This window comes from Pyrus communis, chromosome 15, assembly GCF_041283825.1.
Source record: "Pyrus communis isolate YQ-2024b chromosome 15, ASM4128382v1, whole genome shotgun sequence".
Lineage (NCBI taxonomy): Eukaryota > Viridiplantae > Streptophyta > Magnoliopsida > Rosales > Rosaceae > Pyrus > Pyrus communis.
This window is the reverse complement of record NC_142579.1, coordinates 32,128,106-32,196,506: the sequence shown is the minus strand read 5'-3', so window position 1 is coordinate 32,196,506 and position 68,401 is coordinate 32,128,106. Positions and strand designations below refer to the sequence as shown.

General features: G+C 37.0%; 4 protein-coding genes, 1 long non-coding RNA gene and 2 pseudogenes across 5 annotated transcripts; 3 read left to right on the top strand and 4 right to left on the bottom strand.

The window, feature by feature from the left end:
• Positions 1 to 14,188: 14,188 nt before the first annotated feature.
• LOC137742140 (glucan endo-1,3-beta-glucosidase 11-like) lies at positions 14,189 to 15,546 on the bottom strand (annotated as a pseudogene).
• Positions 15,547 to 15,633: 87 nt separating this feature from the next.
• Positions 15,634 to 17,521, top strand: LOC148690871 (uncharacterized; annotated as a pseudogene).
• A 4,785-nt stretch (positions 17,522 to 22,306) lies between these two features.
• LOC137747577 (thylakoid lumenal 16.5 kDa protein, chloroplastic) lies at positions 22,307 to 24,332 on the top strand. Its single transcript, XM_068487712.2, has 4 exons — positions 22,307 to 22,794; positions 23,410 to 23,549; positions 23,805 to 23,877; positions 23,998 to 24,332. The coding sequence occupies exons 1-4, from the start codon at positions 22,410 to 22,412 to the stop codon at positions 24,105 to 24,107; spliced, it is 708 nt and encodes a 235-aa protein (XP_068343813.1). The 5' UTR covers positions 22,307 to 22,409; the 3' UTR covers positions 24,108 to 24,332.
• A 144-nt stretch (positions 24,333 to 24,476) lies between these two features.
• LOC137747567 (uncharacterized) lies at positions 24,477 to 26,867 on the bottom strand. Its single transcript, XM_068487700.2, has 3 exons — positions 26,581 to 26,867; positions 26,329 to 26,412; positions 24,477 to 25,482 (listed from the first exon to the last, which is right to left on the bottom strand). The coding sequence occupies exons 2-3, from the start codon at positions 26,398 to 26,400 to the stop codon at positions 24,763 to 24,765; spliced, it is 792 nt and encodes a 263-aa protein (XP_068343801.1). The 5' UTR covers positions 26,401 to 26,412; positions 26,581 to 26,867; the 3' UTR covers positions 24,477 to 24,762.
• Positions 26,868 to 33,523: 6,656 nt separating this feature from the next.
• On the bottom strand, positions 33,524 to 34,681 carry LOC148690870 (uncharacterized). The gene has a single exon (XM_088685033.1). The coding sequence runs from the start codon at positions 34,679 to 34,681 to the stop codon at positions 33,524 to 33,526; it is 1,158 nt and encodes a 385-aa protein (XP_088541159.1).
• A 16,623-nt stretch (positions 34,682 to 51,304) lies between these two features.
• Positions 51,305 to 52,595, bottom strand: LOC148690869 (uncharacterized). The gene is made up of 2 exons (XR_015957231.1): positions 51,884 to 52,595; positions 51,305 to 51,709 (listed from the first exon to the last, which is right to left on the bottom strand). It is a non-coding gene; the product is annotated as an uncharacterized LOC148690869 (long non-coding RNA).
• A 7,655-nt stretch (positions 52,596 to 60,250) lies between these two features.
• LOC137716363 (axial regulator YABBY 5-like) lies at positions 60,251 to 64,647 on the top strand. Its single transcript, XM_068455806.2, has 7 exons — positions 60,251 to 60,457; positions 61,564 to 61,683; positions 63,559 to 63,688; positions 63,885 to 63,933; positions 64,024 to 64,099; positions 64,212 to 64,284; positions 64,378 to 64,647. Coding segments are annotated over exons 1-7 (525 nt in total). The 5' UTR covers positions 60,251 to 60,382; the 3' UTR covers positions 64,380 to 64,647.
• Positions 64,648 to 68,401: the final 3,754 nt, after the last annotated feature.

Here is a 68,401-nt window from a genome sequence, read left to right as displayed (position 1 = left end):
TGCCAAAATGAAGATCCATAGATGGAGAACTTTCTGAAGACATGCAAAGCATCTTGGTTTGAACTTTGAGAATGCAGTGATTGAAATGGATAAGCAGTTTCATCAAATATAACATGCCTGGAGATGTAAATTCTATTTGTGAGGGGATCAAAACACCTATAACCTTTATGTTGAAGACTATATCCCAAAAACACACAACTTTTGTTCTCGGCATCCAATTTATTTTGAACATAAGGTTTGAGCCAAGGAAAACATTGACAACCAAACACTTTTAAGTTTAGAGTAGTCTGAAGGGTGATTGAATAGCAGTTCCCATGGTGACTTTGAAATACCAAAGATGGAAAGTCGATTAATCAGATACATGGCAGTGGAGAAAGCTTCAACCTAGAATATATGAGGACCATGAGAAGCAACAAGTAAAGTTCGAGCTGTCTTAACAAGGTGCCTGTGTTTTCTCTCGGCATAACCATTTTGTTCAGGGGTATGAGGACAACTAAAATGATGTAAAATGCCATGTTTACTGAGAAATGATGCAAAAGAGTGACTAGTAAATTCACCCCCTGAATCTGAACGCAGAACTTTGATTTTATTTCCAAGTAAATTTTCTACATAGGATTTGAAGACAACAAATGTAGAAAATACATCCGACTTGGATTCCAAAGGAAAGAACCATCTATATTTGCTAAAGTCATCAATAAGAAGTAAATAGTACTTGAAACCACTATTGGATATAACAGATGCTGGACCCCACGGATCACAGTGCAAAAGTTAAAAATTTTGAGTTGTTGTTGTAGAAGCTACCCCGAAATGAAGCTTATGATTATTTGCAAGTGCACAATCTGAGCAGAAAAATCAACAGTGGACTTGCCTTGTAATGCAAGTTTATTAGTGAATATTAACCTTCTGAAAATAGAGGAGGAAGGATGACCCAAGCGCTTGTGCCAAACTTTAACATGATCTTTAAGACTGAGCAAAGCTAAATGTGATGGAATAGAAGAGTTGCTGGAACCTTGAAGAGGATAAATCTATCTCTAACTGGTCCCTGCAAAAGCATCATCCCCGAAATACGATCCTTGACAGTAGATCCATAAGAGTCAAATGTCAATGAACAATTATTATCCTTAAGAAACTGATAGGCATACAAGAGATTATGTTTCATGTGAAAAGTGTGCAAGGATGATGAACCAATATGATGAATAGAAAGGCCTTTACCATCACTAATATACACTTTATCCTCGCCTGTATAAGGAGTAGGAGAAGAAATATTGGCAACATCGTTGGTGATGTGAGAGGTGGCACCTGAGTCAATCAACCAAGACTGAGATGGTTTTGCAGAGTGACGTGCACACATGGTAACAAGTTTGGTTAGAGGAATTCGACCACAGATGTCCGGATTCATGCGATCAAAGCAATCAATCGCCTCATGACTTATAGATCCACAAATCTGACAAGGAGCTTTGAAGGTGAAAGAACCTTAAGTATTGCGAGGGCTTTGATAACTACGATTGCCATGATTGTTGGAGAGATTACCACGGTTGTTATGAAAGTTGCGATTGCCTCTGTTAGAGAATTGATTGCCTGGAGTGTTCTTGCCACGATTGTTAGAATTCGATTGTTGCCACAATTGGTGTTGATGCTGAGCAGCAAACACAGATGGAGTGGGTAGTAGAGGGGGCTGAGATTGCACAAAGAAAACTTGGAAAGGTTCAATTGCAGAAGATGAACTGACAGTTTTGCGTCGTGCCATAGACAATTCTTTAGTGAGTAGGAGTCTATGGAGTTCATCAAGGGATGTAGAAAACAACCGAAGCATGATAGAGTTAATGAAAAACTCAAATTCATTAGGCAATCCATGGAGTGTGGCTGCCATAAGATGGTGATCAGACACAGAAGCACCAGCTGCTTGCAATGAATCTGGGATTTCCTTAATTTCTTGAAGATACTCAGAGACAGAGTGAGATCCTTTCTGAATTGATTGAAGAAGCGATTGCAATTAATGGATGTGAGCCCCTGAAATTCCACCAAATCGCTGTTCAAACTTCACCCAGAGCTCTCAAGAAGATGAAACCCCTACTGTAAAGGGGATAATTTCTTCAGAAAGCGTGGAATTGAGCCAAATAAATTTTTTTTGGTCTTTTTCATACCATTCCTCGATACCAAGAAGCTTGTAGCGCCTGAAGATCGGACCAAACAACGCACGCCATGGCAGATAATTTGATATTTTCCGCTTAATTGGCACCATGTTGTCGATGTTGTGAATTGTAAGAAAGGTGTAGGAATTCAGAGGACTTGGATTGCAAGAGGAATTAGGGTTTTGGATCAATGGAGAAGATGATCTAGTCGGTGGCGAAGATGATTGAGCCGCCATATCTGGTAGAAATCGAGATGCAATAGAGATCGGAGATGAAGAATCGAAGAATCAGAGAAGAAGAAGAACAAGAATTGATCGAGAATCGATTGATCGATCGAGCGGAAGGAAGGATGGATCGATGCTATTAAGCAAAATGGCGAGATACCATATTAAAACAAAAAACTTCCTATGTAAGTTTTCAATTGTATTAACTGAATAATGAATTGTACACTGTGAAGATATATATAGGCTTTGCCTATTTACATAGATACCTCTAACTGCCTTAGCTAATCTCATAACTACTCTAACTAATCACAACCATTAGCACAACTAATTACATTTAGCTTTAACACACTCTTTAACAGTAACTGAAATGAATGACTTGTCATTCTTCCTAATATTCTTCACAAATGATGCAATTTTCAGAGACCAAGAATTTTATTCTTATTAGAAATGTAAGTGTACACCAATCTTTGACACGACCTGCCGACCTGCATGAGTCATGTCTACCTGTGTGATAAACTTGAGCAAGGGTGATTGACCACACCGTCATTTGTGTGGCAGTTCATAAAAAGATAGAACTCTTGTATGTATTTTAGTTTCACACTCATTTCACGCTGGTATAAGGGTTGTTCTAATCATATAAACTTGTTAAAATTTCTCTCAACGTATAGCATAGGTTAAAGGTATCTTTTCATTATATATTAAACAAAAGCATTATTTTCTTTGTGACTTGTCGAAACTCTTTTCCAACGTAATGATTTTTGTTTTCTTTCTCAAATGTTTTCGTAGTGAATTGAGCATATAGAGATCAAAGAAGGTATATGAAGATTTTTATATATGGAAGTTGAAGGATCGCAATCTCATGCACTTCATTTTTCCTACTTATGCCACAAGATAAGAGAGAAAAAATGCAATTGGCTTATTGCTTAACGAATATATGATATCTGTCAACTTCAATAATTGGCCACAAAAACCACAAAAGCTAAATTCCATGTATCAAGTTGTTCTTTTTTTATTCCTCATTTGTTTTCTTTTCTTTTCTAATATGGACGTTAGGTAGTCGCTAGCCATTATTTCGTTTTCACGTTAAATCCCTGTAATATTAGAAGTGAATAATTGGAAGCAACACAAGGTTTTAAAGTACAGCATATTTTATTTTTGTTTAATGCTTTATCATGTACTGAAATGGGATGAATGGAACTTTAGTTAATTAAGTGTTGATGTAGTGGGATCAACTCAACTAAGGATTTGCATATGAAAAACTTTACTGCAGAATGTTCTAATTAATTTAAGGAAAAATTAGTATCCGGTTTCTGGTTTTTAATGTTCATTAACTAAAACCTTGTTAGTTTTTAGATTTTGATCAAAGTCCCTAACATTAATATATTAATGAATTACATGTAAGTTACATAATTTTTATAATAAAAATTAGTAATTGATTTAGAGTTTTAATACTCACACCCTTATTAAACTCCCAACTAATTTTCAATTCAAACATTTCCAAAATATAAAAAATAAAATTAGAATAAGTTTGTACCCATTAAATTTTTATGAATTTTTTAATATTATATGTACCCATTCTTAAATATGTCAATTTGTTATATGAAAAATGTACCCCTTTTTTTAATATGAAATGTACCCATTTTTTATATAAAATTCATTCAATTTTTTCTCTGATTCATTTTTTTCTCTAATTCATTTTTTAAACTTATATGGGTACATTCTATTTTTGTTGATTTGAGAATGTATCCATGTCAAGTTTAATAGAAGAAATTAATAATGGTATTAAGCCTAATATCTTCTTCATTTTTGTGTTTTTGAAAAATGTACCCATATTTTGTTACAACAAATTTTTGGTTAGTTTTGATGAACACACACACACACACACACATGCACACGCACAATATATTGGAGTGTGACATCTACGAAACCCGAAGCTAGTGAGCTCCCAAAAGGCCTCGTGCTAGGTAAGGATGAGAATATACATATAAGGATCACTCTTCTGGGTGATGTGGGATGTCACAATCCACCCCCCTTAGGGGCCCAACGTCCTCATTGGCACACATGCGGCCAAGGTTAGGCTCTGATACCAAATTGTCACATCCCGGCCTGGGGCAGATCACTTCCCGGGCCCGCTCCACCACCGTAGCATGATATTGTCCGTTTTGGACTTACCATTCCCTCACGGTTTTATTTTTGGGAATTCATGAGCAACTTCCTAGTGGGTCACCCATCATGGGATTGCTCTAGCCCCTTTCTTGCTTAACTTCGGAGTTCCTACGGAACCTGAAGCTAGTGAGCTCCCAAAAGGCCTCGTGCTAGGTAAAGATGGGAATATACATTTAAGGATCACTCCCCTGGGCGATGTGGGATGTCACAATCCACCCCTCTTAGGGGCCCGACGTCCTCGTCAGCACACCACGGCCAGGGTTAGGCTCTGATACCAAATTATCACATCCTGGCCGGGGGCGGAACCACTTCCCGAGCCTGACTCCACCGTAGCACGATATTGTCCGCTTTGGGCCCCAACCACGCCCTAACAGTTTTGTTTTTAGGAACTCACACGAGAACTTCTCGATGGGTCACCCATCCTGGGATGCTCTCGCGTGCTACTCGCTTAACTTCGGAGTTCCTATGGAACACGAAGCCAGTGAGCTCCCAAAAGGTCTCGTGCTAGGTAAGGATGAGAATATACATACAAGGATCATTCCCCTGGGCGAAGTGAGATGTCACATGGAGAGTATAATTCATCTTTAATATTTTTAATCTTATAAATTATGGGTTTTATTTAAAATTTCATTAATATAAATAACTACAAATTTCATTTTTAATTTAAAAATATAATAACCTACATAGAAATACATTATTACATTAATGTCAGGGACTTCGATAAAAAATAAAAAAACCACGAAGGTTTCAGTCAAAGAATATTGATAGTTAGGAACTATATCCAAAATGTCTCTTAATTTAATTTAACATGTTGGGGCCCTAAATTTGATAATTAATTTTCCATAATAAGAAATACCGGTGGAATCCAAGTTGCTATCAATTTTCTTCAGATTTATGGTGTGATATAACAAGGTTTGAAATTCTAAAAGGTGTTTTGTGCTTTGTTTTTTCTTTCAAGTTTTAAGACAAATAGAACCCGAGTTCTTTTTTTTTTTTTTTTTTTTTTTTTTTTTTTTTTTTGGGTAATAAGGAAGATAATGGATTAGGAGAGTCAAGCTACGCATAAAGCTTGGTTGTCGGACCACAATAGTAGAAACCTTACTCTCTAAACCTGCACAATGCAGAAAGAAAGAACCAAGCCCCAGGATTAGCCGTCAACTACAAGTAGGCTACTTTCTTCCTGCTCAGAGCAATGAGAAAGGGCTAACTCCTTGATAGAACGACCCAACCCCACCCCCCCCCCCCCCCCGGCGGGTCCCTTATCTCCAAATTTATTAAAAAAAGAAAAGTAAACAATACAAGCGAGGGCATAAAGCCAAAACCCGCTAAAAAGACAAAGAAACATCAACGAAACAAGATGAAACTCAAAGGCATGAGCATGGCGGCAGGAGCAAAATCCAACATGGACTGCCTCAATGAAAGTTAATACTTCTGTAACCATCAAGGACCAAACTAGCAAAACCTAAAATTAGGTCTTGAAGAAAAGTTATGAATGTAAGCAGAAATTGCACAAGGAGGACAAAAGTCCCAATATAAGCTCCCAGAATGATCCACACCGAAGTTAGCCAAACAATCGGCAACTGCATTACCCTCTCAAAAAATATGAGTGACACGAACATGCATACGGAAGAGAAGAGCAAGGCAATTAATCCAACGAACACGTAGACGCTAAGGAATCTTGTGAGAAGTTGAAGAAAGAAAAAAGACCACTAAAGAAGAATCACATTCGATCCACAAATAATTCCAACCGTTAACCCAAGCCAAATCCACGACATGAATAACCGCATGCAACTCTGCTTCTAAAGAATAAGCAATTCCAATGGAAGCTGCAAAACAGCCAAAACAACTGCCAAAATGATCTCGAAAAATACCCCCAATTGAACCTGATTTCATATTCTTCTTCCCCACAATTATTCTTCACATGCATTTTACATGCAGGAAAAGCAACATTATATATGATACTCTCTTAGCAATTTAACATGTGACAATTTTAGATATTTCTACCTCTTTTCCCCATTCAAATACCAAATCATCAGTACTAGTAAGTAAAAATTTTATATTCGACTCTCATAAATAATGAATTCAATATCAAATTATTACGGCTTAATTCAACTCCCCCGCCTCATTGTGGAAAATATCACTATTGTATAAGAAAAATACTAGCCTATAATATTTGTCTGCTAAATATTTGAACTTTTGCATGAATTATTTGATGTAGTAGTAGCACACTACAATCTAAAAGCTAACTGGTGTTCTGGAAAGAAGCAAATGATGTTTATCTTAGAGGACAAGAGACCTTGTAGCCTTCCTCGGCTAGCACTGTCCTTTTAGTTTTTGTTTTTCTCATATGCTTTTTTAAGAAAGATTGATTTAATTAAACGCGTATGTTGCTATATGATCCCACTAATTAATAAAGCTCAGTTGATTACAGACGGACAATGAAAGGTATCAGTCACAAACATTCGCAGTGGAGGTGGGAGACACTTTAGTTTATTTGTTGGAATATATGCTCATAAAGTGTGGAAAAAGCTGAGAGTTCTAAAGAAAGTAAGAGGTAGAGACTCCTTTTTTGTAGTGTTTGATGTACTTCTCTAAGAAAAATAATACCGGCCTCCTAGGTCGTAAGTGTAACTAGTATCCGATTTAAAATTGGATTTTGGTGATGTTAGGGCTTGTAGCTCGAGTGAATGGTAATATTCATCTTTGAGTTCATGATAGGGCATGTGCTTGATTTCTCCTCCCCAATAGCCCTTGTTTATATCAGAATAAATGAGTTTGGCGATGAGTGGGATGTTTTAATGCATCTGGTATCTAATTCAAATCTGATTAGTTATTGGATCTGATGACATGAGCGGGTTGTCTTTTGAGCAGGTTTAAAGAGAGATCATTTGGCCAACATACTATGGTATAGGGTTTTTTTTTTTAAAGGAAAACTAATAAAAAGTTCTTTTTTTATTTTTTTTTTATTTTAATGAAAAAGCACAAATAAAAGTGTAGTGAATAGTACCAGGGAAATGTAAAAATATGATTTTTGGTTAAAAGTGAACAGCACCGGAAGTGTTTCGTTAAAACTCTTTTTTTTTTTTTTTTTCCTTATCCTAGATGGTTCATGTTTTGCTAACTCATCAGTTTCGTCTTTTATGTTTCAAACTCATCAATTTCATCCCTTATCTATTTTTCCGTTCATCAATGTAGTCCTTGCCGTCAAACTCTATTAATAAATCTGTTACATTGGTGACGTGGAACTCGTGTAAACCCATATAGCCAATAATATATGCCATGTGGATGAAATAAAAGAAATCAATTTTAAGAAGAGTGCCTCTTAAACTTTGAAAAAAAAACAAAATAGAGAAAGAATAAATTATTAATAAAAGGAATGATGTGGGAGGGATATGGGAAATATGGGCTGGGTGGGGGAGGTATGCCACGGTGCGGTGGAGGGAGAGAAAGGCCAGCGACATCTGGGTGGGGCGTAGGGGTGGGCATTTGAAACTGTAAACTGAAACATGAATCGAATCAGACCGTATCGAACGGTTTGGTATTGTGGTTTTGAAATAGTTGCGGTTTCGAAACTGAACCACGACAAAGAAAACGATTTGGTTTCGGTTTTGGGTTTTCAAAACTGCACAACCGAAATCGAAACTGCATCATATATTGAATGCTATGTTAATTAGTTCAACTGCACTAGTCACCCAATTTTGCACCATTATTCGAGTCCATACATGATACCTCAGTCTATCTCTCTCTTTCTCAAAACTCATCTTCATCTCTTCCACAGTCAACATCAGTGCCCTGGCTGCTTGCATCTCTGCGACCTCACTGCTTGCACCAGATCCCTTTCATCTGCAAGCCCTAAACTCTGCAAATCAAAAGCTCTGCAAAACAGACTTGGCAAATCAGTCACATGCTCCTCATTCTAGCTAATATGGTAAGAGCTTAGAACTTGTATTAGTTAGTTTAGTTAATAAGTTGTAATGAAACTAATTTTAGAGTTAGGGTTCGTCTGAATCAAAGATTCAAAAGGGGAACTGGGTTAGGGTTTATAATTAATTTTAGGGATAGAGTTTGTGAATCAAAAGGGGAACTAGATTAGAAACCACCCAAGTATCAATTTAAGTTCTAAATTATTAATTTCTTTAGGAACCACCCTCCATTGTTTTCACCTGCTTCTCTTTGGATTTTGTTTTCCTTATTTACTCACATCCTCATACCAGTTCGTATTTTACTATATTGCCTTGATTTGGTTCAAAATTGTCTTGTTTGGAGTTGGCCAAGTATTGTAATTAAAATTTAGTACATTTAAAATCTGCAAGTATTCTAAACACATGATAGAATCTGCATGAGTGCATCACCAACCAATAATTTAAGGAAATAGATGTGCTAGGAGCTTAACAATGCTTATCTTGATATATAACTTAAACAAATTGTGCATTATGAAATATGTATACATATATACTTTCTTTAATGCTTGTGTGTTGTAGATTGGTGCTACTGTTGCATATGGTTAGACAAATCTATATATCTCTAACTTCCTTTGCATATGGTCAGAGAGGCTTAATTTGGTTTTTTTGGTCAGAGAGGCTCATTTTTTTAATTTGTTTTCTTCTGCAATATCTGAGCATTTGATTCATTTTAATTGATTTTCTTTAGCAATATCTGAGATTCTGTGCATTCCATTCATTTAAGATAATGAGCATTTCGTATTTTATTTCAGTCAAGATATGAAGAATCCTGAAAGCATAGTGGGATTGGTCACTCTTCATCGGGGGACTCCCTTGAGAAGCCGGAGGACGAGGAAGCATAAATTGACTCAGAAAATGAAATAGACGTTGAAGATGACCCTGAAAATGATGGTGAAGAATCTGAGGGCAAAGATGAAAAAGTAAGTAAATCTGATTCAAGAAAATGTAGCTGGGTTTGGGATCATTTTACAACATATTATGTGATGAAAAAAAAAGAAAAAAAAACAGAAAATCAATGAAAAGGGGGAGAAATACTTGGCCGAAGTAAAACTTAGGAGAGCTAAATGTAATTATTGCCCAAAACAGAGCAGTGTGGGTGACTGTGCAGCTAAACCGAGAGTTAATGGCACCACAAGCATGAGACACCACATTGAAAGATATTGTAAATTTTACCAAGGGAATAGAAGTAAAAAGCAAAATTTTTTGGTTGGGGATAAAAGTAAAGGTACCAATCTGGTTGTTGTTGGATTTTCACAAGAGAGTGTGTTAGAAGCATGTGTCAAGATGGTAGTCATAGATGAGATGTCATTTAGTACCGTTGATAAGATGGGGTTTCGTCTTTTTTGTGTTGTTAGTATTCCATTGTTTAAAGTGCCTTCTAGAAGAACTCTTGTGAGAACTTTTCTCAACATGTGTGATAAATCGAAGGCTTATTTGAAGAAAAACCTTAAGTGCCCATAGAATTTGTCTCGCTCCGACACTTGGACAAGCACACAAAACACCAATTGTATGGTTTTTACTACACATTTTATTGATTATGAATGGAATATGCACAAGAGGATCATAAACTTTTGTGTTACACCTAACCACTATGGAACCACAATTGCAAAGTTAGTTGAAAGTTGCTTGTTGGAATGAGGGATAGACAAAGTTATGACAATCACATTGGACAACGCTTCTACAAATAAAGTTTCTTTGGATCAATTTATGACGAAAATGAATAGGTGGGAAAATTCACAAGCTATTCTAGGTGCCAAGATTTACATGTAAGATGCATCGCTCACATAACCAACATAATTGTGAGTCATGGGATGAAGAGGCTAAATAATGGTCTTTTAGCTATAAGAAATTGTGTGAGGTTCGTGAAGAGCTCTCCACAAAGATTGGAGCTTTTTAGGCAAGCCGTGAATAGGGTGAAATTGACGTGCAAAGTAACGGTTTGCCTTGATTGCCCTACTCGGTGGAATTCTACCTTTGTTATGTTAAAGATGAAAAAGATGAAAATGGTGTGATTCTTGTTTGCCAAACTAAGGGGAGAAAGAGGGTTGGACCACTAATGGAAGAAGATTGATCCAAGGCGGAGGTTTTCGTCAAGCTTTTACGGGTGTTCTATGATGTAACCTTGAGGGTGAGTGCTTTTACACATCCAACGGTTCATACCGACCTCAATGATATCATAAAAGTGGAGACCGCCATCAATAACTTGGAATCCCGAGCCAACATGCAAGTGGGTTTACTGTCAGAGCAATTATTGAAGGCAATGGTATCCGATATGAGATCAAAATATGAAAAATATTTTGACTCATACCATGAATTGAACCCTCTTATTGTGATTGGACTTGTTTTAAATCAGAGGTTCAAGTTCAAGCACGTCACACAACTCTTTAAAAAGAAACTTTCCAACATTGAGGCATATTGAAAACTGAAGAAATAAAAAATCTACTGTGTGCCCTTTATGATGAATGTGCTCCCAATGTTGAAGGTGGAAAATATATGAAGAAATTGACAAATTTACAAGCACAACCTTCTTCTACCTCATCTAATGTGGCTATGACGGAAAATGATCTTATTGATGAATGGATGCATTTAGTTGAAGATAGCGATGAGAAAGTGGTGGGAGATGAGGTGGATTCTTATTTGTTTGATCCCTTGGTACAAATTACAAAAGAGGAGTCCACAAATTATTTTAATATTCTCCTATGGTGGAAGGTGAATGGTAACTGTCACATCCCGGCCCAGGGCGGAACACTTTCCGAGCCCGCTCCACCACCGTAGCACGATATTGTCCGCTTTAGGCTTACCATTCCCTCACGGTTTTGTTTTTGGGAACTCACGAGCAACTTCTCAGTGGGTCACCCATCATGGGAGTGCTCTCGTGCGCTACTCGCTTAACTTCGGAGTTCCCATGGAACTCGAAGCCAGTGAGCTCCCAAAAGGCCTCGTGCTAGGTAGGGATGGGAATATACATATAAGGATCACTCCCCTGGGCGATGTGGGATGTTACAATCCACCCCCCTTAGGGGCCCAACGTCCTCGTCGGCACACACGCGACCAGGGTTAGGCTCTGATACCAATTTGTCACATCCCGGCCCGGGGCGGAACACTTCTCGGGCCCGCTCCACCACCGTAGCACGATATTGTCCGCTTTGGGCTTACCATTCCCTCACGGTTTTGTTTTTGGGAACTCACGAGCAACTTCCCAGTGGGTCACCCATCATGGGAGTGCTCTCGTGCGCTACTCGCTTAACTTCGGAGTTCCCATGGAACCCGAAGCCAGTGAGCTCCCAAAAGGCCTCGTGCTAGGTAGGGATGAGAATATACATATAAGGATCACTCCCCTGGGTGATGTGGGATGTTACAGTAACAAGTATTCCATCTTAGCCACAATTGCAAAAGATATTCTTGTAATTCAAGTTTTGACCATGGCATCAAAAAGTGCTTTTAGCACCGGTGGTCGAGTGATTTCGGATTTTAGGAGTTCTTTAACTCCTAAATCGGTGGAGGCCTTGATATGCATGCAAAATTGGTTGAGAGGCGATAACATTATTACTTTGGATGATGATGCACCTTCGATTGACTACATTGAGTTCTATGAAAATATTGAATCGGGTAAGTATATCATTTGAAGTAAAAGAACTTTCTTCGTTTTCTTTTTTCAACTAAACATCAATTATATTTTTTATGTTTTGTATTGTATAGAGTTGGCCAAATCGGCTTCAAGCATTGCCTCTCTTACTCTTGATCCACAACCACAACAAGCTCTAAAGCACTCTCAAGGTTCTAGTTCACAAGAACCTCCCCTTTTGCGTTTACAAGGTGCAAGGTCTTCACAATTATTGCCTTCTCAAGCCCGTTCACAAGCTAAAAGGCCTCCTAAACCTTGGAAGAATAAGTGTCCAAAAGGAAAAGGAAAGACAAAGGTTTGAAACTTGAACGATGCAAAGTAAGTTGAAAACCAAGACTTCGTTGAATTCCATGAACCATTTATTTTTTTGGTTGCACTAATGCCATAAGGCATTTTGACATTGAACTTTGTTTGAAACTTTGAAGTTTGAACTTTAGTTGTATTATGACAAACTTAACTTTTCAATTGGGTTGTAGTAAAGTATTGTGATTTGTGATCAAGTTGAATTTTAGTAGATATGATGCGTAAGGATTTAAACCCATTGATGCATTGATGTTGTCTCAATTTTAGTAGTTGTCATTTGCTGCAGTTTTGGTACAGGTTTGGTACAAGTTTGCTATTGTTTTTTGCTGCAGTTTTTTTGTTGCTGTTTTTCTGTAGTTTTTTGCATTTTTATACTTTTTTCTGCTGTTTTTCTATTGTTTTACTGCATTTTTTGTGCAGTTTTGCTCCTGTTTTTTGCTACATTTTTTTTTTGTAGTTTTTCTGCTGTTTTTTTTTTTTTTTGTTTTTTTTTTTTTCCGCAGTTTTGCTGTTGTTGCTGTAGGTTCATTAATTAATATATGAGAAAAATAAGATTATCTTATGTGTAAATATGTGGATTTTTTTTCTTAAAAATTGAATCGAAGCCGTTTGAAATCACATCGAATCGCACCACAAAAAGTTTCGATTTCAGTTCCTGTTTTACTAAAAATCGCACCGCACCGAACCGTGCCCACCCCTAATGGGGCGGGGAGTAGGGGAGGAGGTAAGTAAAGACGAAGAGAGAGTATTATTTTCTTTCTTCTTATTTTCTTTCTCTTTTTAGTTTTTTGTTGTTTTAAAATTTTAAAAGTATTTAAAAAAATTGGTTTAGTCCATGTGGCATCTCGCATGATTGGCTTTATAGGCCCTATGCAGGTTACCACATCAGCAAAACAATATATTAATGAAGCAATGTAATGATCATATTAATTAATGAAGCAATATATAATAGAAGAAATTGATAAATTTAAAATATAAAGAATCAAATTGATGAATTAGCCAAACATAAATATAAATGTGAAACGACAAAAGTTATGGATCAAACGGTGGTTGTAAATGCAGAAAAATAAAAGTTGCTTTAGCCTTTGGGCATATCAATTGACATGATCCACGTATATGGGAATCTACTTGTAAATCCACTGTTCGTTGAATTTATAATAGTCATAAGAGCATGGAGGAAGCCATCATTTTTCTCCTAGTTTAGAACTAGGAAAGCCTTCCATCCAGGGACCCCATTACAACATTCCACTTGATCCCCGATTGGTAAACCTGCAATGTGCCAAAATTCGAACCCCACACACCCATTGTCTAGCCTTTATGATTCTTTAATTTTAGTTACATGCAATAGGCATAAGTTGGGCTAATTTGTTATGATTGGTTAGGATAGTTGTCTGTCTTCTTACATTCAAATTCAAATTCTCATTTGCGTAAATTATAATAGTTTAGAATATCATCATATTTGTAGTGGATGAAGTAATCTTTCTTGTGATTGGACATAGTTTGGAGTACTAAACCTAAGAAAGAAGGAAAAATGTTCCTTTCAGATTATGATAAGAGATAAAATTAATGAACCATTTTCAAATGCTGAGTTGGCTTTGATATTGGTTACAGTTTGAGTCTAACTACTGTTTAATTGCAGATAACAAGAATGTTTAAGCATTAGAAAAAATGACTCAGAAATTTCCCCACCAAAATAACAGAACATATGAAAGAATGAGAAAAGGAAATGGCTAGACAATCTCTCTACTGACTATTGTTGCCTGGTTTGCTCAACCATCATCTTAAAAGCAGAAGCGGTGCAGCAGCGGAGATCGGTAGCAAAAAGTATCGCCACTGGAACCAACTTTGAGCTCCGATATTTCTGTAAGGTGTACATAAAGAAACCAATGAGATAGAGGAAGAACTTCCAATAATATACCAGTTCAGATAATATTTATATTTTGATGGGTTAACAAGAACACCAAAATGCTGAAATTAGATTCCGAGTGGAGTAACTTACAGTCAATGGGGAGGTAAGAAAACATGTACCCTTAAGGAAAAAAAGCAACGAATCTGCAGACGATGGAATTGGGGACGATGCAACTGCGTGTCCATCCTCTACGAAGAAAACATCATTTGCCGGTTCTACATCTCCAGACAATGAAATTCCACGGAACCCAATATCATATGCAATGCTCCCATTAGCCTTGAACAGTCCAAAATTTCTCTCAGAAGTTGGTCCCGGTTACAAGTTCTCGTTAAACATGGCAAAAACGTACACCTTCACTACAATTTTGGGCCGGAGAGGGGCCCTTTTCCCTTGCTAGCAGTTGGCGTAGATTATAATATTTATCTTCGCATTATTTACCGTAGCTGCAGTTTCAATGGCATAATTCTATATCTTCGCATTATTTACCGTAACTGCAGTTTCAACGTCATCTCCAATTGGTTCTCATAATGAAGTTCAGTATTAGGATCGTAAATTCCCTTAGAATCCAGGAAAATAGCATAATTAAGATTAACACCCTTCGGATTAGCCATTTAGACGAGGAACGGGTAAGCATTTAAACAGAAGGGAGATTCGATTTCTCTAAATAACTCCAAAAGCGGCTTCATGTACTTCTGCTTGACATTTTTGTTAAATGTGCATAAAGAAGGAGGGTAGGAATGATCAAAAAACAGCCTGCGTGTGCGGAGTATAAATCTGAATGTCGGTTAGATGTAGCTTCTTTACTGCCTTGTAGATGTTTTTAGCTGCAGCTAAAAGAGCTCCGCACAATTCAAACTCCGGCACACCTAATACTTCATTTCCCATGGAAATCCCACGTATTTGTGTCTCGGGAAGGAATGACTGCACATTGTCTTTAACCCAATTCACTGCATGATCCTCATTGAGACTCATATCCGGCAGCATTGCATTTGGAATTAAGTGCTACCACTAGTTCAAGCCCTGTCCCTCTGAAAACGTTAAGAACATTGCGATCAGTATCATATATCTTGACATTCTTTATCTTTGCTGCTTTGATATGAACAACAACTTTCTCAGGAGAAGGAAGGTTATCTGCAATTCATCCATGAATTATTCCATACGTTCCAGTGAAATGCTTGTACCGCGGCAAAGGCTGGGAAAGAACACAATCAACACCATCAACCATTTGTTCATATGGGAATGAAGGATAATAGCAACATACTATGTTGAAACAAACCGAAACTAGTGCTAGTTGCTTGTATCTGTCACAAGTATGGTTGTAAAGCAAATGTCACAAGTATGCATGGTTGTAAACATCACTCTAGCTAAGTATGGGTTAAAGTGATTTTCTCAACCATACTCTAGTCTTCCATACCTTGTCACTCAGTTAGGTCTTTTGTCAATCTTTCTTGTTTCTAGGAACCACTTTATTTGTTATTAATTTTTGTCTTGTCCACTTGTTAGGACTGATTTGGTAGTGAGGTATGGCTGTTAGCCTTCCTCTTGTAGTCTTCTTTTGGGCTCTCTATAAAAGTTGTCTTTCACTCTTGTAATGATCATGAAAAATACAGTACAAAATTTAAAACCAAAACTCAACATGGTATCAGAGGAGGAACCATAGGGTCCTAACTTTGTTCCTTTTTTTTTTTTTTTTTTCCTTCTTCACTTGCTCATCATCAAAAGAGATGGCAGAATAAAATGTTTCTAGTGCTGATAGCTCCTCATCTTTACCCTCCAACTTAACTCAAGGGGGTGAGAACAACCTAAATCAACGACTGTGCTCGGTGCTACTGAACAAGTTCAACTATATACCTTGGTCAAGAGCTGTGTTGCTTGCTCTAGGAGGAAGATCGAAACTAGGGTTTATCAATGGAACTCGAAGTCTCTAGAATCCACTTCATCAACCTATGATGCATGGCACGCTACTGACCAGCTGTTCATGTCCTGGATACTTAACTCCATGGAGCCAAAGTTGTCTGAGCTCTTCAGCTACTCAGAATCTTCCATTCTTCTATAGGAGTATGTCAAAGACATGTATGGTAGCCAAAACAACTCAGTTCGCATCTTTCAACTAAAGAAAAATGTTGCTACTCTGAAGCAAGGTGACTACTCATTTGTTCAACATCTTGGAAGCTTGAAATCCATGTGGAATGAACTCGATATGTATCATTCACACACGACTGATTCCGCTGTGCTTTTGAAGATGGCTGATGAAGACAATGTGTTTTAACTCTTGGCAAGCTTGGGAGCTGAGTATGAAGACGTGCATAGTCATTTGTTAATGACTCTAGAGCTGCCTTCATTTACCAGTGTGTGTCATACAGTCCAGAGAGAAGAAACTCGAGGAAAATTGATGAATGTTGAGCCCAAATCCCACTCTTAGGCTAGGGTTTTCACAACCAATCACAAGACAACTGGTGATAGAGTGCTTGAGCAGACTGGAAATGTTCTTATTGCAACATGAAGGGACATTTGAGAGAAAAATGTTGGATTCTACATCTGGAGTTAAAACCTAAGTTTGATAGGGAATGCCGGATGATCAAAGATATGGAGGAAGTTACTCCAAAAACTTTTCACTCAGCTTGTTCCTTAGCTGATAGGATGTCAAATTTCTTAACAAACCTCATTTCCTTGATCAATGAGTTTGCAGTTTTTCTTCAAAAGAAGCAAGGAAGCATTGAGCATGAGGAAGTGATGACTGGAAACCCTACTGTAATGCTAGGGAAATTTGTTGGTTTCTTAGCTGACTTGGAGAACACATCAAAAGGCAATATTCCAGGTATAATCAGTGTCATTTCCACTACTCTTAATGAGAATGTTACACATGATTTTTGGATTATTGACTCAGGTGCCACTGATCATATAACTAATAAATCTTATAGTCTACATGAATTTCAAAAAACTAGTGATCCAATTCATGTGTCTATTGCAAATGGGAAAAGGGAACCTATTCTAAGGAAAGGAAAAGTGAGATTGCTGAGTAAGCATACTCATTCCATTGTTCTCTATGTACCTTCCTTTCATTTTTAGCTCTTGTCCATAGGAAGAATCACTAAAACTTTAGACTGTCTTGCCATTTTGTCCCTCACAATGTTGTGTTTCAGGATCGAGTTACACAGAAGAAGATTGGTGAAGGGTTCTTCTTAAATGGACTCTATTAGCTCTCAAATGAGTCCAAATTTGTCAAAAAAACTCAGTGTCAACCTAAGTTAAGCTCAGGAACATCAACTTTGGCACCAATGTCTTGCCCATCCATCTGAACCTGTGATGACCAAGTTGTTTCCTTTGTTTTGTAAAAACACACTTAAGTGTGAAACTTGTCAAATGTCAAAAGCCACTAGGTTTCCTTTTGTTTCCTCTAATTCTAGAGCCAGTAGACTTTTTGAGATTGTTCACTCAGAAATCTGGGGTCCTTCTCGTGTAGAATCCTTTGATGGGTATAAATATTATGTTACATTTGTTGATGACTATTCTAGAGTGACCTGGTTGTATCTTTTAAAGTTTAAAAGTGAGTTGTTTGATGCTTTTAAAGACTGTCACAACCTAATCACAAATCATTTCTTATCTAAGTTATATATATTAAGATCAGATAATGGCACCGAGTATACTTCCAATAACATGAGTAGGTACTTGAGCACTTATGGCATTTTGCATCAAACTAGCTGTGTTGGTACTCCACAACAAAACGGTGTGGCAAAGAGAAAGAATCAAGACTTATTGGAAAAGACTCGATCACTTATGATCCAAATGAATGTTCCCAAGAAATTTGGGTCTCAAGCCCTACTTACTGCCATTTACATCATTAACAGACTGCCAATTCATGTTTTGAATACTAAATCTCCCTTCGAAGTCATGAAAGGCAGGTCTGTAGACTTGTCTCACCTCTGGACCTAGGGCTGGAAAAAAATCCCAAAATTTCCGAACCATACCAAAAAAATCCTAATCCCAAACCGAAAAAATCCTGAACCGAAAATCTCGAAAATTTTGGTACCAATCCCAAACCGATCCCGAACCGTTCAGTACGAGAATCGGTCTTCTATTTTCCTTTCTTCGGGAATCCCAAACCAATATATGTGTATATATATATATATATATGTGTGTGTAATTTAAACCTACCGTTTCTCTGGCTAATAACTTTTCTTCACTTCCTTTTTCAATTTTTATTCTTTCTTTGTCCCATTGTCTGCCATCTTTCACTAACCTTTATTCTTTATTTTATTTCTTGAAAGTTGAAACCATCATGGTTTCTTCTTTATTTATTTCTTGAAACCAGTAACCCTCTCTCTCCTTCCACTGATACCCTCAAATGCAAAAGCATTAACCCTCTTTCTTTTCTTGAAACCAATAACCCTCTATCGCTCCTTCCACACCCTCATCTCCATTGCTACAAGCCTGCAGAGCAGACTAGCCCTCTGATGGCAAGACATGGAAAAGCTTTCGGTGCTTGATTCTATTTAATGCATTTCACAAAGCCCTCCAACTCCCAAAAGCAACAAAAACAAACCTAGGAATGAGAGGGATGGAGATGGGGTGGGGAGGTTGACAAATCTGGGGTGAGGTGTGGCCGTGTAGGCTGGCAGGGAAGATAGGAGGTCGATGAATCTCGAACCATACCAAAATCCTGAAAAAATTTCAGGAATACCGAATTTTCAGTTTGATTTTGGTTTCCAAAACCCTATCCCAAAAAAAAATTAGATTGGAATTTGGGATCCCATTTTTGGTTTGGGATCCCATACCAAACCAGCCCTATCAAGACCTTTGGTTGCACATGCTATGTGCATATTCAAGCTTCCCATCGTGACAAACTCGACCCTCGAGCTGTCAAATGTGTATTTATGGGATACTCTAATTCTCAAAAGGGTTACAAAGTGTACAATCCTAATACTGGGAAGCTGGCAGTCTCTAGAGATGTTCAATTTGATGAATATTCACCTTATTTTCACAAAGGTTTAAAGACTAATCACGATAGGGAAGATCTTATGGACCTAGTTCCACTATCTACTCCAGCAGAAGTTAATGAAGTCACTCATGCTCATACTAACACTGAGAATTCTCACCCCGCTGAGAGTGTAAGTGAAGGCATACCTAGCTCCTCAGAACCATCAGAACCTGAACCAACTCAGCAAGCTATAAGTGCACCACGAACAAATCATGCATAAGATAGACATCCACCAGTAAGGTTGCAAGAGTACACTACTTACACTGCAAGGCATCCTAACTTTGCAGCCATTTCTTATCATAGATTCTCACCATCTCATGCTTCTTTTCTTAACAAATTATCCAACACTTTTCAACCAAGGAATTTTCATGAAGCCTCATGCATGCCTGAGTGGCAAGATGCTATAACTCAAAAGCTTCAAGCTCTGAATAACAACCTGACATTGAGTGTGGTGGATCCTCCAAAAGGCTGGAAGGCAGTGGGAAGTAAGTGGATATATAATAACAAGTTCAACTCCAATAGGAACATTGAAAGACACAAGGCACGGTTAGTAGCTCAAGGTTTTACACAAACCTATGGCATTGACTACAAGGAGACATTTGCTCCAGTTGCCAAAATGAACATTGTGAGGGTATTGTTATCTGTGGCAATCAATAATGCATGGCCCTTATTCCAAATGGATGTGAAAAATGCATTTCTTCATGGGGAGCTTGAAGAAGAAGTGTACATGAAGTTGCCTCCAGGTCATCCGAGATAAAAAGAATCCAACAAGGTCTGTAGACTTCACAAAGCCATATATGGTCTCAAATAGTCCCCTAGAGCTTGGTATTCGAAGCTCAGTTCAGTTCTTAATGCTGCAGGGTTCCAAAGGAGTCATGCTGACTTTTCTTTGTTTGTTCGAAGTGGTAATACTAGGAAATTAATGGTACTTATATATGTTGATGATCTTATTATTACAGGTGATAATGTGAGTGAAATCACAGCTCCTAAGCAATCGCTTCATAAAAAAATTGCCATTAAAGACTTGGGGAACTTGAAATACTTTCTTGGCATTGAGGTGGTCACCTCTTCAAAGGGGTTATTCTTGAATCAAAAAAAGTATGTTCTAGATCTTCTGGATGAAGTTAACATGATGAATTGCAAGCCAGCTCGGACACCCCTAGCTAGCAAACTTCAGTTGCATAAAAAAGGTGAACCTCTCTCGGATCCTAGTGTTTATCAGCGAGTGGTTGGGAAACTCATTTATCTCACCATTACTAGGCCTGATATTTCTTATTCAATAAGCCTAGCCAGTCAGTTTATGCACTCTCTTACACTAGTTCATTGGGAAATTGTCAAAAGAATACTTCATTATCTCAGGAGCTCAGTAGGTAGAGGAATAGTTATGAAGAACAATGGTTCAAATCACATCATGGCTTGCACCGATGCTGATTAGGCTGCAAATGCCATTGATCGAAAGTCTACAACAGGTTTTTGCACATTTGTTGGAGGTAATCTTATCACTTGGAAGAGCAAGAAGCAAACTGTAATTGCTCGGTCTAGAACAGAAGCTGAGTATAGGGCCATGGCAGTGACAACATGTGAACTTACATGGCTGAAAGGTCTTCTTTCTAATCTCAGTTTCACAAGCAACACTCCAATGTCTTTGTTTTGTGACAACCAAGTTGCCATGCACATTACCTCTAATCCAGTGTTTCATGAGAGGACTAAACATATTGAAATTGATTGCCATTACATTCGTGCTCAAGTTCAATCCAAGGTGATTGACACGGTGTTCACACGAAGCCACGATCAACTGGCTGATTTGTTCACAAAAGCCCTAGATTCTACTCAATTCCATCATTTGTTGTGCAAGCTTGGATCAATTAACCGCCTTGATCTAGCTTGAGGGGGAGTATTGAAACAAATCGAATACTAGTGCTAGTTGTTTTTATCTGTCACAAGTATGGTTGTAAAGCAAATGTCACAAGTATGCATGGTTGTAAGTATCACTCTAGCTAAGTATGGGTTAAAGTGATTTTCTCAACCATACTCTAGTCTTCCATACCTTGTCACTTACTTAGGTCTTTTGTCCATCTTTCTTCCTTGTTTCTAGGAACCACTTTACTTGTTATTAATTTTTGTCTTGTCCACTTGTTAGGACTGATTTAGTAGTAAGGTACGGCTGTTAGCCTTCCTCTTGTAGTCTTCTTTTCGGTTCTCTATAAGAGTTATCTTTAACTCTTGTAATGATCATGAAAAATACAATACAAAATTTAAAACCAAAACTCAACATACTACAACACCAGATTTTACACTCAAATTAACATAACAATTTACCTCAGTCTCGAACAAAAACAAAATTGCTCAGGAACAAAAAAGAAAGTCTGCTTCACTAAGGGGAAAAAACTAACTTCTGGTAATGGATAAGGGAACGAAAATTCTACAATGCATCAATGCATGCAATGCATCAATGCATGCAATGCATTCCATTTTGGGATCCTTTAGACCATCAGATATGATGGTTTCATCAAAAGCATTCAATTTGACAATTGGAGGACGCCATTTGTATGGTATTATTTCAAAGAATAATTTTTATGAAGTGGGAATGACGTTATTTCAAGTAAGCACTTTTTTTCTTGTGTGAACAAGTCAAGCACTTGTCATATTGAAAAGTTGAATTTACTTTCTTTTTTTACTTATCATGTGACTTGTTTAGATAAAACCACAAGTTTCAAGAGTATATTTCTCGTGTTTTTTTTACGAAAACTTACTTATTCAGGAATATATCTCTCGTGTTCCTTTATCACTCCTCAAGTGAGAAGTCACTTTAAGAACGCTAACATTTTGCAGATTGAATGTAGTCAACTTTGTTAAGACCACATAATTTCTCTTATGCATTGAAATTCGAATCTCTTCTCCCCCGCTAATAAACAAGCTTTATTTTGTGATTTGTCCTTGCATATTACGTCTATACCCCTAAGCACTAGGAAAAAAACTGACTGGATATCAGATGGACAGAATCCTGTAACCTTATCCTCAAAAGTTCTAACATGTCAATTCAATACCTCTGAGTTTTCCGACCAAAAAAATCATCAGAAAAAAAAAAGGTAAAAAAGTAATCAAAGAAAATGGCCACAGCCATTCTCTCCACTGCAAAATCCTTCCTCCCTTCAACCCTTTCCTCCTCAGCATCTTCTGTTACTTCTTCTTCTTCACTGACAACACCACCAACATTAATTCTTGTCCAAAAAACAAATACAAGGAGAGGATTGACTTTTTGTAAGGCCCTGAGTGAAGAGCCACACTCACCTGCTCCAATCCTCACCAAAAGAAGTCTGTCCATCTGCTTTCTCACCAGCTTTGCCTTCTCATTGGTTGGCAAAGATTTCAACAGTTCTAATGCAGCAATTCTGGAAGCTGATGATGATGAAGAACTGTTGGAGAAGGTTAAGAAGGACAGGAAGAAGAGGCTTGAAAGGCAAGGAGTTCTCAGCTCATCAAAGAAAGAAACAGGTTTTTGCTTTGTCCATTTGACTTTGCTTTAATTCACTTCAAAATCCCAAATTAAATGCTTAATTTTTTTTTCCTTGTTGTTTAATTTGAATTTCAATATAAATGATCAATTCCCCTGATAGAACATGTTGAATTATCTTTTTGATGAATAATATTTACGCGTGTAGTCCAAAATAATGTTCTCAAACTATTCTTGGTAGAGAATGTAAAAGTTCGACTACTAATTGTATCGAGGCCTTCTATCTTAAAATTTTATACCTGTTGTATGTGAATATGGTTAAGTTGGAGACATTATCAGTGTTGATTAGTATTGGGCCACCATGCCAGTCAATCTCTATGAAATCTTAACATTCAAATTGAACCAGTGCAATCTAGAGACTGCTTTTGTTTCAGTTTTCAATAACTGGAAACTATGCAGCTTCTAGACCTAAATATTTGCATTCTAGTTATGTTTCTATTATTTCTTGACAAAAATCAAATAGTGTGTAATCCACTGGTCTATGAGAAATCTGTTTATTTGGTTGTGTTCACATGACCTTCTCAAATTCATCCACAATGATGCTTCGCTTCTGTGACATGCGTGAACCTTACCAGAATAGTATTGATCTGTTGCAGGATATCTGCAGGAACTTGTGTACCGGCTAAGCAAAGCAGGCCAGGCCATCGAAAGTAACGATTTGCCTGCAGCCAGTTCGGTTCTTGGAGCCAGCACTGACACAGATTGGGTTCAGAAGGCGAACCTCGCTTTGAATAAGGTCACCCCTCATCCTGGTTTATAACATTAGCACACACTACACACAATGTGAGCCTTCTCACGAAAAAAACTTAAATATTGAAAACTTATAGCGTCATGTACCATCATGTTTGGGGTTTTCAGATGGCCATTCGTTGTGTATTGTTTCCGAGAATTACATTCCGCAGTTAGAGTCTCAGTTTCATGAAGAGTCACAGCATCTTCTATTTGTTATGTTGGCATACATTACCTAGCTTTCCGTGTACTTTCTCAACAGCTAAGCTCTAGCCCTGAAGAAAAGACTGAAGTGGATACGTTCAACTCCTCACTAGCTTCATTGATATCATCAGGTGAGTTACTCCATCACATTGATCTTCAATGCCTCACTTACATTACAGAAAATCGTCTGTTATTTGACTGGAAAATCATCGGTTAAACATACCTTTTCGTGGATCCATTTTGTTTTGCAGTTACGCGGAATGATGTAGAGTCCTCCAAGCTTGCATTTGTGTCTTCTGCCAGTGCAATTGAGAAATGGACAACATTAACCGGGCTCATTGACCAGCTTAAGGGACTTTAAAACACAGAAGATTACTCATTTGATCACTACGTTTATTTATTTATTTATTTTTTTCTGAGAGGAAGACTCTAAATTCCAATAATTCTCTGAATCAGTATTACAAATATGAGTTCCAGAGTCTCCATTGATTTCCGGCTACCGCAGTTTTCGCTAGAAACTACAGATTTCGTTTCATTGTTCAACCTTACATTGAATTGAATGAATGAAACTTTTCGTTTTCATGTATTTGACATCCTGTGCACAACACGACCAGCTATGTATGTTTCAGGCTTTCAGCATTTTACGATCTCAAATCTTTGTTCATCCGATAAAACACAGATTAAACCAGACCAGTGGCAACCGACAGCTAGATCGAGCGAAAAGACAAGGTTATCACTACAATAGTACAGAGCTGCATAATATTAATAATACATCACCAGTATCTTACAACATAATGTTACGGGGGTCACTGCCGCTACATTCTCTCTAGTACACAACAAAAGGAAGGTACATTTTATAGGCCTAATCTACCGATTCTATAGACGGATACTTCAATGGACAATCAGAGAGCTAAAACTAACAACACAGAAACTGAGTTTTCTCAGAAATGTGCAAGGTCAGAATGACGGAAGAGAAACGGGTTTTAAACGAATCATCAAGGATCGACCTTAGCAGCCTAATTGCCGGGGCTGCCATTCTCTTCGACCTTCTTGCCTGCTTTATAAACACCTGAACTATTATGTTCCTCATCGTTCCCTTTTTCCTCTACTTCTCCTTCATGTTTGTCCCCATCTGCAATAGCAATACCGGCTTTGCCCTGATACCCAGTCACTTCATCTTTCCCTACCCCAACTGGTGGTTGCTCAACCTTTTCTTCTTTTTCCCCTTCAACTTCCTTCCCATCAATGGATGCTGTTGAATCTCCCAGAGCCAGAGCATCGCCAGGTACGTTAGCTTCTTGTTGAACTTTGGCTTCTTCGGAAGGAGCTGGTGTTTTTTCCACATCTTGGTTTTCCTTCACATCAACCTTTTCCATCTCAGTATCTGCATCTTTCTCAGCTTTTTCAGCATCTTGCACATCACTACTTTTCGTTTCCTTGGCTCCTTCAGGAGCAGCTTCCTTTTCTTTGTCCTCCTTCTTCGCCGAAGTTGATTTTCTGCTTCGCTTTTTTGGGGGCTCACCTTCTGGTGGCGGAGTTGCTTTTGCCTTCTCACTAATCCTTGCTGACCGCCTTGGTGTCTCACCAGTGCCCCAATCAAATTCTGATACTGCAGGACCACCAGGGTGTGCTTTCAGGTACTGTTCCAACTGTCTTTTGCTGGTGATCTCCTCTCCTGTCGGAGCTGTAAATACGATCTCATTTTTCTTAGGAGTTCCACTTTGCTTGGGCAGAAACTGCGTGTTAAACAAACCAACCTCAGCGTGTTAAGTTGACTCAATAAACTGGAAAAAAAAAACACATAACAAGATAATATGCATTGTAGGAAAAACATTTGAAAAAGGTGCTATGCGAGGACTTGCACGAAAATGGAATAAGACAAACTATTGAACCGTGGTAGGCAGATATTGAAAGTGCACTTAAGAGATAAAGGACAGCGGTCATGCACCTTAAGAAATCAACCAGCACAGAGACCTAATAGTTCATTGGAGTAGTGCACTAAGGTTTTTAAGTAAAACAACTTGGGAAAGTAAATACGAAGGCTAATAATGGAATCCGCTGGAACTCTAACTCAACAAATATATCTGAAAAAAAAAAAAAATCAGCAATAAACTCAATAACAGAGTATCCCCAAATACAACCACAGAGATTGTAATTGCCTCCACTTTTTCTCCAAGTGTCTATATTCCAAACTACATTCTGTATAAAAATATGCAAATCCTCATACAATTGCGAATGCAGAGTTCCAAGAAACATGTACAAAAATCCCGAAAATTTGCCGAAACCGAACCCTACCAGACCATTTAACGTAACAAACCATAAGCAAAAGCCCCAGAATTTAAGCTCAATTGCTGAAAAACCAACACAAACCCTAAAACAGAACCATGACCAAATCCTCAAATTCTACCACACAAACCCACCAATTCACAAAACCCCAAAATACCCAATTGAAATTTCCCCAATTAAACATGAATTAAACTAATTTAGCTACCCAAAAATTCAAAATTCAAAATTCCGTAGCTCAGAAAATTATGCGGGCAAAAAAATACAGAGCCAATAAAACAGAGAGAAAGCAACTAAACCTTCTTAACCCAACCAGAAGGAGCTGGAAGTTCCAAGGAAACAACCTCCTCCTTCTCCACAGAGCTCGCCATTTCACTTCCCACCTGCAAAAAATTCAAACAGTTATTTTCCAAAAAAATATAAATGAAAAAAAAAATAAATAAATCCTGTATTTTAATAACCAAATTACACATTAATTAATCGGTAAAAAAAATTTAAATTAAATTAACTTAATTGCGAGAAGCAGTAAGCAAAGAGGGAAAGCTCCTTACTTTCTCTGTAAAATTCGATGAGGCTTTGAAAAATTCGATTGAAAAGGAGGATAGACAAAAGAGGGCTAATTCAATATAACAGACACGTTGCTAGCATTTGTGCTGCTGCTCTTTCGAGAGCTCGTCTGTGATTTTTGTGCTGGGTATTTTGGAACTTGACGGCGCGATGCGGTGATGGCACGTGGAGCGGATGGGGATTATGGACGGTTGGGATTGCGGGTGATTGAGTAGGTGGGTTTTAACTTCGGAGAGCTGTGAGTCACCGCTCGGGGGGGTTGTGTCGGTTGGGTTGTATGTGATTGCTTTGGGTTCACAACCATACAATCACTACGGTGGACAAGATACGCAGCATAGGAGCTCGTGTTTTGAATTTCAAATTTATTTATTTTTTGTCTTGGCATCTAATTAAAGCAACAAAAAGAATATCCACTTATCCATAATTTTGGAAGTCAAGTAAAATATAAATCAAAGACAAAAACCTTCAAATATATCTGGACAAATATCATTAATCTGATTCTGGGCCTTCCACTGGACTGTGTGGGTTGAGAAATGGAGACGCGACGAGACCAAAGCTTGTAGCTGAATCCTGCAGACCGTGAGGCCCAATACCATGGGCTGTATCGTACAATGTGGAGAGTCCAAGGAGGCCTCAAGAGGCCGAAGCCGTGATTCTACTTACCCATAGCTATTGCATACAACATAAAAATCGCAAGGCTAACTAGTACGTACATGAAAACTTACCAATTTTCAGTGTTTCAATCATCATTTTGTTTTTAAGTCGTTTGATCGTAATTTGAACGAAACCTATCCCAACGTTCTCTTCGTGCGCACGCGATGTGAACTTCAAGCATGCATGCAAGAGAATGTATATGTGTGTGTGTGATAGTTGTGTAAATATATGGATGCCCAGAATGAAATGGAAACCACGTCCTTTCATTTCAAAGATCAAATATGTCCATTTTTGTGTAGGACATGTACCATAATAATATATTGGTCAAACAGTAGTTAGTACAGGCAAATGGAGCAATCGTCCTTGTACATAAGGAAAAGGATCCTCGTCAGATTTTTTTTCCTGGGAATTTTAGGGATTTCGTAATCGTGACTGTTTATCGTACATCGTGTAGTCAGAAATCATTTCAAAATTTTAAATTTTAAATTTTAAATTAAATATAAATAGTACCTAACGAAAACTGACCGCACGATATACAATGAACGGTCACGATCACGGAATTCCTAGAATCTCTTAAAAAACGATTCGGTGAGAATCCTTTTCCTTTAGATAAAACCAAATATATGCAATCTAGCTATTTATCATTATTAATTAATTGGGGAACACGATCCACATGTGGCGCATGGCTACATTTTCAAGGCTTGTATCAATATTGACCCTCTACGCCATGTTGCATTTTGTATACGATGCACCAAATTGTCATTACGGAAAGTTTGGAGCTTCAGGTTTTGTCTATTTATGGTGGGGATCCTACTACCCTAAAATGCATGGATGATCCATATATATATATGTGTGTGTGTGTGTGTGTTAACTATAACTTTTATTCGAAATTATGTGATGATCTCGCATGCATGCGGTTGCTTAAATTGTTAGAATTTGTAACAAGCAACTCAAAATTAATCGACAATAACTGAAAACATTTATACAAAACTTTCATTTCAAACATAATATGCTCTCAAGTCTCAACAAATCATATGCATGCATGATGCATCTAGTTTCTCGGGACTCGGAGTTGCGTGTGTACCATGACTGGTCAAGGGGCCTATGATGTGCCCATATTTTAATATAAAGCTTACAGGATCCACTCTCTTGGGCAAGGTGAGATGTAACAATCCACCCCCCTTAGGGGCCCGACTTCCTTGTCGGCATACTTCCGACCAAGGATTGGCTCTGATACTAAATTGTCACATCCCGACCCGGACCCCACCACATCTCGGACTCGACTCCGTTATAGCACAATATTGTCTGCTTTGGGCCCCTATCACACCTTCACGGTTTTGTTTCTGGGAATTCACATGAGAACTTCTCAGTGAGTCACTCATCATGGGATTGCTCTCGCGCGAACTCGCTTAACTTCGGAGTTCCAATGGAACCCGAAGCTAATGATCTCCCAAAAGGCCTCGTGCTAGGTAGAGATGAGAATATACATATAAGGCTTACAAGATCCACTCCCCTGGGCAAGGTGCGATGTAACAATCCACCCCCCTTAGAGACCCGACGTCCTCGTCGGCACACTTCCGGCCAAGGATTGGCTCTGATACCAAATTGTCACATCCCGGCCCAGGCTCCATCACATCCCGGACTCGACTCCGCTGTAGCACCATATTGTCCGCTTTGGGCCCCTATCACACCTTCACGGTTTTGTTTTTGGGAACTCACACAAGAACTTCCCAGTGGGTCACCCATCTTGGGATTGCTCTCGTGCGAACTCACTTAACTTCGAAGTTCTAATGGAACCCAAAGCCAGTGAGCTCCCAAAAAGTCTCGTGCTAGGTAGAGATGGGAATATACATATAAGGCTTGTAGGATCTACTCTCCTGGGCGATGTGGGATGTAACATTACATTTGTTATATTTATATTCATGGCTAAATTTTTTATCATATATTTCTATTTTTAGTTTTAATTTGCAACTTTTTTGTTTTAATTTGTACCAATTTTCTTTTCAGTTTTAATTTGTACCCATATTTTTTAAACTCTTATTTGTATTTGTACTCATATTTTTAATTATTTGTACCCAATTTTTATTTTGCTAAATGTACCCATGCTAATTATATGTATTTATTTTATGTTTTAAAATATATCAACAGTTATTTTTTTAAATATGTTAATAATTAGGTGGGTACATTATTTTTTTGCGATAATTTTTGTGAAGAACACTATTACTAGGGGTGGGCACGGGCTGGGCTAGGCCCAAATTTACAGAAACCGGACCGTACCCGTTGGAAATAGTAACGGGCTGGGTCGAGCCGAGTAATGGAATTTCTGAGTTAGGAACCGGACTGCACCCAACTCATTTGAAACGGTTGTTACGGGTCGAGTCCACAGATCCCTATCTCTCTTGCTCGTCTCTCCCAATCCCAAATCAAGGTCTCTGTCTCTCGACTCCAATCGATGATGGCACGATGGCAGGATGGCAGGAGATTGTCAAACACCACCAGATGCTCTAAAGTCTAAACTCCACAACAAAAAAAAAAAAAAAAAAAAAAACAAAAAAAAAAAAAAAAAAAACAAAAAAAAAAAAAAAAACCCATCTCAGATTTCCCACCATACCTGCAAATTAATGAAAACCCATATGGGCTAGATACCAAATCTTGCAAAAAATTAAGATCTAAGAAGAGACACTGGAAGACTAAGAACAGAAGGCATGATGGGCGATTTCGATTCGCATGGCGCTAACGATACAGTTGAATCTAAAGATTCAAAACTAATGGGTTATTAGCACAAATTTCTTAAAAATCAGAAACTGAACATTTACATACATACACATTAATAAAACAAAAAACTATTGGGTTGCAGTTTATCGAAATTGGTCAATAAAGAATATTGTCTTTGATGACTTATATTTTGCTTACCAATGATGCAATGGCAGCATGGTTTATATACAGTTTGCATATACACGCATGCAATAAACAACAATAAAGGTGGCAGAAACTAAACAACAATAAAGGCGTCAGAAGCCATGTGATTGTCTGGCTGGGAGTATTCCTTCTGTTGTCCAGGTTGTACAGCAGCTAGTGGGATTATTAGTGGACAGCATTAGCTTCATCATCCCCCCGTAAGCTCATGAGCGGACGACGAACGAGCTTGGACTTTAAGAAATGAAAACGATCAGCAGATAAGCCCTTGGTGAATATGTCTGCAATCTGAAAAGTAGTAGACACATGATAGACATTTAATGACTTTGCTACTACAAGCTCACGCACAAAATGATAATCCACAGCAACATGTTTTGTTCGAGCATGGAACACGGGATTAGATGCCAATGCAATGGAGCTTGTGTTATCACACCAAATTAAAGGAGTCGAAATACGGATGCAAAGCTCCTGCAGTAGTTGTTGGATCCAAACAAGTTCAGTTGCCGTGATGGCCAACTGCCGATATTCGGATTCGGTACTTGAACGAGCAATTGTGCGTTGCTTTTTGGAGCTCCAAGATATTAAATTTGGACCAAAATATATGCAAAAACCACCAGTGGAGCGTCTAGTGTCTGGATCCCCGGCATAGTCCGAGTCTGAAAATCCGACCAAATCAGTACCACCGCGACTAAACTGAAGCCCGTCCTCAGGTGTGCCTTTTAAGTAACGAAGGATGCGTTTTACTGCAATCCAATGAACTGAGGTGGGCTGGTGCATATGCTGACATACCTGATTTACTGCATACGTGATGTCAGGTCTGGTGATGGTTAAGTATTGCAGAGCGCTGACCACACTGCGGTAGCTGGTAGGATTAGGCAAAGGAACACCATCAAGAGAATGAAGTAGGGAGCTAGATTGAGCTGGAGTAGCGCAAGGCTTGGCGTCCAACATATCTACACGCTGCAACAAATCGAGAACATATTTTGTCTGCTTTAGATGTAACCCATCAGCTCCACGAGTTGCTTCAAGACCCAAGAAAAAATGGAGGGGTCCCAAATCTTTCATAGAAAAACTCTGACCAAGTGCATGGATAAGGGAGTCAACATGAGAGCATTGATTGCCTGTGATAAGGATGTCGTCAACATAGATTAGAAGAATCAAATATACTCCATGATTATTAAAAATGAAGAGAGAATGATCTGCTTGTGATGCCACAAAACCCAAATCAAGAAGATATTCAGAAAAGCGATGAAACCATGCTCTTGGGGCTTGTTTCAAGCCATATAAGGACTTGCGTAAACGACAAACATGATGAGGATACTCGGGGTCTTCAAAACCACGTGGTTGTTTCATGAAAACTTCTTCAGAGAGATTCTCGTGCAAAAACGCATTTTGGACATCAAGTTGGCGTATAGGCCAATTATAAGAAACTGCAAGGGCAAGAACCAGACGAATGGTGACATGCTTAACCACCGGACTAAACGTCTCCGTGTAATCAACACCCATCGTTTGATGAAATCCATTGGCAACAAGACGAGCTTTATATCGTTCCACTGTACCGTCAGATTTCCGCTTTGTGCGATAGACCCACTTGCAAGGAAGAACATGAGTAGCAGTTGAAGAAGGTACCAACTCCCATGTACCAGCAGCTTTCAAGGCCTTAAACTCCAATGTCATTGCATCACGCCAATGAGATAATTGATTTGCCTCGCGAAACGAGGTTGGTTCAGAATCAGGAGCTTGTAATGATGTCAATAAAGCATATTTGGGGTTTGGTTTTCGAATGCCAGATTTAGACCGAGTGAGCATGGGATGGGGAGCAGAAGCGGAGGAAGGTGGAGGAGCCTCATTAATGGAAATCAAACTGTCAGAGCTATCAGGAGCAGGTTGAGAATGAGGTGGCGAGGAAAGTGAAGGTGTAGACAATGGTGAACTTGAGGAAGGTTGCAAGGGGAAGATAGGTGTTGCACTAGAAGAGAATGTTAGAGTATGAGGAATAGAAATATGAGATGATGAAGGTACCTGAGGGAGAGGTGGTAAGGGAGAATGAGTGATAACCACGGGAGAGTAAGCTTCTGACGGCAAGACTGAGGAGAATTGTGTAGGGTTGTCGAATGGAAAAGTTTCCTCATCAAAAACCACATAACGTGACAAATAAACTCGTCCATTTGACATATCATAACAGCGATAGCCCTGATGATGAAGTGAGTAACCAATGAAAACACATTTTTTTGAACGAAATTCCAATTTATTTTTATAGTAACCAATGAAAACACATTTTTTTGAACGAAATTCCAATTTATTTTTATTATAAGGGCGTAAATAGGGAAAGCAAGCACAACCAAAAACACGAAGACATAAATAAGAAGGCTTGCGACTATACAATTTTTCATAAGGCGAAATATAATTCAATTGGCGTGCTGGAAGACGGTTAATTAAATAAACTGAGGTGTTGAAAGCATCCACCCAAAAAGAAGAAGGCATTTTAGCAGTGGCAAGTAAAGTAAGACCCATGTCAACAATATGGCGTTGTTTCCGTTCAGCAGCACCATTTTGTTCAGGAGTATGAGGGCATGTTAACCGGTGCTCAATACCATTATTAATTAAAAATTGTTGAAATTCCTTACTCATAAATTCACCCCCGCCATCAGTTTGGAAAGATTTTATCTTATAAACAGTATGGATAGATAGAAGATTTTCAACAAGCAATTTAAATTTTTGAAAATAAGAAAAAGCTTCATGTTTAAATCTCATAGGAAATATCCAAGTATAACGAGAGTAATCATCAAGAAATATTATAAAATACTTGGAACCCTTAACAGAGACAATTGGTGAAGTCCAAACATCACAATGAATCAATTGAAGAGGACAAACTGAAACTGATGGAGACAAAGCAAATGGTAATTTAGTGCTTTTGCCCAATGGGCAAGTAGGGCAAAAACTAGGGAATTTAGAATCCTTAATAGGAATAGAGGACATAATTTTTTTTAAAATTGCAGGAGATGGATGACCGAAACGCTGATGCCACATAAATGAAGAGGTTCGTTGTCCAAATAATGCCACGTTCTTGAAAGGAAACTTCGACAAACCCACACGAAACGGATATAATCCATTCTCACTCTTGCCGTGGAAAAGCGTCTTCCCCGTGGATAGATCCTTCACAAAGAAATCAGTAGGAGTGAAAATGAAGTAGCAATGATTATCACAACAAAAGCGATGAACGCTCAGTAGATTAGCAGAAGCAGAAGGACAATGCAACACAGAATTTAAAGGAAATTGAGACACGAAACCGGAACCAATATGCTTTATAGACAAACCTGCACCATTACCAACCGCGACTTGGTCTTGGCCAATATATTATGTGGAGAGGCTCAAATTAGCTAAATCATTGGTGATGTGTGACGATGCGCCACTGTCGGTATACCATGTAGTGGACCGTACATTAACCACAGGAGAGGCAACCATCATAGCATGAGATTGTGGATAGCGGCCTTCGGAAAAAGGAGACTTGAAGCAATTTGTGGTAGAATGACGATGATCACCACAATAGTTACAAATATTAGAGGAAGAGGGAGCATCCGCAGCATGGTTGAGAAGATAGGAAGAGCGACGAAGACCAGCATTTGGTGTAGGAAGAAGTCCTCGATTCTGAAACGAGCCACGACCGGATCCACCATGAAACAAACCACTGTTTGAACCACCACGACGGCCAACAAAAGGATTACCAGCACCGCGACCTTGAAAAAAGCCACGACCTTGAAAACCACCACGACGGAATGAGGATGTACGACCATTTCCTCGGTGAAGTGTGGTTCCACGACCAGGATTGGGAGTGGAGCCAGAAGGGGCAAAGAGAGCTGTAGTGGTGTGATCAGGACTGAAAGTAGGGCTATAGTCGTCCATACGGCTTTCAGCGCTCAAGAGCAAAGCAACCATATCGTCAAGACTCATAGGATTTTCTCTTGCTTGAACCGAAGTAACTATACTTTCGAAAGCAGGACCAACACCATTCAAAATCAGCTCCATAAGATCATCGTCATCAACAGGTTTTCCCGCAAGAGCCAATTGATCAACAAAGTTAGTTAATTTATCAACATAGTTTGTGATGGACATGTTACCTCTTTTAGTGGACTGCATCTGGTGCTTAAGTTGAAGAACACGGGTGTGAGATTGAGAAGCAAAACGTGTTTTCAGAGTATCCCAAGCAGCTCGGGATGTGTCACAGGTTGCGACGATGGAAAGCACATTGGGTGTCAAAGTTGAGTTAATCCAACTCAACAATTGTTGGTCATGTCGCTGCCAAGTTACGTACTCGGAATTGAGAGTAGTAGTATTCTCAAGAAACTTGGTTGGACATGTTTTTGTACCATCAACATAGGCAACAAGATCATTACTTTTAAGTAAGGGATTAAACTGGGCAAGCCACAACATGTCATTGGTTCGATCAAGTTTGATGGAAACCAGATAGGAAATATTAGGAAGGAAGCTGGTAAGAAGAGAAGAAGAAGCAGCCATGGAAGCGGAAGAAAATTTGAGAAGAAGAGAAGAAAGAAAAAAAAATACAGTCGCGAGCTTGCTGGGTTAGAGGAAGGAGGAAACAGATGCAGGAGGTTTTGTCGTTAGACAAATGGCTCTGATACCATAAAGAATATTGTCTTTGATGACTTATATTTTGCTTACCAATGCTGCAATGGCAGCATGGTTTATATACAGTTTGCATATACACGCATGCAATAAACAACAATAAAGGTGGCAGAAACTAAACAACAATAAAGGCGTCAGAAGCCATGTGATTGTCTGGCTGGGAGTATTCCTTATGTTGTCCAGGTTGTACAGCAGCTAGTGGGATTATTAGTGGACAGCATTAGCTTCATCAGTCAAATGAGTTGCTCAATTTACTTGATAATTGTAATTGATTCACTTACTTTGCTTTATCCATATCATTTCCTTCCACAATATATTCCGTTTGTTTTTCCAGAAATTACAAGAAAATAATTAAATTAATTAAAAAGAAAATACTAGCTCTGCTTGATTGGGCATGGAAATGCCGATCTTCTGGCCGATTTTGGTGAGGACGTCAAAGTACTTTGCTTGTGTATGAACATCACCTTATGTCCCGGTACCCTAGCTCACAGAAGATGAACGCGAACAGGTATGGAGGGATTAACTGCTCCATCAACGACCTTATCGTCGACGCACCACAAAGCGTCGCCAAAGATTAGCGCCAAATAAAGCGTCGCCAAAGATTGAGGCATGATGATGATGGCAGTGGACGGGGCGAGGAAGGCATGAGCGAATCAGGATGAGAGATGGAGGTCTAATGATGATGGTGGCGGAGAGAGAGGAATGGAGATTCAAGGAGGAGAGATCGAGGAAGGGGAGAGTTGAGTGAATTAAGTCGAAGAATGGAATGGAGCTTCAGGACTCCCGGACAAGAATGAGAGAGAGAGAAAGGGTGAAATCAACGATAGGAAATCAACGTAGGAAATCAAGATAGGAAGTCAACGGTCTGGGCCGAGGGCCCCTTTTTTGCAATTTCTAAAACTGTCCAGCCCCGTTATCTACCTATACCTGCCCCGCCCCCCCTGCCCTGTTTTGTATTTATAATTTTTGGACCCACCCCGAGCCTTGATTACCCGGCCCGACCCGCGGTTCCTATTCCCGTTTGCCCACCCCTACTATTACTCTCAAATTGATTTTTAAGTATTTATTATATTTATAAATATTATTTAAATTTGTTTAAATTTCATAATTTGTGGGACATTAAATGCATAAATGCATGAATTAAATCTCTTAAATGAGGCTAAGGACCTCGATCAAAATATTTAAACAAATAAGGTTTCAGTATAACAATTAGGTTGATTAGGGACCAAAACCAAAATGATCCTTTAATATATTTTAATGAATATTTACCATACATTTTGGAGTTACGAATGGATTAATTGCACTAATTTTATTGTTTTAATTTCTGGACATTCAATATTAGAGTTACAAGAAAAAATAAGAAGAATGAGCTTTTAGAGTTCCTAAAGTAATGTTATCGTGCAAGGGAAGAGATTTGGAAGTTGAACTTGAATTGAAGAGCTAATTAACGTGGAACGCTATCGAGACTTGGGATATTTATTCTATTTATTTTAGTATTTATGTTATTTATTTTAATAAGGATTGCAAAAGTCCATTAGGTTAGGTTTTGAATTGGTTTAATTTGCTACCTGGCCATGAGTTTTATATAAGGAGGTTACTTCTTATCAGGAGGAAGCCACCAAAAAACCACAAAGAACAATTCATATAGGGGCTGCGGCAAGGAAGGACAAGAGGAAGAGCTACTTTGGAGATTTTGGGTTTCTACGGCTTTTTTTTTTTTTTTTTTTTTTTTGGGGTTGTGTTTTGGATAATGGGTTTTGCTTTTTGTACATGGGTTTTGTGTAAAATTTGCTCATTTGTATATTCTCTGATTAAAATTTCCATTTTTGGGTAATTTGGAGCTGTTAATTTACCCCCATGAAGTTAAAAGTATTGAGTTTGCTTTGTTCTGGTTGGTTTTTGGATTGGAATTGGGTTGTTGTTGTTGTTTGGTTTTACTGAAATTGATACGAACAACATAAGTTACTGCTCATTAAGTTTCTATATCCTCCCTGTGTAGGCATCCTGCTCATACTTATATATTTCCTTCTATTTTTCTCCTGGCCTTCGAAATGTTTCCCTTTTAGGTGGATAAAGGAGTTCGGGTTGGATGTTTATAGTTTTCCTCTATTACATTGAACTTTAGTAATTAATTTGAAGTCATACTTTATATTTTGCACTGTCTCGTGATTGTGGATCGAGAACTGGCAGTGGCAATGGTATTTAAGCCATGAAGTTTTCAGGGACGGAGACATTATGGATGGATAAACTCTCCACTCTTTTGGGTTTTGACTCATAATGATGTTTCCTTCTCTTTTTGTTTTTAAATTATGTCTGTTGTTCTTGCATTGATTAGGTCTTAGGTTAAATCTTTAGTTTCGAGGCTGTTGTCGATTGTCGACGAGAGAAAGAACAGGCATTGATTAGGTCTCTACATTATGTCTAAAAATCGCAGGACATAGGATGGTGTTGTTTTTGGATTTTTGCAGATTGTTGGTATTAAAAAAGGAGGCGTTAGGCGCATGTAGTGTAAGGGGAGAGTAAGAGGAGAGGTCCTAAGCAAAAGAACTTCAGTTTTGAATTCGAAATTTCAGAGGACATGACCTGCTTTAGGAAAAATATATATAGTAGTTAGTTTTCGTCCCTGTAACTACATCTTAGTAGAATTATGGAAGCATGGTATGTATTTTAACTTCTTCTTCTTTTAAAGATATTTTTCTGTGATGTTTAATGATTAGGATGGATTGTGCAAGATTAATGCTTACTTTTATTGTGACAAGCTTCTTACTAATGGAAATTTCACTTGTCAAGGAAATTTCACTTAAGGTGAATGTTGAAGGCAAAAAAGCAGCAGAGGATGCAATGCAAGAAGAAAGAGAGCCACTGTAGACTCTGTAGTGAAACATTGATTGAGATTTGAGAAAGAGAATTAATGTGTTTTATTAAACAATTTCCCAATCTATGTTAAGATTCGGAGATGCATGTAATTGATAGAAAGTCGAATTCTACTATATAAAAACACAATCATGCTAGTGTCAGGTTAATTTAAATAGTTGATATCCATTTTAATTGGCCTATTAATCAACTTGATGTTCAAAATGTGTTTCTACATGGTTCTTTGAGTGAGGAAGTTTATATGCGGCAACCCCCTGGTTTATTGATCAGCAACACTCGTTGCAACCATGTGTCTTGGTTATATTTGTTTCATTTAGTTCTTAAGGCAAAGTAGACAGACATAAACATGTTTTGTGACATTCCTAATCTTGTATTCTTGTGCATTGTAATAAAGCTCCAGGTGTTCATCAAATCACTCCATGACTTGCATATGCATACAAACCGAATAAAGGAAGGAGGTGGCTAGCACAAGCACTAGGATGCTAAGAACGAGTGAAACGGGCGTAATTGATTTGGATGAAAAAATAAATAAATAAAAGGGTTAAGGGGTGAAACAAGTGATCCGTTAGCTTAACGGGCTGGGTTCGGATAACCCGTTAGCTTAACGGGCTGGGTTCGGATAACCCATTAGCTTAAGGGGTTGGGTTCGGGTGACCCTTTAGCTTAACAAGTCCTAACCCAAACCCAATAAACCCGACCCGTTTACAGGTCTAGCTCGGATGTAGGCTAACAATAAATACTTAATTTCTTTGTGGTATTGTTATTATCATGTTTTTCATCTTTATTGAGTATCTTTTGCTATTCATAATGCGCTTGATTTTTATTTAAATGCTTGATCACCATCTAGGTTTTAATCGAGTTGATTTGATGCAAGTTAGAGTAGATGTCATACTTAACTTGAGTCTAGCTTCTTGCAATTGATATCATAAACACCTATTTTTAGATGCCATGGAATAAGGGTTTGTGTGATTTTCCAACGATTTCCATAGACCTTTATGGATTCTTACTTGTTTAAATTCATCTAGATGTCATATAGATGGTTAACATGCAAGGATACTTTTGGTGCAACCAGATGTCATGGTTATTGAATAATTTAGGGAAAATTGATCATCAATATTGGGGAACTACTTAAGCATAACATATTAAGCGAATTAAGTAGAATTGGTTACGGTGAATTCGGATGCCCTAGGTCTTTTTTTTTATTTATATTTATTTATGTTTTTCATTTTATTATTTACATATATTTTACTTGAAGCTTTGTTTTATTTCAGTTTAATTCAAAATTTCCTATCTTTTTCATTAAAGTTTCTCAATTATATTTGTTTAAATTTAATTAGTAAGACTTTAGAATCAATTTGATCTCTGTGGGACGATATCCGTGCTTATATGCTACACTGCCATTTGATTCGAATACTTGTGAGCACAAAAATTCGAGACTTAATGAAGCTAATTTCAGGTATCTAATTTTCGCAACAACCTAATATTGTACCAGCAGTCAAAGGACGAGAAGTACTCTCTAACGAATATATAGGGAAAATGTAACATCCCACATCACCCAGGGGAGTGAATCATGTAAGCCTTATATGCATATTCTCATCTCTACCTAGCACGAGGCCTTTTGGGAGCTCACTGGCTTCGGATTCCATCGGAACTTCGAAGTTAAGCGAGTTCTCACGAGAGCAATCCCAAGATGGGTGACCCACTGGAAAGTTCTCGTGTGAGTTCCTAAAAACAAAACCGTAAGGGCGTGGTCGGGGCCCAAAGCGGACAATATCATGCTACGGTGGAGTCGAGTCAGGGATATGGTGGGGGGCCCGAACCGAGATGTGACAATCCCCGGCCGGAAGTGTGCCGACAAGGACGTCGGGCCCCTAAGGGGGTGGATTGTAACATCCTACATCGCCCAGGGGAGTGGATCATGTAAGCCTTATATGGATATTCCCATCTTTACCTGGCACTAGGCCTTTTGGGAGCTCACTAGCTTCGGATTCCATGGGAACTCCGAAGTTAAGCAAGTTCACGCGAGAGCAATCCTAAGATGGATGACCCACTGGGAAGTTCTCGTGTGAGTTCACAGAAACAAAACCGTGAGGGCGTGGTCAGGGCCCAAAGCGGACAATATCGTGCTACGGTAAAGTCGAGCCCGGGATGTGGTAGGGGCTGGGCTGGGATGTGACAGAAAGTGAGAAGTCACCGTACATGTATACAGGGTTAACTTATACACATGTGGATATAAGTGGTCAGGACTCATGAAATACTAAAGTGAATATGTTTCCTACATTGTAGGTATAATTTACTAAACAATTACACAGGTCATAGAAAGAGGGTGCGGCACATAGAGAAAGAAGAGAAAGATGTATAATTGTGAAGTGTGTGTTGTATCACCCTATTGTGCCTTTATTTATAGTAGTATGGAAGGTTAAATCATTACCCTTTTAGGATTACAACTCTAAATAGGATATTAACTACTAAAAGGAATATTCCAAGATATTCCTGGATACATTAGGATTTACACAATCACATTCATAATCTAATAGGACTGCAACACTCCCTATTGAGTGTGTAAATACTCAACTAAATGACGCATTAGGTATTTAGCGATGAAGTAAGTACATTTGATGAAATCGTCGGTACAATGAACAAATGCGAGTTTCAGATCAATGGAAGAATGCATAGAAAGTAAAACTCACAAAACCTTACTATGGTAAAACCCAAGGTGGGAGAAAACCCATAAACTAAGGAGAAAAGTGAGAAGTTTCATTAAGTCAAAACTATACGTCTTTTGGACGCAAGTAGAAGAGCTCACAAGGGTATGATCAGCCCAGGATGGGTGCCTCCTAGTTAGGTAGCAAAAATCTAGTGGGAAAAATGTTTGTAATCGTAGGGAAAAATAGTACATTAAGATCAAGTGAGTATATTTCTGGTTCTGAATACTTCCCCTGAGTTTGACAGAACTTCTGAATCAGAACTACAAGCATTGCATATGAATAGTTAGGCATACCAATTCCTCAAACAAGCTTCTAGAAGGTTAACTTCAGTAGTGACGTTGTGCAGAGGTCAACAAGGTTATTTGGGATCAGTTTGCATGACTTCAATCTCATGATGCTTTACTGATGTGATGTAAACGCAATATGTCTTGATGTTGACTTCGTTGATGTATCATGTCTTGGTTGGGTGGATACATGCGGCATACTCTTCATGAATCATCGTCAGGACTCAACGATGGATGAAAACAACAAGTACTTCAAATATGCTCAACAAGAACTCCTAACCATGTCTCACATGTGGTGTAGTGAAGTGAGGTAAGTCTTGGAATGATTCGAAGATTTCCCAACTAAGGTCATATCGTGGACCTCCAAGATATTGGGATATCCATAACGGTAAAGACATAACCATTCGGTGATTTGCCTTGTGCCGGTTTGATAAGTAACTAGCGTCAGCATAACAAACAAGGCAAGCATCATTTCTCTTTCTCTCGGGCCAATCCACGGTGATTTGTCTTGATTACCCACCCCGATCCGCGAATCATTTACCCATTTGCCCACCCCTAGTCCAGTCTTTTAGAGCAAGCTCATCCTCATTGTTGTTGGTTGTTAGTTGCAGATATAACTGGGGTCTCATGGCCTCGTGATATTCTTATGTAATCTTTCTTTTTCTCTGGGGCTTTTGTCCCATTGTCAACAAAAAATAAATAAAACATAAAATGTCCATTCTTTCTCTAATTTGAGATTTACTCTCAACACTTACTAGTGTTTTTTTTTTTTTTTGGCAAAGGTAAATTTTAGTACAATTAGAAAATTTACACAACAAAGACCCAAACCAAAGGAAATAGGGCCTTCCAAACAACAGACCAAGAGACCAGACAAAGGATTATGCCCAAAAATAGAAACAAACCAAAAGAAAGCCCTAGCCTTCGACTACTACCTCCGCCCCAGCACCTCACAAGCAGCACGAACCACGAGCCCCAATGAAAGTCAGAAATCCAACTAAACAATGACTCATAGATAAAAGAAAGGAAGACCCCATGATCCAGCAAAGAAACCCTATTTGAATATAGCCACCACATAAAAGAAATAAAAAAAATCATGTGGGATTCCCACAAGCAACACTGCCAACAAAGGCAAATCGAGAGAATTTGGTGGTGAGAACACCTAAGTCGACGTGAACATCGGAACTCTATACACCTTCTTGATGGACCGCAACAAATCATGGTAAAAAATGACTTCATACTAACTTTGGGAAGACATTGATGAAGGACGGAGCCAAGTCGAAGAGAAAAGAGATCGAAGTTTCAAAGAATGGATGAGGGACGTGAAGATAAAGGGATAACATGGATTTGAAAAAAAGAAAAAGATGGATCTAAGGACATAATTAAGTACGAACAATAGTTGTTAGGGTGGACAGATCACACTAGCCATAATGGATAGTAGGGAAAAAAAAGAAAATACTGCCACCGATCTATGCCATAGCTAAAGTCGACGGCTGAACGGAAATTCAATACAAAAAAACCTCACACTAGTGGTGAGAAAAACTCTCAGTTAGAGAAAAAGACTCTCATCGACTCACTGATTAGTGTTTGTTGCTGTATAATCCATCGTCCAATTACGCTATTAGAATTAGTCAATAATTTAAAAGAAGAAAACATTTATACTTCACTCCTACAAACAATCACCATCTTCCTTAAAGCCCTAAACCACCAAAAAGGGGAAGGGTCCACCAAGACGGAAAAGGATCCTCGCCGAATCATTTTCCTAGGGATCCCATGATCTCACTCGTTCATCGTATATCGTAAGGTCAGTTTTCATTAGGTACTATTCATATTTAATTTTAAATTTTAAATTTTAAAATGATTTCTGACCGTATGATATACGATGAACGGGTGAGATCACTGGATCCCTAGGAAAAGATCCGGTGAGGATCATTTCCCCACCAAGACAACCATTCTGCATAGGCCATCAATCAAACATTATTAGTCATGATCATTTGTTCAAATTAATGTGTACGAATATGCTTCTATTTAGAAGTTTTGACTTATGTGAGTAACCTTCTTTTTATCTCTAATCTTTTAATGAAGAAAATGGTGCACACGATAAACTATGAGAATGAGCTCCTGCCAAAAAATTATTGGGTGTATACAAGATCTTCTTGAACCTCTTCATGGGTGTATCCAAGCACCCCATGTGAGGAATCTCAATTTCTGGAAAGCTATAATTTAAAAGTCACAATTTTACTTCATGAAACTCAAAATTTGTTTCATTTTGACTTGTGGACTCTCTTCTCCCAAAACTCAAAAGTCACCCCCTTGGAACATTTGTGGGACCCCACCACCAAACAAGACCATGCAAGTTGTGCCAATAAATTTGATTATAAATCTCCACTATGCGTTAACATCAACAATAAAAAAATATTAAGTTCAAAAGAAATTGAAGAGATGAAAAAAAATAAAAAAGAAATTGATTAGTCTAGTGCACTTAATTCAAACCCACATAATGGAATTAACATAATTAAAGCAATGTGGAGTGAATTTTGAGTTTTATGGAGTAAAATGACGACTTTTGAGCTTCAGTGTGCAAACGAGGATCAAAATCAAGTTCTAGAGCCAATTTTGACTTTCAGGGAGTAAAATGGCGACTTTTAAGTTACATATCGCAAATTGAGATTAAAATCAAGTTCCAAAGGGCATAACTAAAAATAAGCCTTAAATACTTATAAATACACCCTTGTAGTTCTGTATAATTTAAGTAGTCCCTTCTTGATTTCATGTATCTATTTTCATTTGTTTTATTTTTTTTAGGTTGGTCGGTATGGTGTTTTCAAGCAAATCTTGTGAGAATGGAGCTTTATATATAGAGACAAAAACTTTTAGTATATTTCAAGGAACTCCACTAGTTTTTAATCACGTCAAGAAAAAACAAAAATATAAAAACAACTAAAACCCAGCCCAAAAACATAAAAACAATGTTTTAAAATATCATCCATACCCTTAAGGCCTTACAGGTATTAATAAAACCCAACCCTCACAATTCCAACAAAATTAATGTGCCATAAGCTCAACACATCCTCAATTATTTCTACAGAATCAGTTTTGAAATTATATGTAGAATCAGTTTGTATCATTTACTACTAGAATCAGTTTAACCCGTTATCGACCATTTTTGCAGAATCAGTTCAACTCATCCTCAACAATTTTTGCATAATTAGTTCAACCTGTCCTCAACTATTTTTCAGTTTTGCAAAATCATTTCAACCTGTCCTCAACCATTTTTCCATAATCTGTTCAAACCGTCACCGACCATTTTTGCATGATCAGTTCAATCCGTCATCGACCATTGTGCAGAATCAGTTCAACCTGTCCTCAACCATTTTTGCAGAATCAATTCAACTCGTCATCGACAATTTTTGCAGAATTAGTTCAACCCGTCCTCGACCATTTTTGTAGTTTTGAAGAATCAGTTCAAACCGTTACCAACCATTTTTGCATAATCAGTTCAATCCGTCCTCGACCATTTTGCAGAATCAGTTCAACCCCGTTCTCGACCATTTTTGCAGAATCAGTTCAACCTGTCCTCGACCATTTTTTTGCAAACTTAGTTCAACCTATCTTCGATCATTTTTGCATAATCAATTTAATACGTCATCGACCATTTTGTAGTTCAATCCGTCCTCGACCATTTTGCATAATCAGTTCAATCCGTCATCGACTATTTTTGCATAATCAATTCAACCCCGTCCTCCACCATTTTTGCAAAATTAGTTAAACCCGTCTTCGAACATTTTTGCAAAATCAATTCAATCCGTCTTCAAACAATTCAACATGTTCTCGACCATTTTTGCATAATCAGTTCAACTCTTTGACTATTTTTACAGAATCAGTTCAACCTATCATCGACCATTTTTACAGAATCAGTTTAAACTATCTTTGATCATCATTTAAACTATCTTTGATCATTTTTGCAGAATCAATTCAACCTGTCTTCGATCATTTTTGCAGAATCAATTCAATCCGATCTTCGACCATTTTTGCAAAATCAGTTCAAATTATCTTCGACCATTTTTGCATAATCAGTTTGAAATAACTTGACCATAGTAAAAATTATTGAGTTAACACAGCTGCGCTAATCTAGGTAAATATTAAACAAAGAGAGATCCTTAAATCCTATCGAGCCGATGACGAAAATGTAGTTTCTATTCCAAGCTAAAATATTGCTACCACCACTATACTATGTCATTAGACTTTTAGCTTTCTTCCCCCTCCATTACACTTTATGCAATTGAATGGTATTATGTACAACATTAGAAATAATAATAATATTCAAAAATTTAATAAATAAATAAATAATTTGCAACTAGTTTTGTCGTTAAGTCTCCATGCTTTTCTCACTGTGACTAAACTACTACAGTTATAATAATGGTACATAAATATTTGCACCAACAGGTCCACCACCGTGGGCTCCCCATCAGCCATAGGTGTTAATGACCTTGCTTCCAATAAGACCTGCATCACCCATGTCCAACTTGCAATCTACAATGATTGTTGTTCCAAGCATTGGATAGATTTTGACCATTATTTGATGTTGTTCCCAACACCATTTGTGTTTAATTCAAGCCAACTTTCTTGCTTCCAAATGGAATGACAGTGCATAAAGCCATTTTTGTCGATGAAGTCTTCCTCTCGAGTCTAATTAATTCAGCAAACACATTTTGTATATTTGCTGCGAACAACCCAGATAAGTGAATTCCTTCACTAATTAAGATGCCAAAACATGAACCACATATCATGCATTGCTTGATCGATGAACTCGTATGATGGATAAGAAAGGCCATGAAATTGAAGAGGTTGCCTATTGTGATCTCACTCTTCTCTTAGCTATTTCATCAAACAGTTATGGTGTGTGCAAATAAGACTTTTGGAGGTATTTTTACGCACTTTATTTGCACACACAATCTCAATCCACCCATCATAATATGCATAATTGAATTTCACATGAGCATGTCTAATCAAACAATAAAAGAACTTTTTTTTGGAAATTAAGAAAAAGAGCATTTGATATCGAGCCAATTTTTGCAGGCTTGAGACATCCAACAAATATGTACATTCACCATTAACGAGGCGCTGGCTTAGGGCATTTGATTTCGAGCTAGTTTATGCAATATCACCATTAACAAGGCCCAGTCTAATAGAAACAATGCTAGCGGTGGCGAGGAAGCTACAACTAGGAGGTGGTGATGGTGACCATCAGAGAAAGTGAGAGAAACAATGGATGAAAGGAGATAGAACTGTGAAGACATTACTAGTATAAAGAATATTTCGTAATTTACACTAACAACAAAAAAAAAAAAAAAAAAAAAAAAAAAAAAAAAAAAAAAAAAAAAAAAAAACCTTACAATATCCTGTTTTGAAAATATTAACTTTTGTCCCTCATTGAAATGTTTAAAAAGTGTTGTCTCAATATATAATTAAGTATTAAAATGTACTCCAAGTGTATTTTTTTTTATTGTTCTAACTAATTCAATTACGTGCATATATGCAGTATGAACTAGGGTTGGGCAAACGGGGTCTAGGAATCGCGGTTTGGGGCGGGTACAAGCCGGGTCCAATTTTTCTAAAGAAGAAACGGGACAGGGCGAATCCAAATCTGTAAAAGCATGGGGCCCTCGCCGGCCCGTTTCTAAAATGGAATGAATGGATGAGATTTGTTTCTCCGAGTGACCTATCCTCCTTTCCCACTCAACTCATATTTTCCCACTCCTATCTCTCCTCGCCGACATCACCGAACGCTGACATCACTGGCACGCGAACTGATTCCGATCAAACTATCGCCGATTTACCTTCGTCACCCCAGACCTTCACCGATTCACCATCGGTGGTTCAGCTGCTGGTGCAGGTATGGTTGTTGTTGCTACATCTGTTGTCACTGCATTAGCTGTTGATGGAGTTCTTTATGCAAAAGGTGGGTTTCAAGAACTGTTGATGATTTTACCATTAGCAAAACAATGGGTGAAATTGGAGCTGGTCCCAGTGATTTGCTAAATGAAGCGGAACTAGCAGCTGTGGCTAAAGAAAAAGAAACTCATGCATTTGAAATTGATCCTTCACAGGTAGATTGTTTGTGATTTGAAAAATGAAGCCCCTTGTTTCTCATTGTTAGCTTGTCTGTGATTTGAAAAATGAAGCCCCTTGTTTCTCATTGTTAGCTTGTCTCCCTCACAGTTTAGACTCATGCATTTGAAATTGATCCTTCACAGGTTGATCGAGAAATCAGTTTTGGAGCTTGGTATCAAAACAAAAGCAGACATGGCCGAAGAGGGAATTGGGAATGGGGAAATGGGGAGGTGGGATTTGAAGCAGCAAGGGAATGGGAAATGGGAAATTTTTAGGATATGGAGGGGCAATGAGATCCTAGAGGTGGGTTTTTATTTGGGTATTGGGGATTGAGAAATCTCAGAGAGGGGGTGAAAAAAAAAACAAAAAGTAATTGGACCCGTGGACCCGTCCTGAACCGATCCATTTCAAACAAGTCGGGTTAGGTACGGTTTCCAAATTTAAAACTCATGTACCTGGCCCGGCCTGCCCCGTTACATTTTAAAACAGGTAGGTCCGGTTCCTCTAAAATTAAGCCCGATCCAGCTCGTGTCCAGCCCTAGTATAAACGCATAGATCTTAAAAGTTGAGGATGTAGCAAAATTGAGCAGTGTCGTCTGATGCTTATTTAATAGACGGGACATGGAAAGGGACGCAAGCCAAACAAGCACTGCACAGTGCTTTATCAAGTCGGCCAAAATCGACAGATGTATCCTAATAATGTTTCGGTTTAATTTGTCATTTTCTCCCATGTCTTTTATATTTGACGCTTTTATTTTCTTTTGTCCACTTCGATAATGTATGGTGTACCTAATTGAGAAGCAAAGGAAATGGCTAGCTGTATGTGGTAATTAACAATATCTTAAGGTGTGCCAAATTATACGTATAACCCATCAGGGTATGTTTATTTATAAAATATATATATATATATATATATATATATTTGATAATAAAAAAAGGGAATTGTTATTAGCATTCCAAAAATCTCATTCTACACTCTAAACTTTCTATATTAGGAAAGAAATATACATTTGTGATGAGTATAGAATGAGATTTTTGGAGTACCAATAACATTTCCCAAAAGAAAAGCAGTATAATTTCTATTCATCATATAGCAATTTATAACTAAGGGGTGAACAAATAAGCGAGTCTCACAACGATTTTGGGATAAGATACCAAAAAACCTATGTATGATCAAATTTGTGGTTAATTATATCATACATTCATTCAGGCTCTCGTATTTATTCATTCTTGTTCCCAATCCTTGAAAAATAAACACATGTCCCTATAAATTATTTTGCAAATTAAAAATTCTATTTACTACTGATATATATACAACCAAATGTAGCATTTATTTTACAACAAGTTTCTTGTAAAAATGGATAGTTACCTTTCTTGTAAAAATGGATAGTTACCTCCTTGTAACTTATATCTTTAACTCTAATTTCCATTTATAAAATTCCTATAAGTTTTCCAACAAATTCTACCAGGCCAATAGCAGGTTCCAATTGACTTCTTTAGGTTAACCATTTTGTAAATATGCAGGAAATAATCTTGTGGCTCATGGTTTCGGGAATGATCCTGATTCCTTAGAAATTAACTTATTTAGCATTTAGGTGTCTGTATATACCACATTCAATTTAAAGTATTTCATATACTTATTATTCTTGGAGGCGGATTCGTAGCACCGCTTTTCTTACATAATTTTTTACACATTTTTATAGGCCCACTTCGTAAGGTATTTCAACGATCCAAACCGTCTATCTTTTACGTGTGTGTATATACCACATTCAATTTTCAAGCATTTTATATACTTATTATTCTTCAAGGCGGATCTGTAACACCACTTTTTTTATACAATTTTTAACACATACTTTTATAAGCCTACTTCGTAATGTATTTCAACGATCTAAACCTTCTATCTTTTGGGTTTCCTCTCAAAGATCATATGTACCAAAAATTACCCAAACTCAAAACCATATGACTGTTGGATTAAGTTTAGTGTTTCTACACAGAGCAGTATTCGTCAATTTCCTTCACTACAAATGAATGTCTTAATGGTTTTGGCCTTGTCTAATTTTTTGCAAGGATAATATATCAATGATGTTCTAAAATATAGACTATTCGGATCATTGAAATCTATTCCGAAATAGACCTTACAAAACATGTGTCAAAAATTGTATTTAAAAAATGGTGTCACGGATCCGCCACATTGTTATTTGTTCTTTGATTTATATTCATATATTTAACTAAAAATAAATGAAAATTTGACTCTAGTCCTCTGTACAAGACACTACAAGAAAATTTGTGATATTCGAAAATCCATTCGCTAAAGATATTCGCAACGACTGAAAGTCGTTGCCAGCATCGTTGGTTTTGGGGTCTAGAGCATTTCCATAAGATTCTCAAATGAGCACTTAGCAAGAGTACATAGTGAAAGGGGGAAATTGAAACTCAAGTAGGCTCCCTATGTTACTATGAGCTCGTTTGGATATGCAAATGACTGAAAGCACTTTTGATGAAAATATTTTTGGAAATAATTCTTAGTAAAAATACTAGTAAATCCTGGAAAAGTACTTAAAGTGCTTCCTGGAAAAAGAACATAACTGGTGTTTCTCGTAGAAAGCACTTAAAGTGCTTTAAGAATCCAAAAATATTTTCTCTAAAAGCGCTTTCAATCATTTAAAAAGCACAAACAAACGAACCCTATATTTTTTGGAAAATTACTTTTTGGCTCTTTATAGTAGTCATTAAGCATACTTTGAGTCTGAGAAAATATTAAATTGTCATATTTGTAGAAGGTAAATAAGATTAATAGTTAGATGTTATTCAGTTGTTTAAAAATATTTATTTATGCTTTTGAGATTTTGTGTTTATTTTTCATTTACATAGATCGCTTGCATAAAGAAAAAAAATTGGCTACTCACATTTCACACTCTATAGGTTTGAGGTGATTTTTAAAATTGATCATGAGATTTCAATTTTCTCACATTGCACCTTAAGATATAATGATTGTATCAATTTATACATGTGCCTTAATTATGTTTGTTTGAATGTCTAATCTTCTATTAAATTAAGGACATGCCATTTTGGAACCCATTTCTGGGATGACATATAAGCCACACTTACACTTTTTGGAGCAAAATGTGTGATTATTTGTTATTTTGGGATACATAACTTTGTTTTGAGAGAAGTCGAAGCTCCATGGTGAGTTATTTTTGTTTATGTAGTGCAAATATGGCTTCCACGTTAGCTCATAAATGGGTCTTAAATTCACAGCACATCAATATAATGAAGGACAAACGGTCAAATAATCTAAAGGCATAAAAAAATTCAAAACCTTATATATGCTGTAATATTGAAAAATTGGAACTGTGTGAACAATTTTTTGTTAATCATCTTAAACCTGAAAGTTGTAAAATGTAACTAGTACTATTGGAACCATTTTTAGGAAGTCATATAAGCCACACTTACACTTTTTGGAGCAAAATGTGTGATATTATTTGTCATTTTGGAATACACAACACTGATTTAAGAGAAGTCAAAGCTCCATGATGAGTTTTTTGTGTTCATATAGTGCAAATGTGGTTTTCACGATAGCCGATAAATAGGTCTCAAATTCATAACGCATCAATTTAATGAAGGACCAGAAGGTTGAATAATCTAAAGGCATAAAAAAATTCAAAACCTTATATGGTGTAATATTGAGAAAATTTGAACTATATGAACAATTTTGTAAATCACTAAAACTTGAAAGGGGTAAAATGTAACTAGTCCTATTGTAAATTAGGAACCCATTTCCAACTTCGTCGGGCCAAATAAGGTTTCATCGCTTATAGTTTTGCCCAACGCCATTTCGTAGGGCAATGTCCATTGTGCAAAATCCGTCGCTCAAAACTTTGCCTGACAAATTATTATGGTGGACAAGTTATACTTACTCGACGAAATGTATCCATTGAGTGAATTGTGTTCATCTACTTAGCCTGAAGAATGGAACTTACCTAACAAATGACTGGTTTGGTATTGCTGTGCTTTGAAAAAAAGTTGCTTCTGCTGTGCTGTGAGAATAAGCAGCTGTGAAATAAAGCAGCAGAGTGTTTGGTAAACTTTTTTGTAAAAGTGCTTTTGAAAAGAAAAAGCAGTGTTATAGTGTTTGGTAAACTTTTATGTAAAACAGATGTGAAAAAAAAGCCGGTTTTTCAAAGCTAGGTTTTGCAGCTTTTTGTTTTTGGCTTTTTTTCACCCAAAACTGTGAAAAAAAAACTGAAGCTGAATGTTTACCAAACACAAAAACAGCTCCCAACTTTTTTTTATACCAGTTTTTTTCAGAATCACCTCAGTACCAAACCAAACCAAAATGACGTCGTCAGACCTTCGTAGATTAAAAAAAAAAAAAAATTAAAAATCATTTGCCCGACGAAATAGTTGTCGGGCAATCATTTAAAAAAAAAAAAAGACGCAAAATGCATGCTGGACAAAAAAAATTCAAGCTTTAAATAAATGATTTAGTTTTAATTATATTTAAATAAAAATCACAATATTATAAAATATTTAATTATAATATAATTGAAATATTCGTACAAACGTATGTAAAATATCCAAAACAAACTAATACTGGGTGGATGGTGGGATGGCAGTTGAAGGTCGCTCAAATGATCGGGAAGGTGAATGCTAGAAGCTATCATTGTCTAGGCTATCCCAGCAATGTACCCCTGAAACTCCTCATCTCGTTGGCCATACGCTTCTTCTCGCAAGTGTTCATATTCCCGAGCTTCTTCTTCTCGCTAGCGTAAGGCCACTAACTCCATCTCCAGCTGCTAGAGGACGTCCCGCTTAGAGTTTATGACCTAGATGTATAAGATCCCTCGAGGTACCGAAACTCGACCCGCTCCTAAGCCGCATATCTCTTTGCATTTCCTTCACCTAAACCAATCCACCATCGACTGTAAAAACACATTTAGATCAGGTGTCAGCTACTCCATTAGTGTGAGTCAACAAGTTGTTGGCTTTTAGGCTCTCTCATGGATGCAGTGGGTCGTAATCGACCAAGATATTGTTTTGCATTATGTTAGTGATTCAATTCAAGGACAAGCCTTTACAGATCCCCACAACTTGACCTTCTTCTCAATTGGAGTTATGTGTCTCTCTTCGGGCGTACGGCGGCCAAATCGGCATCGGCCTCAAGAACGTCAACAGAGGGTTGGGATGGCACAGCTTCATGCTGCCTCGGGTTGTGAACATGCTTGACAGATCGCTGCACGGGGCCTGATGAAGCAGAGTAGGGCTGGTCCCCGACTCGGCAGTGGCCTCTCAGGTGTCGCTAGGTATCTCTGGTGCTAACTTACTCTAGCCTGAACCAGAGGCAAAGCGGCGGTCACTGTGGGAAAAAAAAAACAATAATTTCTAAAATTCCTACAAAATTTTAATATTCCTAAAAAAATTGTAAAAATCCTAAAAACTTCTCTTTTTTCCCACAAATTTCAGACTTTCACATGTTGAAGACAAATTTCACAATATTCCTACAATTTTCACATATTTCTACAAATTTCACAATATTCCTACAATTTTCACAATGTTCCTACAATTTTACAATATTCCTGCAAATGTCACAAATTCTTACAAGTTTCACAAATTCATCACAACACAAGATTTTGGACATGTAATTGATGTAAATGAAAAAGATGAGCAAACATATCTTTGGTTATTGGGTAAAAGAGAGAGAGCATGGGGAGAGAAAAGAGAAAGAGCACGGAGAGTGCCAGAGTGGATAGAGAGAACAGAGAGCTAGAGAGTGAAGCGGCGCAAAAAAGAAGGGAAGAACGCTCTCACTGTTATATAATGTCAGATCTTTGTCCAACGAACTAGTTTGTCGAGCAAAGGTCTTATAAGTGTGTCACGTGTAGTCTGACCTAAAAAATTGGTCAGGCAAAAGTTGTATAAAACCACGTTAAATTTGTGTCGCCAAAATGGTGGGAAAACGTGTTTGTCCGCCAAAATTTACAAATTTTGTCGGCAAACATTTTAATCTTGGGGTGGGGGGTGGGGGGTGGGGGGTGGGGGGTGGGGGTTGGGGGGTGGGGGGGGGGGGAATAATTTTTTGGGAAAAGTGGGGGAAGTTTTGAAAGTTTGTCCGACGAAATATACCAATTTCGTCAGGCAAACACTAAAAATTCAATTTTTCTTGGTTTTTAAATTTATTTTCAAACTGTTAAAAGATCATCGAATTTGATGACTAGGTCATTTGAGTGTGTGGTTTTACCCTTAATTAGCATCCTGGCAAGAAATCATCAAAATCAGATGTGAAAATAATTTTTAAATCATGACGATACGTTTCTTACCATTGAAGGATTTCGTCACGTTACCTAATCTCCAAAAAAAATTTATGGTGATTTTTTGTGTCTGCGATCTTGGAGTACATACACACAAGTTTGATGGTTGGGTTGTTCAAATTAGTTATGTAAACTGTGTATCTTGTCAAAACAACATATTCAACAAACACTTTTTATTCTATACTTCTGTTAAGTAAAACGTCAGATTTTATGGTAACTGCTAATGTAAACATTTTAAATTGATGATCGAGTTCATTTAATGTATCCATCTAGGGTCGATGAGCATCCTTGCAAAAAATAATTAAAATTAGGGCGCAAATAATTGTTAAATCGTGATGATATGTTCTAACCTCAAAGAATTTCGTCTTGTTACCTAATCCTCAAAAGTTTATTTTTGGAGAATTTGGCGTATGCGATCTCAGAGTATATACCAACAAGTTTGACAGTTGGATCGTTCAAATTAGTTATGTAGAATGTGTATCCTGTCAAAAGAAGAGCTTCAACAAACACTTAGAGTTTATTATATACTTTTGTTAAGTAGAACGTAAGATTTTGTGGTAACCACTAGTCTAAATATATTAACTTGATGATTGGGTCTATTCATTGTATTCTACTAGGGTTGATGAGTATCCTTGCAAAACCTCATCAAAATCGAAGCTAAAATAATGTTAAATCGTGAGAATATGTTTCTAGCCGTCGAAGGAATTCTTCTCGCTACCTAATTATTGAAACTTGCATTTAGATTAGTTTTGGCATATGCCATCTCGGAGTATATACCAACTACATTGACAATTGGATTGTTGAAATTAATTTTGCAGACTGTGAAAAACATCAAAGGAATTGGATATACCAAAATGTCCCTCACCTTTGCCTGATAGAAAATTTAGTTTTGCCCAACGAACGTTAAACCCTAATCCCTAAATCATGAAATATACCTTAGCTTGATTAAATTTGAAGAGTTCGTCGCGCAAATGGTAGCATGTTATGCTCTAATTTTTTCCCTTTACATGAAAACCTTGCCTGTCGAACGTTGTTCTTCGGGCAAAGGGCTTTGAAAAAACCAAGACAGCTGACTCATTTTCAATAGAAAGGAATAACGAAACCAACCTAGTGGGCTAGTCAATCTCAGAAATCTTATCGTCCGGCAAATCGGAGACGGACGACCACGGTCTTGAACTTACTAGCACCAGAGGTATACAAATGAGAAAACCTCGAAACCTACTTTCTTTTCTAACAAAATCAACTAAGCCTAACCAGTCACGACATGTTGTTGATATTGATTGAGTTTGGAATGTTGACCACTTTTACCCACAAACTTTTTTAATTTGTCGAAAGTTACTTTGTCCAACGAAATATGATTTATAGGGAAAATGGTAATTTCTGGTAGTGACACTTATTCTTTTTGGAGCCAAATGTGTGATTATTTGTCCTTTTTGGATACACATTGATTTAAGAGAAATTGAAGCTCCACGATGAGTTATTTTTGTTCATATAGTGCAAATGTACCTTCAACGTTATCTCATAAATGGGTCTCAAATTCACAATGCATCAATTTAATGAAAAACTCGAAGGTCAAATAATTTGAAAGCATAAAAAAAAATATATATATATATATATGGCGTAATATTGAGAAAATTGAACTAGATGAACAATTTTGTAAATCAACTAAAGCCTGAAAGTGTAAAATGTGACTAGTCTAAATAAAAATGGAGCTTTAATTAAAAGGGCTTAGGCCAATAAATATTTAACCAAAAACCATCTCAAAATGTTATTTAACCAAAAGGGCTAAAAGTTTAATAAAAAAAACCATCCAAAGCTATTGTCCACTGGTCAAACTTACAAGCCCAACCTACTACAAATCTACAATTCTGTAAATACCCCAAAATGATTTGATATTGTCTTGACTCTTCACCAACCTCAACCCAACACAAAACTACCATAATAACTCCTTGTCTTCCTATCAAATTGAATTCTCCCATTTCAAAAACAACCAAATCAAAGTTCAAATCAAAGTTGAAAAATGAAGTATTCATTGAAACAAAGCCGCCGAAACAAGGTCAAAGAAATTTAATGGTTGAAACCAGCGAAAAAATGTCTGAAAACAAAAAAAAAATAACCAAAACATAAAACTGTTTTTGGATAATCCAAAACATAACATTGTTTCTAGGAAAAAAAAAAAATCAGATATAGTGTCGCACAAACAAACACTATATTTAGAAAAAAAAAAGAACCAAAATCCAGAAACAGTGATTTAAATTCCAGAAACAGTGACTTAGTTCCAGAAACAGTCAAAAGTTTTCTTTTCTTTCATGCATCAATTGATTATATTTAAGAAACAGGGTGCTTATTTTGCTTTGAATCCAAATATAGTGAATTTCACTATTTCTTTTTTAGCTTACATTTAAGAAACAGTGTGTCTATTTCATTTGGATCCAGAAATAGTGAATTAGGTTCCAGAAACAGTGACTTAGATTCCAGAAACAATGTTACTTAAAATCCAGAAACAGTTTATTTTTACAATCCAAAAACAGTGACCTGTTGTTATTATTGAATAACACGCATATCTTAAATTTATTTTCTGGAGAAACAAACGATGAACTCCACTAACTATGAAAATTTGAAAAACAGTACCTCGAATACACTATGAATAATAATGACGATCACATTTCAACAAAATAATACAAAATATAAATTAAATAGCATGAGGATCTATATTTTTGTTTCAAAGAAAAAGAAGAAGGTCTGCAAAACTACGATGAACTTCATTAACGACGAAAATCTGGAACTCAACCTAAAAAAATTAGGGATAAAATCGACAAATCATAATTTATTATAGTTGGCCATTTTTAGTTAGACTACTTTAATATGGGCATTGTACTTGACACACCCCGACCCAGAAAGTCCACTTGGACCCTGAATCGAGCTGTGTTGGCCGACACCTGGAAGGTGACGAAACCATAAAATGTGATAGTGCATAAAAAGTGAATAAATTTGAATCTAAAATTGTCTAAGTACCAGAGTGCGCTACGAGTGGGAGCGAACCCATTTCACACGCGATGTCAGAACATAAGTAAGGTACAGTATTGTGGGTAAGAATCATACCCTCAGAAATATCCATCAATACTAAGATTCGCCACAGATTCTTGTCGATACAAACTCAGCAGCTAAAACCTAGAGGGCACCAAACAGAAGGTGTGAGTAAGCAATAAAACCAAGCTTCCCAAAGTTATTACCTCTCTAAAAGTAATGCCCCTAAATGTAAAACTCGTATCGTTTTCCATAAGATAGTACAACATATATACCTATATCCAAACCATACTCAGAAATGACCAAAACCACGGTTTACCATCAACTCCACCATACATTAATAAGTAGGCCAAATGAACTAAATCAATACAAAGTGATATATCAGTCAAAGTCATCTAAAATGACATGTACAACTTATCCATATCTCATCAATCATGGCTAGTATATAAGTCGGAGTCACCTATAATGACCTGTACGACTTATCCATATATCATCAATCCTGGCTAGCATATAAGTCGGAGTCACCTATAGTGACCTGTACGACTTATCCATATCTCATCAATCATGCCTAGCATATAAGTCGGAGTCACCTATAGTGACCTGTACGAGTTATCCATATCTCATCAATCCTGGCTAGCATATAAGTCGGAGTCACCTATAGTGACCTGTACGACTTATCCATATCTCATCAATCATGGCTAGCATATAAGTCGGAGTCACCTATAGTGACCTGTACGACTTATCCATATCTCATCAATCATGGCTAGCATATAAGTCGGAGTCACCTATAGTGACCTGTACGACTTATCCATATCTCATCAATCCTGGCTAGCCAATAGCTCAATAAGTATACTTGCACACGAGTCGGAACCACCTAAAATGGTCTGTACGACAGGACTGGGTGTAAATAAATACGCTCAAGTGCTACGATCACGTGAAGACTGGGCGAATAATCGCGGGTCACCTACGAGTCGGAACCACCTAAAGTGGTCTGTACGACAGGACTGTACACCTACCTTGAATCCAAGGTGAGCGTAAGGTGCGGGAGGTGAACATCACGTGAAGGACTGTGCCCTGGCCACGGACGGGAGCACTAACACCGGGGTGCAGGCTTATAAGCTGTACTATATCTTAACACAATCGTACTCACTACCATCACTAACATCAACATGTACTCACCTGAAGCTTACCTAGGTGTCCTGCGTCCACCTTTGCACTTGAAAGCATTCCCAATAATTATATGCAAGTAGTATACATATGGATATACCATGATGCAATCTAACACTCAACCATGTTGTAGCATTTTCAATTATAAACTATACAGTATGAAATGTACAATCAATAACGCTCTACTCCCGAACTACTTATTTTCAGGGATAATTATCCATGATAACCCAATTAACACTAATTAACTAACTAATTCACAAAACTAAAACTTGTCTTTATCAATTTCCTTCGCATTACTCAATTTCCCAAATAAGGCTTTTGTCTCAAATATTTTATGGCTGCATCTAACGTCTCGTTAGACTGCCTACGTACCCTAGACAGGGATCAAGCCATTCGTAGTTCATATAAGTACTTCAAGCATTCACAATAATTATACGAAGGTAATACGCCTAATCAATTTAAAAGTGTCGATAGAACTCTCAACAATATGTACGATAAAAAGGAAAAGATCCACTCACCTGGAGTCCACGCTATGATTCTCTAGCGCACGCATCGAGGCATCCTGAATGATTGGTCCCTGTGACCAATCATCAAATCACATCTCAGAACTCTTATCTGAAGAATACGTAATTCACATAAAACACAACCTCAACGACATTCTAAAATAGTTTGAGACCCATTGACCACAAGTCAACCGTCAATCAAAAATCGACGGTAGGGTTTACAACCCTGTATAACTTGACCCGGAAGATCCGCATATCAGATTTCCAATCCGCAACTCCCAACGATCCACAATATATTTCTAGAATAACATATTAAAATTTCATTACGATCCAACGGTCAGATCTCCGCCAATTGCCTAAAACAAGTGGCCGTGAACATTTATTTTACTAACTTACAAATCAATTCAAGAAGATCCGTAAGTCGGATTCCCGATCCATAAATTCCTATGATCTTTAAATATTACATATTATAATGTACCCAATTTTGGTGACGATCCAACGGTCGGATCATCGATTCACATTTTTATCAAGTAACGTATCGTAACGAATTTAGGTTCCAACTATCAACCTACGTCATTCAAATGACAAAACTGAATTCAAGACATTTAACATAGCCTAAAAATAGCATTGGCGACCCACTGGCCACGCGCCGCCGCGGGTGGCGGTCGGCCGCCCCGACTCGCCGGAAAATTCAACTATTTCCAAAAATTCTCAAACTTCACAGAAATGAATATCTCAGTGAGTGGAGCAACTTTCATACCTTCCACGAAGTCCAAAAGTTGACGGAAGATGGTCAATTTTGCCCACAAAGCTGGCAGGTGCCTAAAACTTCCCGACGTCGATTCGTCGTCTACGGTGGTCCAACGGGGTCAAGGTTGGTTGGGTTTTGCTCCTGGGATGATGGGCTACAAAGCCCAAGTGGTGGCATCGGTCATCGCTTTGCCGATTTGCCGGAAAATCGAAAAGGGTGGCCGGAGCACCATTGATTTTCATCAACTTTCGTGGCCTCAAACCGCCTCATACCATGGTTAATCAAGGTGGTTCTTGGGTGGGTTTTGTAGAGGGGAATGAGAGCTTCAAGATGATGGTGGTGGCATCCAAAAACTCCACCGGAGTTGGCCGGAATCAGCCTTGGAAGATGGATGGTCGTGCATGTCGGGTCACGGTTTTGGGGGAGCTTTCCCATTTTTTTTTTTCTTTTTTTTTCTTCTTTCTTTTTGATTGGCTGCCAACTTTACTTCTTCTTTCCTCCCTCCATTTTCTGATTGGGCTTCCCCCACAAAGTGGGGATTTAATTTAAATAAACATTAAACCTTGAATAACCAATTTCGAACGTCCGTAACTATACCGTTATAATCCGGACTCCCAAACGGCTTTCGCCTATACGTTCGTACCAATGAGTACTACGAGGATATGCTAAAAGAATAAGTCCCACATCTCTCAAGTCGATGGTCTACGGAAGTCAAAGTCCTTGCCTCTAGGGCAATTTCGTAAATTCACGGTTTTAAAATAAAATAAAAACGTAAAATTTGGAACGGGTTGTCACAGTACTAATCATTAAACAAAACTTATAACATAGTTTTTTTTATTAAAACTAAAACTTTTCAAGCCATTTTCATTAATTTTCCTAAAAGATAATGATTAGCTAATTACAATCTTTGCTATTTCAATTAGAATCCATTTAGAATTTCTACTTAGTAGGAGGGGGAAAATGGAGGACCAACTTTTATTTAACTTGTTATTGCACATGAAGTCTCATTTCAATAAATTAATGATATGTGTAAATTTCTGAACATATATCATTAGTTTATTGAATAAAGACGTTATGATAAGTGGTAAATCTATTTTAGATGTCTTTTATAGGAAGAAGTAGTGTTCACACTCACACTCAATATCGGATCAGAAATAGTTAGCATGCATCATAAACAGATTAGGCAATGCAGCCAAAAGTTATCCTTTCTTGTAACTCTGTCAAGTCCCAACTCAAATATATAGCTGGTATCCTATGGTAGTACATTAACCGTATTTGTTGTCCAATAAATCAAAGAGTAATGTTAAGAAAACTAAATTTGTAGACAAGGTTTTGAAAACAAATGTACATGGAAATTAATGATTGGTTTATCACCTAAACGTTGATAAACGTGCTCATTACTATTGGTAACACATCATTTAATTTCCAAATTTAACCTATAAATTTAGCCTTCTAACATTACGCTAAATCAAAAACCCCGTTTTCCATAAACCCGCTTTTACTTTCCCTTCCCGGTCCCAGCATTCCTTGTCTGCCCTCGCCACTTCCAAGCCCACTTTTTTTTTTAATCATTATACTTCCTTACCCCTCACCCTTACCACTTACCTTACCCTCTCTCTCTCTCTCTCTCTCTCTCTCTCTCTCTCTCTCTCTCTCTCTCTCGCAGCTTCTAGCTCTATATATGGTGTATTATTGGATTAGTACATAACCTATCTACAAAGCAGGGAATGGTTGAGAGAGAAGAAAGTGCAATTTGCAAAAGCTGCTGAGCTTGGTTTGTTCAAAGGAAGGAGGATTTCTTAATTCAGTGATAATTGCATCCAGCTGCTACTAAGCGACATGACCAGCTGCGTCGATGTTGCGACTGAGCAACTCTGTTACATCCCTTGCAACTTTTGCAGTATTGTACTCGCGGTATCGATCTCTATCTATCTATCCATATATCTCTGATATTTTCCTCTTTCTTCTTTCTTTAATGGGAGATCTGCTTTTCAGTGATCCTCTCAAAACCCACTTTACCTATCTTATTTCTTCCATAAATATCTTTCTAGCATATATACAAGAAGCAAAAACAAATCCGATCCTGAGAAATTAAAATCAGGTTTTAATTAATTTTTGGTCAGGGTTTGGTGTTTTTTCAGTGGTGAAATCAAATAGTACGCAATTTGATAGTTTAACAAAGAGGATTTCTTTTGTGTTGTTTTAACCAGCGAGCTAGGTATATATAGTCAGGTCTCCATCGTTGGACTTTACTTTTTCTTCTTTTGCAGTCAAAGAAAGGTCATACCTGAAGGTCCTCCTGAAACGCTTAAGACCAGAGAGAGAGAGAGAGAGAGAGAGAGAGAGAGAGAGTTGATTGGTTAATTTATGTTTTGTTGCTGTAAGTTAATGGTGCTTCTTTTTAACGTAAAATACAAGAGGGTTTGACGATAATCCACTGACAAGGACAAGTCCTCCCTTTGATTTCTTCACTCTCTGACCTTTTTTGTTGCTAAAAACACTACATCGTCTCGTCCAAACTCATCACCTTCTTTTATTTCTGATAGCCCGATGGGGAAGACAGAAAATGAAGCCTTCTTCTCGCACTCTCTGTGGTGTTCTTTCCTATGAAAACTCCCCTCACAGCAATCTGAAAAGGAACACATAGGGTTTCGAATCTCGCCTTATGTGTTTTTGTAGGGAAAGAAATTAGGGTTTTGTGCTTACAAATTTATAATCAACTTTACACCTTTTTATGAGAGAAGAGACATACATAAATTTACCCCAAATAAATAATCCATTTAAGATCTAGCAGTACCCAATTCTTAATTTCTTCTTTCTTCTTCTATTAATTTCTGAGAAATGCATTTTTGCATTTAATTTGATTTATTTGTTTAATTACTCTTGCGGTCCAGATGTGCAGTGCAGCTTTTAAATCGGTGTATGATAATTTTTGGGTGCAATTAACGAGCTAAGAAACATGTAAGAAGATACATATATTATATATAGGCCCGCTCATATAGTAGTGATGATTTTGTCAGGTGAGCGTTCCATGCAGCAGCCTATTTGACATTGTGACCGTCCGATGTGGGCGCTGCACCAATTTATGGTCCGTGAACATGGCCGCAGCCTTTCAGTCACTGTCCTGGCAAGATGTTCAGGTGTGCTTTTCCCTTATTTAATTATTTGTTATTTACTAATTCTAAGAAAATAATTAATCATTCAATTAAAGGAGTTCATATAAGAACCCTCTTTGAAATCTAGGGCTAGCTTCTTCTGGGTGTTACTTCTTTTTTTAGTAAATCGCAGACTCGAGGATCTAACATAAATCGATCGAGTATTTCAAGGCATTTTGCAGTAGTGCAGAAACCCTAGGTAGGTTGCTCAGACAGCAGCCGCCATAACCCACAACCCAATACCTAAATTTTTGCTTTTTTTAAGATGCAGGTCAGGGCCTGTGCCCTCCTGAGTCCTGACGAACAATTGTTGCTTGTGTATCCGATTGCACCAAAAAATTATCTGTTATGAGCAACTTGATTAATATATTTTTATTAATTTTAATATAAGACAATAAAATGTGTTATAATTCTAATAAAATAATAAATACAATTTTACAGTTTTCTGTTACACCAAACAATCTCTTCTTTCTTAACCATCTAAACCTTAATAAGCATTTTCTTTTTTGTCAATTAATCAACGTTTCTAGTCTCTTTTTCTTTGGCTTGATTTGATTGACACGATTGAATGATAGGGTTCTTAGGTTCAATGATTTCTTTTCCATCAACTTTGTCCTCTACTGTGCAAACACAAATCTTACCACGCTTTGATTTATTTTCCAACAGTCAATCTGGGTTTTATATGCTTTATTTTATATGACAGTCTTAACTGATTCAGTCCTATCAAGCTGCTCTTCTTTTCGTGCTCTCCCCGCGCCCCGCCCCCACCCACAAAACCCCCCAACCAAAAACCCCCGCCGCCCCCTTAAAAAAACCGAGCCCGGCCACCTGGTAGGGTAGCTAACTAGCCACATATGTATAAGGAACTTTAATGAAAAATTCTCGATACTGTTTACTTTAACGAAAAACTACATTTTTACACTAAAAAATCAATCATGGTACTATTCACTTTACCTTTTATTTTGTTCTTATAGTTAAAACTCAAGACAAGCTCTACATTCATTAAAAAAAAAAAATGGTTTTCATTCCTATTTTTTCTACTCCATTATTTAAAATCTTATTCATTTTCAATTTTTTATCAAGGTACTTAAATTTTAATAAATATCATTAATATTTCAATAATAAATTTTTTTTTATTTCTAAATATATTCATTTAGTGTTAGAAACGTTACATTTGGTATATTTATATTTATGACTAAAATTTTTATCATATATTTTTATTTTTAGTTTGTACCCATTTTTAATTTGCAACCATTTTTTTTATATTTTGTACCAATTTTCTTTTCAGTTTTAATTTGTACCCATATATTAATTCTTTTTATGCCCATATTTTTTTAAACGTTTTATTTGTACTTGTAACCATATTTTTTAATTTATTTGTACCCATTTTAATTTTGCTAAATGTACCCATGCTAATTATATGTATTATTTTATGTTTTAAAATATCAATAGTTATTTTTAAAATATGTTAATAATTATGTGGGTACATTATTTTTTTGCTATAATTTTTGTGAAAAACAATATTACTCTAAAAATTTTTTTTTTTAAGTATTTATTATATTTTAAAAATATTATTTGATTTGTTTAAATTTCATAATTTGAGGGACATTAAATGCATAAATGCATGAGTTAAATCTCTTAAATGAGGCTAAGGACCTCGATCAAAATATTTAAACAAACAAGGTTTCAGTCTAACAATTAGGTTGATTAAGGACTGGAACCAAAATGACCCTAAAAAAAAACTGGTTTCTTAGGTTTATTTAATTTCATGGTTGGTGCCCTTGATGTTTAACTAATGTATACCGTTCTTATAAAAAGTTGATCTTCTTGCTTTTTTGTTATGCATTTAATTACTTTTAGGCACAAAACTACAACTGTAACTCTCAAAACTACCGGATTGATTCGGGCTCCTCTTCCAAATGCAACAAGAAGAATGCAACCAGAGACCCAACTTCAGATCATGCCACGGAAGAAAGGGGTGTGAACCGACGTGAGTTATCAATTAATCATTCCATAATTTGTAAAAATAAAAGATAATTAAGCATATATATATATATATATATGCCCCCCTTTTACTGCTAATGTGTCTATGTGTTTGCGTGCCTCTGTGTAGTCTATAGTATATGTTGACTGTTGCTATTATACATATTGATAAAAATGGAGTGAGTTGTTGTTTTCCTTTTCAGCTCCCGAGAAGAGGCAACGTGTACCTTCTGCATATAACCAGTTCATAAAGTAACTAAACCATTATATTTCAATTTTATTTTCTTTTAATTTGCTTTGCTTATAATTAATTACACAAGATGAGATTAATTACATTGATAGGGAGGAGATTCAGAGGATCAAGGCTAATAATCCAGACATTAGCCATAGAGAGGCTTTCAGCACTGCTGCCAAAAATGTAAGTGGACATGCATTTGCAAACAGCTAAATTGTAAAAACACTAGTTATTTGTGAGATTTTGTAAGCCATATTGATGAACTTGTTTTTTTTTTTTTTTTTTTTTTAATTAGTGGGCGCACTTCCCTCGTATTCATTTTGGGCTGATGTTGGAGACCAACAGTCAGGCTAAGCTGGACAATATATGTAAGTAATTTCACTAATTTATGTGTTTCTAAACTACTTCCTTGGCTTAATTAATCCTTTTTATTTTAAAATAAAAATATATATATGTTGCAGGACCCTGAGAAACATCTTATGTCAAGGGCTGCACTACTGAATAACTGATGACCACGATAATTTCCGGCAACGACGCCCGGTGATATCAAAGTTGTTCTTAGTGTAAAGGAATTGCCTGGACTGATCTACTGTGTTGTTCTTAAGGACATTTCAATATCCTTCTTCTTTGTACCTGTTACTACTCCCCCTTATTAGGGATTTTCTTTTGTTACGTGACTTAGAATTAAGCAATACGCTACTTTCCTTAATTTAATTTGTTATCTTGATCAATATTACTTAGTTTACAGTTTCCAACATGCATACTTTGTATATTTATGCAAAATTGAGACCACGTAATATAATATAGTATGTTTAGGAAGTACATCAGTCCCATGGAAAGTACTTTATCATCATATTTTTTGGGAAGTGTTATTAGCACCTCAAAAATCTTATTTTACACTCCTTGTAAACGTATTTTTCTTTCCAAATATAGAAAGTTTGAAGTATAAAATGAGATTTTTAGAGTGCCAATAATAATTCTCTTTTTTTTTTAGTCTATTTTTATTAAAACTTCATCATCACATTAACATGCTTAATTGTAGACAGTGCATGGCATATAGGAGAACCATGCGCATGTTTGTTGGGTAGGTTTAGCCTATACGTTTATTGGCTAAAGTTCAGGGTTAAATTTTAAACCTTTTCAAGATTTGCTATGGCTCCTTTCTCTTAGAAAATGCGTTTACCTACAAATAAAACGTGCGATTGGTCACGCTTACTTGAAAAAAAAAAAAAAATGCTGAGGAGACTCTCAAAAGTGAGACTCTCCATAGACTCTTTGTCACCTCATGTTTTTTGCATAATGTTTTATACTGTTGGCACGATAATTGGTGCTAGCTTGTGAGGTGACAAAGAGTCCGTGGAGAGTCCTACTTTAAGAGAGTCTGCCTAGCAGCATTTCTCATAAGTTTTAAAATTAGTTTAGGAATTGCCACTTAGTACTATAGTCTAGGTATTCCTCTTCTCTCTGCACTTGTAAATGAGAGGTCTTATACTTGAATCTCGCCAAAAATGAATTTGAACCATATTATTATGATAAACTCATTGTGAGGCTTAGCCCACTCTTCCAACCCTTTAGTGTAAATAATATTGTTTGATAAAAATAAAATAAAAAGTTTAGGAATCCCCCATTTCCAAAATTTATAAAAACATTAACACAATCCTCCTTCTTGGTATGATGGTATATATCTTAAACTTACCATCAAAGTAGGGTTTTACTCAATTTTTTGCGCGGCTTACAAACGAAAATATGTAAACCTCATCAATTATTTACTCAAAGAAAAACTCATCCATATAAACTACTTGTTATATGTTCCCATCCTTCATTCTACTATCTCATCGATTTAAACCTTATTAATTTTTTATTTTTTGTTCAAACCTTTTTTACTTTTATCAACGTCATTATTTGAATACTATAAGTTTTACACGTCAACATATTTTAAATTCATATTGAAAGCCTTATTTAACTTTTTCCAAATATCTTTTAAGAGTTAAAAGACGTTACACTTTGGTTTTTTCTTTAAAAAAAAAAAAAATTGTCAATATTCTTTCTAATGTTAATCTGTAACCATACATTTTAATTTCTTTTTGTGCTCATATTTTTTTAACTTTTATATGTACCCATATTTAATTTTGACATGTATCCATTGTTTTTGTACCCATAAGTTTTGTGATTTTCCCAAAGGTTTTATTTGTACAAAAAAGAATGTACTCGTACCAATTATATGTATATTTTTCATGTTTCAAAATTCAAATGTACTGTGACATCCCACATCGCCCAGGGGAGTGAGCCTTATATGTATATTCTCATCCCTACCTAGCACGATGTCTTTTGGGAGCTCACCGGCTTCGGGTTCCATGAGAACTCCGAAGTTAAGTGAGTAGTGCACGAGAGCATTCCCAAGATGGATGACCCATCAGAAAGTTCTCGTGTGAGTTCCCAGAAACAAAACCGTGAGGGTGTGCTGGGGGCCCAAAGCGGACAATATCGTGCTACGGTGGTGGAGCGAGCCCAGGAAGTGATATGCCCTGAGCCGGAATGTGAAATTGCACTGTACATTTTATTTTTTGTTTTTTTTGTTTGCTAGAACTATGTGAAAAAAAAAAACTTATTGTTAATTTTTAAGTAATTTTTGTACAGTGCAATTTAATAATCATAAATACACGAGATAAATTTCTTAAAAGGTGATAATTGAACAAATTGAAATGAAAAAAGGCAACATATGGCAAAGTGCTTTAAATTTTTGGACTTTGATTAAAATATTTGAACAAATAAAATATTGCCTAAAAATTTAATAGATTAGGGGAACTAAGGTGACCCTTAAATTAATCTGCTTATCTTTCACTGCAGTTAGAGAGATCTTTCAGTGTGATCGGAATGCGGAGTGATACACCACGTGTCACTTTCAAATGGTGTGATACGTGTATTAAAATGTTAATAACTTAAAAAAAAAAAAAAAAATCTCATCACTTATATAATAACACGTGATGTACCACCCGTGTTCCCAAAATGAAATTTTTTCTCCTGCAGCTAGACCTAATATAAGTAATAGTCATCATCTGCAAAAACCACTTTATACACACACACACACACGCACGCACACGTGTCCCTATGATACCCTTAGTTGCAGACATTGGTTTGTAAGTAAAATTTCAACCGTGCAGCAAGCATATCAACTAGCTAAAGCTACCATGACTTTATATAATTTGTCCTAATTTCCTGTTGAATTATTGGTTGCATGTAATGTGCTGTTGGGGAAAAGAGAAAAATGTATTCTTTCCCTTCTTTTTTTTCTTCTTTCAAAATTAAAAGAAAGCAAATATCTAAGAAAAGCCATTGTCTGTCCACGCATGGACTGCAACTCATAAATACTATGACCCTGTGTGAAAAGGAATTCATGGACCACCATTTTTGTTCTGAGGCATCCCCATTTTTCATTGATACCTCCTTGGAATCCCTTACAAAAGCACTAAAGATTGTTAGGGCTGGTTTGGTATTGCTGTGCTTTGAAAAAAAGCTGTTCCTACTGTGCTGTGAGAATAAGCAGCTGTGAAATAAAGCAGCAGAGTGTTTGGTAAATTTTTTTGTAAAAGTGCTTTTGAAAAAAAAAAAAACAGTATTAGAGTGTTTGGTAAACTTTTATGTAAAAAAGATGTGAAAAAAAGTCGGTTTTTCAAAGCTGGGTTTTGTAGCTTCTTGTTTTTGGCTTTTTTTCATCCAAAACTGTGAAAAAAAGCTGAAGCTAAGTGTTTACCAAACACAAAAACATCTCCCAACTTTTTTTTATAGCAGCTTTTTTCAAAATCACCTCAGTACCAAACCAGGTCTTAGTGATCCTCGGGAAGTACTTTAAAAAAAATTCTTATTTAATTGCTTCAGGGAGTTGCTTCCAACTTTGTTCTTATTTAGTAAGGATAATACTCAGTTTCTTTCTTTGAAAGTAGGCATTTGTATGTTCAAGCTAATTACAAATTCGACTTTTTTTCAAAAAAAAAAGAACTTTTTTTGTTATTTTTTAAGGAAAACTAATGAAAAGTTCAAAAAAAAAACTTTCATTTTAATGAAAAATGACAAATAAAGGTGTAGTAAATAGTACTAAGGAAAGGTAAAAATGTGGTTTTTCATTAAAAGTGAACAATATTAAGAGTATTTCGTTAAAACTCCTTTTTTTTTCTTTTTTTTTTTAAGTTATATTTGCATGATTTGCACGAATGAAAAATGACTTGTTTGATAAATGAGGTAAGAAGCTAGGTTTTGATAAAGTTACATTAAGGGGGCACAGTTTGGGCTAATTATAATTAAGTATCGAACTCGTTATTTATAAAAGTCGAACTTGAGACCTTCTAGCTACAAGTAAAAAAAAATATTGTAGCGTTATTAACCAGTCCAATCTAAGAAAATTTAGAAGAAGAATTATATATATGTGTGTGTGTGTGTGTGGTGAGATAATTAAGCTGGTTGGCTTTGCATTGCATGGACAAAGAGTTT

Coding starts and splice junctions, on each gene's coding strand:
- LOC137747567 (XM_068487700.2), bottom strand. CDS start 26,400: ATGGCGAGCTCTGTGGAGAAGGAGGAGGTTGTTTCCTTGGAACTTCCA. Junction 25,483..26,328: donor CTTCTGGTTGGGTTAAGAAG/GTTTAGTTGCTT, acceptor TTTAACACGCAG/TTTCTGCCCAAGCAAAGTGG.
- LOC137747577 (XM_068487712.2), top strand. CDS start 22,410: ATGGCCACAGCCATTCTCTCCACTGCAAAATCCTTCCTCCCTTCAACC. Junction 22,795..23,409: donor CTCATCAAAGAAAGAAACAG/GTTTTTGCTTTG, acceptor GATCTGTTGCAG/GATATCTGCAGGAACTTGTG. Junction 23,550..23,804: donor CGAACCTCGCTTTGAATAAG/GTCACCCCTCAT, acceptor CTTTCTCAACAG/CTAAGCTCTAGCCCTGAAGA.
- LOC148690870 (XM_088685033.1), bottom strand. CDS start 34,681: ATGGCTGCTTCTTCTTCTCTTCTTACCAGCTTCCTTCCTAATATTTCC.
- LOC137716363 (XM_068455806.2), top strand. CDS start 60,383: ATGACCAGCTGCGTCGATGTTGCGACTGAGCAACTCTGTTACATCCCT. Junction 60,458..61,563: donor TTTGCAGTATTGTACTCGCG/GTATCGATCTCT, acceptor TGATTTTGTCAG/GTGAGCGTTCCATGCAGCAG. Junction 64,100..64,211: donor TCAGCACTGCTGCCAAAAAT/GTAAGTGGACAT, acceptor TTTTTTAATTAG/TGGGCGCACTTCCCTCGTAT.